The sequence below is a fragment of the Nerophis ophidion genome, linkage group LG26, assembly GCF_033978795.1.
Source record: "Nerophis ophidion isolate RoL-2023_Sa linkage group LG26, RoL_Noph_v1.0, whole genome shotgun sequence".
NCBI classification, from domain to species: Eukaryota; Metazoa; Chordata; class Actinopteri; order Syngnathiformes; family Syngnathidae; genus Nerophis; species Nerophis ophidion.
In genome coordinates this window covers 13,563,629-13,635,717 of record NC_084636.1, presented here as the reverse complement: position 1 = coordinate 13,635,717, position 72,089 = coordinate 13,563,629, and positions in this window count along the sequence as shown.

Here is a 72,089-nt window from a genome sequence, read left to right as displayed (position 1 = left end):
GCGCTTGACGTCACCGGTGTGGGAGCTCCTCACATCCTCACATTGTTTACAATCATGGCCACCACCAGCGCGAACGATTCTGACCAAAAAAGCTACAATTTCCCCATTAATTGGAGCGAGGATGAAAGATTCGTGGATGAGGATAGTGAGAGTGAAGGACTAGAAAAAAAAACGACGAGGGCAGTGGGAGAGATTCAGATGTTATTAGACACATTTACTAGGATAATTCTGGAAAATCCCTTATCTGATTATTGTGTTACTAGTGTTGTAGTGAGATTATAAAGTCATACCTGAAAGTCGGAGGGGTGTGGTGACCGCCAGTGTCTCTGAGGGAAGCCATGGAGGAGCCACGAAAGTTGCAGCTGCCTCTTTGACAGCTGCAGGAAGAACGACACAAGCTCCGCTCATGTTTACAGTAGGAGCTGACTTATTACCACAATTTTCTCACCTAAAACCTGCCGGTTGACATGTGGTACAGAACCATGTTCGCTTGACCGCTCTGTTCCATATTAAAGCTTCACAACAAACAAAGAAACACCGGCTGTGTTTGTGTCGCTACAGTCGGCCGAAATACACCGCTTTCCACCAACAGCATTCTTCTTTGATGTCTCCATTATTAATTGAACAAATTGCAAACCATTCAGCAACGCAGATGTCCAGAATACTGTGTAATTATGCGATTAAATCGGACGACTTTTAGCCGTGAGTGGTGCTGTAAGAACATGTCCGCTACAACTGGTGACGTCACAAGCATGCGATGTTATTCCGCGACGTTTTCAACAGGACACTTCGTGGGAAATTTAAAATTGCAATTTAGTAAATTAAACCGGCCGTATTGGCATGTGTTGCAATGTTAATATTTCATCATTGATATATAAACTATCAGACTGCGTGGTCGGTAGTAGTGGGTTTCAGTAGGCCTTTAAAGAGAAATGAATATGGGCAATTATTATATGATGTATCAGATTGTATCTGTTTACATGTTTGAAATAAATTCAACCTAATCATAACATTTATGGTAAGACAGCACCACAAAATTGAATGAGCTACTTTTTTTTTGTTTTGTTTACAGTTTTGTGAACATATGTGCAAAACCTTACGTTTCTAAATATCAAATTCACTTTTGGTTCCAAGAAGCAGGAAGTGAAGCTAACACAAACAAACAGGAAGGATGGTTCTTGTTAAAGAAGGTTTTGACACGCCGGACTCCCCCGCCGTGATGTACGAGCCCGCTTCAAAAGGTGTCAGAGATGAACGCTGCTGCTGCCCGACACACTCAATATGTGACCTATGACCCTGGTCGGACCCTGGAAGGCCGGGCATGTGAGCAAGCGAGAGTTATTTTCCTATGGTGGCATGCACATGCACATGCACGCACACGCACACACACACACACACACACACACACACACACACACACACACACACACACACACACACACACGTCTTGCCTACTTTGTGTGGACCCACGTTTGGTTAATAGGTTGCAAGGGCCCCCCTTTCCACTATAGCAGGGGTCGGCAACTTTTACCACTCAAAGAGCCATTTCGACCCATTTTACAAAATGAGGAAGACATTTGGAGCCGCTACTATTCTCGCCAATATCTGCTGGTGGTCACCCAGACGACAAGAATAAGGAAATGCTATGAAGCCATTGCCTTCGACACCTTCTACAACATGTACAAACTGCTTGCCAGTCCAGCAGATGCACGCACACGACTGGAAGGCATACTGGGTGACACAGAGTACACTGACGGTTGTGATATAAACAACTTTAACACTCCTACTAATATGCGCCACATTGTGAACCCACACAAAAGAAGAATAACAAACACTTTCGGGAGAACATCCTCACAGTAACACAACATAAACGCAACACAACAAATACCCATAATCCTTTGCACCAACCCCACACCCCTCCCTGCGTGGTTGAGGTGGGCGGGGTTTGGTGCTTGCGGGTGTATAACATAGTCGGGAAGTGTCATGGATGTAAAGGATTCTGGGTATTTGTTGTGTTGCGTTTATGTTGTGTTACTGTGAGGATTTTCTCCCGAAATGTGTTTGTCATTCTTCTTTTGTGTGGGTTCACAATGTGGTGCATATTAATGGGAGTGTTAAAGTTGTCTATATCACAACCGTCAGTGTACTCTGTGTCACCCAGTATTACTTGCAATCTCATACATGTACGGAGAGAAGCAGCGGAATGCATGTGTCCGGTCGGCACGCAAATAGCATTCCGTGAATGGCGGGCGCGATGATGTTCTAGAGGAAGTTAAGAGTAATATCATCACTGCACGCCCTTAATATTGTAGTCCAAGTGAAAATTGGAGAACGTTGACTCCTGGTGATGTCCGGGAGATGCATTGAATTCCGGAATCTCCCCGCAACAATCTGGGGGGTCGCGATTGTGCAGCTGAGCCGGATCAGAGCTGCCTAAGAGCCGCATGCGGCTCCGTAGCCGCAGGTTGCCGACCCCTGCACTATAGTTATGCACGCGCACACACACACACACACACACACACACAAATTGACAGTAAATTATTAGTTGGCACAGTGCTGCTAGATTTTAGTGCAGCTTTTGATATTATTGATCATAAACTACTACTTATAAAACTGTCTGCTTATGGTTTTAAACTCTCAGCGATTAACTGGATGAAAAGCTACCTAGTCAACAGACAGCAATGTGTCATGTTCAATGGAACCCTTTCAAATATTAAAACATTATATTGTGGTATTCCACAGGGAAGTTGCCTGGGACCTTTATTATACTCAATATTTGTAAATGATATGTCATGTATTTTAAAGAATAGTTGCTGTGCAATTTACGCAGATGACACAACAATATATGCACATGCAGATAATTGCACCGACCTGAGCACTATACTACAAGATGAGGTCATGCGGATTTCAAAATGGGTTACAGAAAATAAGATGAAACTTAATATTTCCAAAACAAAATGTCTTGTTATTTGCTCAAAACATGCTCATAGAAAGGAACGCATATTAAATGTTTCTCTGAACGGAGTTCATGTTGAACAAGTTAAAGAGGCCAGGTTGCTGGGAGTTACAATAGATGAAAGACTATCTTGGGCCACTCACATTAAAAACATAGTAACAAAAATGAGCAGAAGCATTTCAATCATAAGAAGAAGTGCCTATTTTTTAACTAACACATCTATGAAGCAAGTTATACAATCCCTTGTATTGTCACATATGGACTACTGCCCAGCAATCTGGTCTAATGCATCTAAACAAGATCTAAATAAAATCCAGCTTACCCAAAACAGAGCTGCCAGACTGGCTCTCCATTGCTCATTTAGGACTGGCATTGAGATCATGCATCATGAATTGTCATGGATGAAAGTTGATGAAAGACTGGCTTGTAGTTTGATTCTATTTTTAAAAAACATCTATACATACCATAAACCCTCATATCTGTATTCTCAGCTCTTGCTTGCCAGTGACAGTCACAACTACGGTACCAGGCTAGCCCAAAGAGGTGCGCTCACCCGTCTTAAACCCAAAAGTGATGTTTTGAAAAAGACTGTAATGTATCGGGCAATCACTTACTGGAATAGACTTCCACAATATCTGCTATCAATCACCAGCATAGTGGGCTTTAAGAATAAACTAAAAGGAGAAGTATTGTGTAAAGAGATTATTTTAGATTGTACCTAATGTCATGACTGTTTTTATTGACTATTGAATATTTTATTGATTATGGGATAAGCAGCAGAAAATGGATGGATGATACTTTTCCGTCACTTATTGTTTGTCTTTGGTACACTAATGTGTTTTAGGCCATTGGTTCTTTGTTTTATTTTTGCAAAAATGTATACAGTATATCTATTTTTATATTGCTATTTTTATCTTTGGTATGAAAATTATTAAGTAACAACATCTATTAGTATTTTTTGGTTCTTTGTTGTTGCTATTTTTGTATTATGACAATTTATTATTGGATCATGTTGTACTGCATTTTAATCGTTTGTTCTGTGGTTGTGTGATGTTTTTTGCCTGGACCCCAGGAAGAATAGTCTCCACTGCGGTGTAGACTAATGGGGATCCTTAATAAACTAAAAAACTAAACACACACATACACACGTCTTGCCTACTTTGTGTGGACCCACGTTTGGTTAATAGGTTGTGAAGGCCCCCCTTTCCACTATAGCTATGCACACGCGCACACACATACATAAAAAAAACACACACACACGTCTTGCCTACTTTGTGTGGACCCACGTTTGGTTAATAGGATGTGAAGGCCCCCCTTTCCACTATAGCTATGCACACACACGCGCACACACACGCGCACACACACACACACACACACACACACACACACACACGCACACACACACAGTCCTTTTTTTAGACGCCAATCAGTGAACTTTGCCTCTCACCCTTACAAACCTTTGATTTAATTACACAAAGCCAAGTGGAAGTGCGTCGTCTGTTCCCTGAAAGCCGACTGTGCCGTGGAAGGGGAAAAGTAAATAAATATCATGTTAGTGGACTTCAATAGAGGCTAGTAAAAAGCTCCACATGCAGTAAAATCCATTCCTGGTCTTTGGAAGAACAATAAAAGAGGGAATACTTCAATAAACAAACCTTTTAGTGCTCATTTGTTTGTCTGGTGACGTGACGTCCGCTGCAACGACTTTAGTTACTAGTGTTGTGCAGATACCAAAATTTTAGTACCGGTACCAAAATGGTACTTTTTAAATAAAGGGGAGCACAAAAAAATTGCATTATTGGCTTTATTTTAAAAAGAAATCTTAGGGTACATTCTTATTGCAATCGAAGAACAATTTGTCCTTAAATAAAATAGTGAACATACAAGACAACTTGTCTTTTAGTAGTAAGTAAACAAACAAAGGCTCCTAATTTAGTCTGCTGACATATGCAGTAACATATTGTGTCATTTATCATTCTATTATTGTCAGGCTTGTCCCTGACAGTTTGGCTATGTTTTAGTTTTTTTCCTCTGCATTTGTCTTTGTTTCCTCTGTGTGTGTAGTATTTCCTTGTCAGCGCTCTTATTTGGTCGGTTTCATGTGTTTCTCCCTGGGTGCTGTTTCCCCTCAGCTGCGGCTGATTGGTACCTGGCCACACCTGGCGTCAATCAGCCCACTCCTATCTAGACCTGTTTTCTCCTCCAGTCTGGGCTAGTCTGGGCTGGATTATTGTATTGCATTTTCATTGTTACTTGTGGTTGCTACCTGTCGTGTCATGTATTGTCACTCGTGTCGTGTCATGTCGTTGCAGTGTAGCGGTAAGCTATATTTGGTAGCTTTGTGTAGCTTACTGTCTTTTGTTCTCTGCTTCCAGTTTTGTTTGTTCATAGCCTAGTTTGTTATCCGCCTCGTGCACGCTGTTTGTTGCACCCTTTGTTTGGTTTTATTTTCGTGTTAAAGATTAAATCATGTTTTCTCACTCCATGCCTGCCTCCTTCTCTGCATCTTGGGGTTCGTCACAAACTAACTCTGACAATTATTTTGTCAAAATTATGAGGGACAACCTGTAAAAACAGATTATTAATCCATTCCATCCATACTTTCCGTTTTAACATGTTCTAAGTACACTTCTGTTAAAATGTAATAATCACTTTGGATACTTTTCATTAGTTTTGGATGATACAACAAATTTGGGCATCGATCCGATACCAAGTAGTTACAGGATCATACATTGGTCATATTCAAAGTCCTCATGTGTCCAGGGACGTATTTCCTGAGTTTAGAAATATAATTTGAATTAAAAAAAAAAAGGAAAAGTGATTTTGTGACAATAAAAAATATTAACGTAATTATTGTAGTATCAACTAGATACGTTCATGTACTTGGTATCATTACAGTGGATGTCAGGTGCGGATCCACCCATGGTGTTTGTTTACATCGTGACGCCGGTGAGCTACGGTGTGTAGTGAAGCATGTTTAGCTATTCCTCGTCCTGCAGTGATAATGCTACTTGTAAGAAACTTACTTTGTCGCCATGGACACTAGGATTAGTGATTTAGAAGTAGCTACAACACTACATAACACCATTATATGTTATGTAGACCACAAGGAAGTGTTTTAAATTTAGAACAAAAAAATGATCATAATATAACCCTTTAATGGTATATAAAAATAGACCTGAATAGACCCGGCATTATAATCCCAAACTCTGGAACGATCTCCCTCTCCATGTGTGACAGGACCTTTCTTTGGCTATTTTTAATACCCTTCTTAAAACCCTTTTTTTTTCACTGGCTTTTATCCCAGCATGAGACTTTAAAATGTTTTTTAACTTTTTTAACTGTTTTTAACTTTTTATCTGCTTTTTTATCTAACAAACCGTTCTTAGGGTAATTAGTATTTTCTATTTAAATGTATTTTTTACTTCTGTTTTAAATGTTATTTTTTTAGTCTGTCCTTTGCCTTTTGTTTCTTTGTGGCGTGCAGCCCTTATCATCATCATCATTTATGTGTATTCCTTTCATGAAAGTGCATATTTACAAGCCACGTACAATTGACACTTTCATTGTTTTTTTTTCTTATACATTTCGATGATCAGAAATTAGCAGATGGAAGAATAATATTCTTATATTTATCTGCCCTTTTTTTTTTTAACACAAATTACAGTATTTTAGATGACTTTATAACTGTTCCCTCTACCAACACCCAAACTCCAACATACTTTTCCATTTTCCTTTAAGCATTTTCACAATGACACGTCCAATCTAAATCAAAACTCAGTTTGATATAATTCCAGTTTTCTCTTTTTATAACTCTTTTTAAATACAAATATATTCTTACAGCTTTTTAAGTCTTTGTTTAGAGAATTCCATGCTTTCACACCAACAACAGACAAGCACATTTGTTTCAAATTTGTTCGCGCTCTTGGATGTTTAAAGTCATACGGCCTTCTGTGGTTCTCATCTTCAGATGTGAACACAAAACTTTTGTATGTCCTTCAGAAGAACTTTATTTCTCGCTTTGAACATCATTAATAGAGTATTCAATTCTACAATGTCTTTTTACTTTTAGTAATCCTGACCTAATGAAGAGTGGATTTGTGTGGTCTCTATTTCCGACTTTAAAAATGATTCGAATTGCTCTTTTCTGTGAAAGAAATAAAGGCATTATGTTGCTATGATATGTATTTCCCCATATTTCCGCACAATAATTGAAATAAGGTAGAATAATTGAGCAATATAACATTCTCCTTGTGTTGTATGGAAAAATATATTTAACCTTGTTCAAAATAAATAAGCTTTTAGATACCTTATTTTTCACATGCATTATATGAGTTTTCCATATCAACTTTTCATCTAAGATGAGCCCAAGAAATCAGATTTGTTCTTCAACTTTGCTTTTTTTAAAAGGACTTTATAAATAAATTTGGTATGGTATGGTATAATCCGGTGCACCCTGTGGTCGGAAATATACGGTACATAACATCAATTTTAATTTTCCTGATGGAACTCTCCTGAAGGAATCACTAAAGTACTATCCATCTATCTATCAATCTATCTATCTATCCCCACATCCAGGAAGAATGCATGTACAGCAGGGGTGTCCAAAGTGCGGCCCCGGGGGCCAATTGCGGCCCGCAGCTAATTGCTTACCGGTCCGCCACACTTTCTGGAAATGCTATTGCAAAAATAAAAAAAGAACATAAAAAAAAAGTGGAATGAGGTGCAATCTAACTAAAAAAAGTTGGCTGTTTTTTTCTTTTGTCTATCTTAATTTTTTTTTTTTTGCCATTGCGCCAAAAAAAATATAAAAAAATTATCAAACAATAAGAATTAATTATTGACCTAGTCAAGGCTCCAATTATTTCAAATATTTCCCTTTAAAATGTTTAATGTGGAAAATATTGCATTTATTTTGTGTGAATGTCATACAAAACATTGTTCTCTTTGATAAAATAGCATAAAAAACAAATAAAATAAAAGTTCAAACGTAAAATCGTAAAATCGACAGATATATTTGAAGTTGATCTTGTAACTTAAGTTAAAAAAAAAACTAATAAAAATGCATCACTTTATGAGTGGGGCACCTTTTGGATCCCAAATATATTTAATGAGATTGTATTTATCTTTTCACTGAGATTACTCAAAAAGATTAATGAATTAAAATCAATGGTGACCTGCATTATTGATATTTTTAAGGCTGTAATTACTTGACATCAAACATTGCTTTATGAATGTTTTGGGCAGTGGGGGAAATACTGCATATTTCAGTTTTATCATAAAAAAACAAAGTTGTCTTTGACAAAAACGCACAATATCAACCCAAAGATTATATATTGTAGAGATTTACTGTAAGCGTTAAATAATTAAAAAACAAATCAAATAATAATTTGACTTGTTTTTAACATTTTAGTGACTTAGACCCTTTATGGCCCCCGGGAGCCCTAAAGGAAAAAAAAACAATCCATATATTTTGTTATGGTTTGAAAATGAAAAATATTAAAATGGCCGCTGCATGACTTAATATTTCTGTGTGCGGCCCTCAGTGGAAAAGGTTTGGACACCCCTGATGTACAGTATACGTATGTATGTATGTATGTAGACAACATTTTCCGGAGTGTGACACCTCACTTTGAAGATGAAGTCCTCACATGTTGGGAAAAGGGGGCCGGCCGCCTGCCGCTATGCGACTCTGCAAGGATATTAAAAAGAAGTAGTTTTGGGCTTTGGTCTTTATTATGGAGCGCCGTCCTTCAAATGCAACATTAGCAGTCATGGCTTGTTGCTAAGCAATATCCAGCCGCACGAAAGGAGCAAGCAGAGCGATGTCGGACTTTGAATAATAAGATTAGATTCCCCAACCTGCGCTAGGAATCTAATTTCAAAGTTCTCAAATACTATATGGAATATTTATAATACTATTAATGTCAATATGTGACTTGTTTATTGATCATTAGAGTACAAATTTGGTATTACAGCAACTAAATCCCTTGGTTTGGGTGGTTTTACTACTCCATACATGTGCGATACAGAAAATGACTATATCTTGATATTCGAGTATACGTTCTCACGCAGTTGCTTTTAGCTGCGGGCATTACACTAAAGGCGTTTCTCACTCTCTCTTCTCTCTCTTTCTCACAGAGACATAAAACAAGCGCACCTTCTTACATACGTCACATACGGAGCAGAGATGTAGCAGTATAAGTAACGCTAGGGTATACGAGAGAAAGCGAGTGCGAATCTGGTAACAAATGAAGGAAGAAATAATTCCCAAGAAAAACAGCAAGGGGTCCATCGTCTGGCGGTGGTTTGGCTTCAAGCGGGAAGATGTTGAACAGACAACCGTGATTTGTCAAGTGTGGGGCAAAAGCGTTGCTACAAAAAGTAGCATTACTGCTAATGTGTGTAGCATCATTCGAAAAGTCACACGCTAGAGAATGAAGTGTTTGAAACTCTGCATGTCAACATCTCCGTTCGGTGCCACACCAACAAAATGCAGAGGCAAACATTCCCACATCAACACCATATGAAAATAATAGTCAACAACAGAAGGAGATAAAGTCCGCAGGAACCTACCACATTTTTATTTGACAGGTATTGTGTGACATCATGCACAAAAGTGCACTTTATTTGTTTTAAACTATTGTACTGGCATTCTGTACAAAAAGGGCACTTTAATTTAGTGTTGTTTTGATATGTCATCTTAGTGACATCATGCACAAAAGTGCACTAATAGCTTGTTTTAAAATGTCTGTTTTGGAAATGACATGAATGTTTGTGTAACTGCTTAATAACTGTTTAATAAATACAGTTTTGGTCAATTGACTTAATTTCTGTTTTCCCTCTCTGTATTTAAAGTTTAAAATGAGCATATATTAATGCAGTTTGAACAAGAATGTTTTAATGTAGACACATAGAATCATCATACTGCTGTGATTATATGCATCAAGTGTTCATTCAAAGCTAAGTCAAAATATCGAGATATACCGTATTTCCTTGAATTACTGCCGGGTCAAACTCGCTTCGCAAAAAAATTAGCGCATGCTTAGTGATACCGCCTGGTCAAACTCGTGACATCACGAGTGACACTTCCCCTGTCATCATTTTCAAAATGGAGGAGGCTGATTTCAATACCGGTAATCTGAAATCGCGTAAAGAGAAGAAGATTAAGAGCTATTCAGTAGGATTTAAGGTCCAGGCTTACATCACACTCAAATTTTTACTGCATGCTTTTGGTAAGTTCCAGAGTGAGAAGAGGTTTTAAATAAATAGCGCATGCTTACTTTTACCGCATGCCTTTGGTAAGCGCAGGAGTGAGAAGAGGTTTTCAATTAATTAGCGCCGCGGCGGCAATTCAAGGAAATACGGTATATCGTGTATCGTGACATTACCTGAAAATATCGGGATATTAAAAAAAGGCCATATCGCCCAGCCCTAGTTTTAACATACAAAGATACTAAAAACTTTTCGTGAATTCTGGTAAAGTACATTTTTCCACACTACGGAAGAGGAGTGAAGACGCATTCGCGTAAAAAAAAAATTGTGCCGTTAAACTATATAGTCAGCGCGTTTTTGCGTTAACTTCAACAGCCCGAAAATAAACACATGCTGACCAAAAATAATGAAAACAATCCTTCATTGTTGCTGTTTTTTGTGGATGAATAGGAAATAAATGCTACCCCGGTAAATCAGCAAGGAAAGCTAACAATGAACGATTCAAGGGCGGAACTTGTATTTTATAGGTATTATGAAAATTATACTAAAAATAAAAATCATTTTTAGGAGGGAATTTTGGTGCAGCGTTGGGAAAAAAAGGCAGATCCAGTATCCAGTACACTCTGACTTGAGTACATTTTTTAGAGCAATTAAACCCATTTTTAGGTGGTTTTAACATACAAAGAAGAGATGTCCGATAACATCGGACTGCCGATATTATCGGCCGATAAATTATTTAAAAATGTAATATCGGAAATTATCAATATCGGTTTTAAAATTATCAAAATCTGTTTAAAAAAGTAAAATTCATGACTTTATAAAACGCCGCCGTGTACATGGACGTAGGGTGAAGTAAAGAGCGCCCAAAAACCTTAAAGACACTGCCTTTGCGTGCCAGCCCAGTCATATATTATCCACAGCTTTTCACACACACAAGTGAATGCATGCATACTTGGTCAACAGCCATACTGGTCACACTGAGGGTGGCTGTATAAACAACTTTAACACTGTTACGAATATGCGCCACATTGTGAACCCACACCAAACAACAATGACAAATGCATTTCTGGAGAACATTCGCACCGTAACAGAACATAAACACAACAGAACAAATACCCAGAACCCCTTGCAGCACAGACTCTTCCAGGCCGCGACAATATCCCCCCCCCCCCCCCCCCCCCCCCTCCACCTCAACCTCAGGGAGATCATGTCCCAAATTCCAATCTGCTGTTTTGAGGCATGTTACAAAAAAATAAATGTTGGCATTTTTTTTCCATAATTTGAGTTGATTTATTTTGGAAAACCTTGTTACATTGTTTAATGCATCCAGCGGGGCATCACAACAAAATTGGGCATAATAATGTGTTAATTCCACGACTGTATATATTGGTATCGGTTGATATCGGTATCGGTAATTAAGAGTTGGACAAATATCAGATATTGGCTAAAAAGCCATTATCGGACATCTCTAATACAAAGATATTAAAAACTTTCCTAAATCCTGGTAAAGTACATTTTCCCACAGTGTGGAATGGACCGAGGGTCAAAGAGGAGTGAGGACGCATGCAAGTAAAAAAAAATTGGTGCCATTAAAACTACCATATTTCCTTGAATTGCCGCCGGGCATATAGCATGTGCCTGCCTTGAACTACTGCCGGGTCAAACTCGCTTCGCAAAGTAATTAGCACATGCTTAGTATTACCATCATCATTTTCAAAATGGAGGAGGCTGATTTCAATACCGTTAATTTGAAATCGCATAAAGGGAAGAAGATTAGGAGATATTCAGTAGGATTTAAGGTCCAAGGTATTGCATACGCTAAAAAGAACAGTAAGCAGCTATGTTTTAGTAATATACCGTAGCTGCGTGTGACAAATATGAGTCATTAAATGACTCCCGCCTCCAGGTGGTGGAGGGCGCTAGTGATCTTTTTTGCGACTTTTCGGCTGCAGAAGAAGTGACAACGAGTGACGTGATATGTGCTGGGAACAGATATGACGCGATGGGGTGCACGACGGACCGTTTAGGATGTAACACCACTACTCCTATGCTGGCTATGTAAACAACCGGGCTGAAATAAAGCATGTTCCAGTCCTAAATACCCAGGGTATTATTTATACAATAACACTTCATGGTGGCAGCGGTGGGATAAAGAGATCACGCACGGAGCAGAACGGGAGGGGGAGTTGTCCGAGGTTAATTCTGTCATCGCTCGCACGTGAGGAGCCGAGCTAACTGATAGCAGCAGTCTGATAGCAGTTTTCTAAACTGGACTTTCAATCGAAGCAGGAGGTAATAAAGGAAGATCTCAATCGAGACAGAGAGACTTTTAAAACTGAAGAAAGATAAGGAAGACTTTTATAAACAAGTTATCGATGCTTTTGATCAGAAAGAGCTGGCATGGACTTCATTTATAAATAAAGGTAAGACCAAAATAAAAACATTTTTAATTATTATTGAATGTGCTTTTCATGATGGTGTCCTTACATCACACTCAAATTTTTATCGCATGCCTTTGGTGAGTGCCGGAGTGAGAAGAGGTTTTACATTAATTAGCGCCCGGGCGGCAATTCAAGGAAATACGGTAAATAAAGTTAAAGTGCCAATGATTGTCACACACACACACACACACACACACACACACACGCACACACACACACACACACACACACACACACACACACACACACACACGAGATGTGGCGAAATTATTCTCAGCATTTGACACACCAATTTTTATTGTCATTGTTTCTTTTTCTTTATAGTCATCCATCCATCCATCCATTTTCTACCGCTTATTCCCTTTCGGGGTCGCGGGGGGCGCTGGCGCCTATCTTTATAGTCATATTTTACTATTTTGTTTCCATTTATACCCCCATTATTTTACTTTTTAAATTTGCTTTCAACTCTGTACACTGCTGCTGGAATTTTAATTTTCCTGAGGGAACTTTGCTGAAAGAATCAACAAAGTACTATCTATCCATCAGTCAGCGGGTTTTTGCGTTAACTTTGACAGCCCTAAAATAAACACCTGAATGTATGAACAAAATCCTTCATTTTTGCTGTTTCTGTGGATAGAAGTTTTGACCTAATTTCCAATGCGGTTATTTCTAAAAGTGTATTGATTCTTTGTGTTCATTGGACAGCGATGTCTTACTATTCACACACAAAAAAAACACACTTTCCGCCGTTCTTTTCGTCTTCCATCATTAACCAGATGTAAACATTAGCTTCGCTGTCGAGCGACCGCATCAACGTAAACACGCGCACGTGAGGTCATCCTCCAGGCTCCGAGGCGCCGCTGACCCGCCGACCCCGGAGCCTCACAGGCGGACCATCCATCACGGCCCATCGTGGCCAAGGTGAGTGCCTGTGATCGGGCCGCACGCGGAGACGACGGCGGCGGTGACGGCCGGGGGTCGGATGTCAAGCCTGTTCCCACAGTAGCAAGGGGGTTACGGGGGGGGTTGTGTCTGCTCGCTTGTCACGTGGTCGGCCATGTCGTTGACGTTCTAATTGAGCGGAATGGTGATGGATTAAAACGTGAGAATCTGTCAGCGGGTCGTTTTAATTTTAGGCAGGCTGCCGGGACCGCGTTCTGCTGATAGAATGTAGTATGAATGGATGAATAGTTTAAAAACCCCGTTTCCTTATGAGTTGGGAAATTCTGTTAGATGTAAATATAAACAGAATACAAATCATTTCCAACCCATATTCAGTTCAATATGCTACAAAGACAACATATTTGATGTTCAAAGTGATACACATTTTTTTTTGTGTGTGTGCAAATAATCATTACTTTAGAATTTGATGCCAGCAACACGTGACAAAGAAGTTGGGGAATGTGGCAATAAATACTGATAAAGTGGACGAATGCTCATCAAACAATTATTTGGAAGATCCCCCAGGTGTGCAGGCTAATTGGGAACAGGTGGGTGCCATGATTGGGTATAAAAACAGCTTCCCCAAAAATGCCCAGTCTTTCACAAGAAAGGATGGGGCGAGGTACACCCCTTTGTCCACAACTGCGTGAGCAAATAGTCAAACAGTTTAAGAACAACGTTTCTCAAAGTGCAATTGCAAGAAATTTAGGGATTTCAACATCTACGGTCCATGATATCATCAAAAGGTTCAGAGAATCTGGAGAAATCACTCCACGTAAGCGGCATGGGCGGACACCAACATTGAATGATCGTGACCTTCGATCACTCGGACGGCACTGTATCAAAAACCGACATCCATCTCTAAAAGATATCACCACATGGGCTCAGGGACACTTCAGAAAACCACTGTCACTAAATACAGTTCGTCGCAACATCTGTAAGTGCAAGTTAAAGCTCTACTATGCAAAGCGAAAACTATTTATCAACAACATCCAGGAACGCCGCCGGCTTCTCTGGGCCCGCTTGACATCCATTGCTTTCGGTCCCCTAGAGGGGGGGGGGGGGGTTGCCCACATTTGAGGTCCTCTCCAAGGTTTCTCATAGTCAGCATTCTCACTGGCGTCCCACTGGGTGTGAATTCTCCCTGCCCACTGGGTGTGAGTTTTCCTTGCCCTTATGTGGGTTCTTCAGAGGATGTTGTAGTCGTAATGGTTTGTACAGTCCTTTGAGACATTTGTGATTTAGGGCTATATAAATAAACATTGATTGATTGATTGATCTAAGATGGACTGATGCAAAGTGGAAAAGTGTTCTGTGGTCTGACGAGTCCACATTTCAAATTGTTTTTGGAAATATTCGACATCATGTCATCCGGACCAAAGGAGAAGCGAACCATCCAGACTGTTATCCACGCAAAGTTCAAAAGCCAGCATCTTTGATGGTGTGGGTGTGCATTAGTGCCCAAGGCATGGGTCACTTACACATCTGGGAAGGCACCATTAATGCTGAAAGGTACATAGAGGTTTTGGAACGACATATGCTGCCATTTAAGTGCCATCTTTTTCATGGACGCCCCTGCTTTTTTCAGCAAGACAATGCCAAGCTACATTCAGCACGTGTTACAACAGCGTGGCTTCGTAAAAAAAGAGTGTGGGCACTTTCCTGGCCCGCCTGCAGTCCAGACCTGTCTCCCATCCAAAATGTGTGGCGCATTATGAAGCGTGATGAATCACACTTTTCCATCTGGCAATCTGATGGATGAGTCTGGGTTTGGAGGTTGCCAGAAGACCGGTACATTAGGGACTTCGTTGTGCAGAATGTGAAATTTAATGGAGGAGGAATTATGGCGTGGGGTTGTTTTTCAGGAGTTGGGCTTGGTCCCTTAGTTCCAGTGAAAGGAACTTTGAATGCTCCAGGATACCAAAACATTTTGGACAATTTCATGCTCCCAACCTTGTGGGAACAGTTTGGAGCGGGCCTTTTCCTATTCCAACATTACCAGTGCACAAAGCAAGGTCCATAAAGACATGGATGACAGAGTCTGGTCTGGATGAACTTGACTGGCCTGAACAGAGTCCTGACCAGATCCCGAGAGAACAACTTTGGGATGAATTATTGACAAACATCAGTGTGTGACCTCACCAATGCGCTTTCGGGAGAATGGTTGAAAATTCCTATAAACAATCCCCGCAACCTTGTGGACAGCCTTTCCAGGAGAGTTGAAGCTGTAATAGCTGCGAAAGGGGGACCGACGTCATATTGAACCCTATGGGTTAGGAATGGGATGGCACTTCAAGTTCATATGTGAGTCAAGGCGGGTGGCCAAAAACTTTGGGCAATAAAAGTGGACCATTTACAGAACACATTACTTTAAAAAATAGTGAAACAAAATTATACGTCAGAATTTGACAGATGGGACTGGCATTTGCAATCGAGGGTAACAATGGACGACTACTACCTCCTGTCTCTCTGCAGAGGTAAAATTTCTCGTCCTTGTTCTCATGTCCCCGATTTTCACCCTGAACTTTTTGCGGTTACAAGGTGCAGATAGATGGGTGAGTATCCATCAACCCCCCCCCCCCCCGCACCACCCCTAGACCCTCCCCCTCATCAGAAGAGAGAAGTCCAGCCGGGTTATTACTTTGAGGGCAGCCATTAAAAGCTTTTACCCTCCAGCGATCGAAGACGCACACTGGAGAGGCTGTTTATCTCGCCTTCTTATCACGGCAGCAGCATCCAGACAAAGATGAGGAGGAAGGAGGGTTAAGACATAGGGCGGCAGGAAAAGAACACCTTGTTCTAGAAGGCTCTATCCTTTTTACTTGAGGACACAGACTGTTTAGAATCCCATTTTGACCCCTTTTTCTAGTTTCTAATGCCAACCTTACAATCGCCGTGCTTAAATGAGAGGTCATGGGACCACCATAGGTTGACTGACGGATGTGAAATAAACACAAACTGTCACATATTAAGTAATGGAGCAGGTCAAGCGTCTCTGTCCTGGCTGCTCAGTACAATATGGCTAATGGCATCCACCTTTGTATTTCATACAGTGCCTAAGAATGTAAATTAGTGCTGTTAAACAAATACAATATTAAATGGCACTAATGGCACTTTTGCATTTTGATTAATCGTGATTAATCTCAATAAATTAACATTAAAATAGATGGTTTCTCTGTAAGTCAAGTGCTGTATTTTTCCGGACTATGAGGCGCACTTAAAATAATTTTTCCCCCCTCAAAACTCGACAGTGCGCCTTATAACCCGGTGCGCCTAATGGACCAAATAATTCTGGTTTGGCTTACCCACCTCGAAGCAATTTCATTTGGGACATGGTGTAAAAATATATGTGACCAGTAGATGGCAGTCAAACATAAGAGATGTGTGTCGACTGCACTATGATGGTAATATGACTCGAGTAAACAACACCAACAATTTATGTTCCACTGAAAATATAGAACATTACACACAACGCTCAAAAATCCATCAAAATGTTTTAAGTACGTCAGACGTCTCTGTCCTGGCTGCTCAGTACAATATGGCTAATGGCATCCACTTTTGTATTTCATACAGTGCCTAAGAATATATATTTGATGTTAGTGCTGTTAAACGAATACAATTTTAAATGGCATTAATGACACTTTTCCATTTTGATTAACCGCGATTAATCTCAATAAATTCCCATTAAAATAGATGGTATCTCTGTAAGTCAAGTGTTGTATTTTTCCCGACTATAAGGCGCACTTAAAACCCTTTTTTTTCCCTCAAAAATTCTCAACGCGCCTTATAACCTGGTGCACCTAATGTACGGAATAATTCTGGTTTTGCTTACCCACCTCGAATCAATTTTATTTGGGACATGGTGTAATGATAAATATAACCAGTAGATGGCAGTCAAACATAAGAGATATGTGTCGACTGCACTATGATGGCAATATGACTCGAGTAAACAACACCAACAATTTATGTTCCACTGAAAATATAGAACATTACACACGGCGCTCAAAAATCCATCAAAATATTTTAAGTACGACGTCAGACGTGTCTGTCCTGGCTGCTCAGTACCATATAACTAATGGCATCCACCTTTGTATTTCATACAGTGCCTAAGAATATATATTTGATGTTAGTGCTTTTAAACGAATACAATTTTAAATGGCATTAATGACACTTTTCCATTTTGATTAACCGTGATTAATCTCAATAAATTACCATTAAAATAGATGGTTTCTCTGTAAGTCAAGTGCTGTATTTTTCCGGACTATAAGGCGCACTTAAGCTAATTTCCCCCCCTCAAAACTCGACAGTGCGCCTTATAAACCGGTGCGCCTAATGGACAGAGTAATTCTGGTTTTGCTTACCCACCTTGAAGCAATTTTATTTGGGACATGGTGTAATGATAAATGTGACCAGTAGATGGCAGTCAAACATAAGAGATTTACCATGAATTGATTAACGTGGACCCCGACTTAAACAAGTTGAAAAACTTATTCGGGTGTTACCATTTAGTGGTCAATTGTACGGAATATGTACTGTACTGTGCAATCTACTAATAAAAGTATCAATCAATCAATCAATCAAAGATATGTGTCGACTGCACTATGATGGCAATATGACTCAAGTAAACAACACCAACATTTTATAATGTTCCATTGAAAATATAGAACATTACACACGGCGCTCAAAAATCCATCAAAATGTTTCAAATACTACTTTGGTAAGCTATGAAGCCGCACCGCTTATTATTAGGGACCGAATGTCCCTTTGGGACAGAGGACCTTATTGTATTTCTAAGGTTTATTATTATTATACCGCCGCCTTTTTAACCCCCTTAACATGCTTCAAAACTCACCAAATTTTACACACACATCAGGACTAGCGAAAATTGCCATCTAATAAAAAACCAAACCCCAAGACTCAAAATTGCGCTCTAGCGCCCCCTAGGAAAAAACACAGACAAAACTGCTTGTAACTTCCGTTAGGAATGTCGTAGAAACATGAAACAAAAACCTCTATGTAGGTCTGACATAGACCTATATTCAGCAAAAATCAACAGGAAGTTGGCAAACACCCCTTCAAAACTAAAATTTCCGAAAAAATGTCATTTTTGCCTCTTTGAGCTGTAATTTGACCACCTTAAAATTCTTCAAAACTCACCAAACTGGATACACACATCAGGACTGGCGAAAATTACGATCTAATAAAAAACCAAACCCCAAAACTTAAAATTGCACTCTAGGAATAAAACACAGACAAAACTGCTCATAGGAAGAAAACACAGACAAAACTGCTTGTGACGTCCGGTAGGAATGTTGACATGAAACAAAAAACCTCTATGTAGGTCTCACGTAGACCTACATTTCATTAATTGACATCCTTCAGCAAAAATCAACAGGAAGTTGGCAATCACCCCTTCAAAACAACCGTTTTGTAAAAACCTGTCACCTTTTTTCACACATTATCTCCTCTGAGCGCGTTTGTTGTGTCGGCTTCAAACTAGCACACGAAAGAGTATGAACCCTTCTGATTAAAAGTTGCGCAGTGAGTTTTTCCAACTGCTCCGGTTTTGATTTTACGAGCCTTCAAAGAACCACTGCGCTGCTGCCGTCTCAAGCTGGCCGCTTAAAAGCAGGAAGCACCAGCGTGACCACACAATGCAGAGAAGGTAGGTATTGTGCGGGTAAAGCTATGTTAACTGGGTGAAAGAAGGAGGCACCAGTTTGACTCCAGGATACAGAGAGGGTAGGTAATGTGCAGGTAAAGATATGTTGTCTAGGTGATGGCAGGAAGCACCAGCATGTATGGGTGACAGAAAGAAGCACCAGTGTGACCCCAGGATGCAGGGAAGGTAGGTAATGTGCAGGTAATGATATGATGAATGGGTAAAGGCAGGAAACAACAGCAAAAGTCGGTCCAGTTCAAAACTGCTTGCAGCTTTAATTATTATTATTATTATTACAATTATTCGTACTTTTGAACGTTGCCTCCCCTGATAGGGAGTGGAGGATTTACAGTAAATGTATGACTAATATTGTATGGAACAAGGCGGCTGTGTGCCCCCTCAAAGGGCCCGTTGTGAGGGACCCCAAGCTGGGGCATTTCCGTGCTGAGCGACGGCTGCTGACAGCATTGTGGGGGCGGAGGGTGCCTCGGAAAATAGATTTAGGCGGGGTGGAGGGCTCTGTCAGCAGTTTCCAAACCTCTGTAAAGTAGCATTAACAATATATATATTTTTTCTTATTAGCATTCAATCCCCGTCCTTTCTATTTTTACAAAGGATGCAAATATTAATAGCATTCTTTGTATGCCCGTGCAATAGCTAGTTAGAAAAAAAGTGCACGTGCATTTGAATACCTGCTTGTTAATGAGGGATGTGTACTCATGCGCCATCATCACATTACAACAGGGGCTCAAACATGAGCTCCGTTACACGAGCTGACATTCTCCCTTGACAAAAAAAATAGAAGCATGCCCATTCGAGCGTGGAAATAAATCCAAAGTATGAACACGCTCCGGTGGCTGTGTAGGACTTAAGCTGGAAACTTACAGCTGCTGCTGCTGCTGGTGATGGTGGTGGTGGCGCTTTAGATAAGAATGCCAGTAATCTTAGGTCTTGCTATCACGCCGGCATAAAAACATGACCTTAATCCTCCGCCCGGCTGTAGATCCATAGATATGTACTTTGAAACTTATTTGTATTCATCATAACCTCTATACTCTCTCTGCACAGTGGCGCTGTTCTAGCAAGACAGCTGAGCTCAGTCCTATAGATGTGTTTTTATATTAAAAAGAGCTAGACAGTTTTGTTTTATAAAACAATAAAATGTCACAAGTAAAAAAATGTTTTTTAAATCCACTGTAGAGTATCATTTTGTGTGGTCAGGGCTCCTGTTGCTAGGCAGAGTTGTGGTTAGGCTTTTATTTGTTACAGTGGAGCTGGCAGTTGACAGTGTTATTATTTTCCAATGACGGACAAATTAATGAATTACTATTTCAAGTTACATCGGCGTCACCTTTAAGCGCAAAAAAAAATATTATGTACCTATCTGTATCATTTAGGTATGTAACAATGTCAAAATCTCACAGTATTAAGGCCACGGTATGATAATAATGTGATATATGTCCAAACAAAAAGACGTAAAAATGCCATATTGAGTGAAATTAAGCGGCAGGGATGTTTAGGATAAACACACATATTGTAATTGAACACAAACATAATGCTAAAATGGTCTAATCATTTTTTATTACTACAAACAAGTATTTTTAAGTGCAAAGATTGGTGCAGGAACATATTGTCAGGTTCAAACACTGATGACATCTAATCAAACCGACAAGAAGCAAGGAATTAAACAGAAACAGAATTCAATTTAGCTCATTGAGGAGAATTACAGGGTCTGTCTATGCCTCGTAACCCTCAGTCACACGTTTTTTCTTTGTAATTCAAAACGTACTCACTTAACTCTGCGTTCCTTCCTCTTGTCCTCGGTTTTTCGTCAATCTTCAGATTTCCGCCGGAGTGAAGAAAAGCGGTTCCTCAATCAGGAGATGTTTGCCATGGTCTTCCGGTTTCACTCACCCTGCTGGAATCGTCACACGTGTTGGAATCTGGCTCGAAGGACCACGAAGATGTCAGGTTCAAACACTGATGACATCTATTTAACAGACAAAAAGCAAGGAATTAAACCAAGACAGAATTCAATTTAGCTCATTGAGGAGAAACATCTGAGCTGTACTTTTTGTACGGTCTTCAACCACGCTCTGACGAAAAGTCGCACGCATCTTCTTTTATTTAGACTTTCCCTGATTACATGGCAACAGCTGTTTCTAAAGGAAGGGGGGGGTCGTAAACAACCGTCACCTTTGTTTACAAAACAGTTCAAAGAAAAGGTGCCTGGAGGGGGGTAATTTCCTGCTTCCTCTTTGTAGATCTCGGGTCAAGACTGTGGAGTACAGTAGATCAAAGAAACCAACATCTTCATGTTGCTTCCCATCCTACACAGTGGAGTTTTACAAGCCTTTTGATCGGCAAGATCAAAGACAGCTTTTGTCTGCTCGCCAGAAACTCATTAAAACACAAAGTTTTGTGATAATTTAGATAAAAATGATTGTGACACATACTGTGCCACTCAACTTTGTGTTTAGTTCAATGTGATGCATTACAAAACTATGTAATGCATCACATATTCACAGTTGTTTCTTAACAGCGCATCAGAAAAGGAGTTGGAAGAAGCAGAGGATATTTAATCCTACCCTTTTTCATACCATAGCAATTTTATCCCAATTCTTTGTTCTCTGTTTGTAATAGAACAGTAAATGCTGCATTTAATTTAGATAAGAATGAGTCATATATTGGAATATGGGATCCATTATTATTTTTATTTTTTTTATGAGAGGCGATGCAAGTTTAAGCCACTGTGAAATAGGGCTGAGCAATATAGCGATATACTCGATATATCGCGGGTTTGTCGCTGTGCAATATAGAAAATGACTATATCGTGATATTCGAGTATACGTTCTCACACAGTTGCTTTTAGCTGCGGGCATTACACTGCATGTGTTTCCCACTTTTTCTTGTCTCTCCTTCTCACAGAGACTTAAACAAGCGCACCTACTTACATACATCACGTGTGCAATGTCATACACTCCCGCAGAGCAGAGAGGTAGGGACATGGTAATGTTAGCTGTGATGCTAACGGTGAGGTGTGAGTGGTAATACAAGAGAAAGAAGGTGTGAATCTGGTAACAAATGGAGGAAGAATAATTACCAAGAAAAACAGCACAGGATCCATCGTCCGGCGGTGGTTTGGCTTCAAGCGGGAATATGTTCAACATTTATGCGGCAAAAGCGTTGCTACAAAAAGTAGCAGCACTGCTGATGTAACATCATTTGAAAAGTCACCCGCTAGAGCAGGGGTAGGGAACCTATGGCTCGCGAGCCAGATGTGGCTCTTTTGATGACTGCATCTGGCTCTCAGATAAATCCTAGCTGACACTGCTTAACACGGTAAGTAATGAATAATTCCACTTGTAATCACAGTGTTAAAAATAACGTTCAAAATATAAAACTTTCTCGTGCATTTTAATCCATCCATCCGTTTTCTACCGCACCTGTTCAAGAAGTTGCGTTAATGGTAAGAAGTTATTTATTTATTATTGGTTAGTGTGGGGCTTACCCTTTTGAGGATTCTTCAGATCACCAAGCACCGACATGAGAGCCTTTTTCAGGGTTACAATATTGTCTCTCAGTTGCTTTCCAGCAATTGTCTTTTTCTCTTTCATTCTCGCTCGCACTCTGCCTCCAGCCCCAACCCAGTTTCTCCTCCTGGCTGCTGCTTGTAAACAGAGTGACAGGTGATTAGATAACAAGGCCCAGGTGGGCCCTCTACGCACCTGTCGCTGATTTCGAGGCCGGTCCTGGCAACACCCCGCTTCGCTGCAGGCCACGTCCCCTCCACAGTTAGCTTCAGAATAACAATGTTATTACAAAGAATATACTCTAGAAATGTTAGTTTTACTCAAAAATGCACGCGTTTAGGTGTGTTCAGTGTTAGAAAAAAATATTATATGGCTCCTACGGAAATACATTTTAAAATATTTGGCTTCTTGGCTCTCTCAACCAAAAAGGTTCCCGACCTCTGCGCTAGAAAATGAGGAGTGCTTGAAACTCCGCATGTCAACATCTCCGGCCGGTGCCACACCAACAAAATGCCCAAGCAACTATTGCCAGATCAACACCGTATGAAAAAAAAAAAAAGTACACAACAGAAGGTGATAACGTCCGCAGGAACCTATTATGCAGCTCATTTTTAATTGACAGTTATTGAAATATATTGTGTGACATCATGCACAAAAGTGCACTTTTTTTGTTTTTAACTATTGTAGTAACGTTCTGTACAAAAAGTACACTTTAATTTAGTGTTGTTTTGATGTCATCTCAGTGACATCATGCACAAAAGTGCACTAATAGCTTCTTTTAAAATGTCTCTGACAATCATGCATGTTCTGTTTTGGAAATGACATGAATGTTTGTGCCACAGCTTAATAAGAATTTGGTAAATTGACTTAGTTGTGATTTCCCTCTGCATGAAAATTTAAAAGTAGCATATATTATTGCAGTATTAACAAGAATGTTTTAATGTAGATACATAGAATCATCATACTGCTGTGATTATATGCATCAAGTGTTTATTCAAGGCAAGGAAAACTATTGAGATGTATATGGTCTATCGTGACATGGCCTAAAAATATCGAGATATTAATAAAAGGCCATATCGCCCAGCCCTACTGTGACACTATTGTTCTTTTTTTTTTTTATTATGTTTTTATCTTATTTTTTAAAAATGTCTGTGATGATAATGTATATGAGGGATTTCTAATTACTGCCAAGTTGGAATTCTTATTAATATTAATACATGTGTTGATATTATTAATTTTTGTTTGACTACTTTTGGATTGTTTTGTGTCATGTTTGTGTGTCCCCTCAATTGCTCTGTTGATTGCTATTCTGAATGTTGCTGTGCCGGGTTTGGTTTTGGAATTGGAATTGTATTATTATGGTAATATCGTGTATTATTTTGTTGTATTGATTAATAAAAAAATAAAAAAAAGTAAAAGAACAGAGAATAAATAAACAATAAATAGATAAATATACCATAAGTAAGTATACACATATTAAATACATAATCATCATCTCATGTTTACTTTAAAAAAAAAAATAAAGGTTCAGCTGAATCATATTGATGCTTTGTTTGATTTCTTTGCTTAATCCATTCAATAATTTAGCTCCACGTACTAATATGCTGAAGGTTTAAAGTGTTGTACGTGCATACAAATGTTTTAAATTAGACTTTCCTCCAAGGTTATATTTCTCCTATTTTGTTAAAAATTGTTGTACATTCTTGGGTAGCAGGTTATAGTTTGCTTTGTTCATAATTTTTGGTGTTTGCAGATGCACCAAGTTGTTGAATTTCAATATTTTTGATTCAACAAACTTTTGGTTTTTCCCTGTCATGAGTTGCCACAGCGGGTCAAATGCATGGATGGTTTTGGCTTAGTTTTTTTTTTTTTACAACGGTTGCCTTTCTTAATAATAATAATAATAATAATAATAATAATAATAATGGATTAGATTTATATCGCACTTTCCTATTGTTAGATACTCAAAGCGCTCACAGAGCAGTGGGAACCCATCATTCATTCACACCTGGTGGTGGTAAGCTACATTTGTAGCCACAGCTGCCCTGGGGTGGACTGACGGAAGCGTGGCTGCCAGTTTCCGCCTACGGCCCCTCCGACCACCACCAAACATTCACTCATCATTCATTCACCGGTGTGAGCGGCACCGGGGGCAAGGGTGAAGTGTCCTGCCCAAGGACACAACGGCAGCGATTTTGGATGTTAATAGGTGGGAAGCGAACCTGCAACCCTCAGGTTTCTGGCACGGCCGCTCTACCCACTACGCCATGTCGTCCAGTCCACTATGGACTGGACTCTCACTATTATGTTAGATCCACTATGGACTGGACTCTCACTATTAAGTTAGATCCACTATGGACTGGACTCTCACACTATTATGTTAGATCCACTATGGACTGGACTCTCACTATTACGTTAGATCCACTATGGACTGGACTCTCACTATTATGTTAGATCCACTATGGACTGGACTCTCACTATTATGTTAGATCCACAATGGACTGGACTCTCACTATTATGTTAGATCCACTATGGACTGGACTCTCACACTATTATGTTAGATCCACTATGGACTGGACTCTCACACTATTATGTTAGATCCACTATGGACTGGACTCTCACACTATTATATTAGATCCACTATGGACTGGACTCTCACACTATTATGTTAGATCCACTATGGACTGGACTTTCACACAATTATGCTAGATCCACTATGGACTGAACTTTCACACTATTATGTTAGATCCACTATGGACTGGACTCTCACACTATCATGTTAGATCCACTATGGACTGGACTCTCACTATTATGTTAGATCCACTATGGACTGGACTCTCACTATCATGTTAGATCCACTATGGACTGGACTCTCACACTATTATGTTAGATCCACTATGGACTGGACTCTCACACTATTATGTTAGATCCACTATGGACTGGACTCTCACACTGTTATGTTAGATCCACTATGGACTGGACGCTCTCACTATTATGTTAGATCCACTATGGACTGGACTCTCACACTATTATGTTAGATCCACTATGGACTGGACTCTCACACTATTATGTTAGATCCACTATGGACTGGACTCTCACACTATTATGTTAGATCCACTATGGACTGGACTCTCACACTATTATGTTAGATCCACTATGGACTGGACTCTCACACTCTTATGTTAGATCCACTATGGACTGGACTCTCACACTCTTATGTTAGATCCACTATGGACTGGACTCTCACACTATTATGTTAGATCCACTATGGACTGGACTCTCACACTATTATGTTAGATCCACTATGGACTGGACTCTCACACTATTATGTTAGATCCACTATGGACTGGACTCTCACACGATTATGTTAGATCCACTATGGACTGGACTCTCACACTATTATGTTAGATCCACTATGGACTGGACTCTCACACTGTTATGTTAGATCCACTATGGACTGGACTCTCACACGATTATGTTAGATCCACTATGGACTGGACTCTCACACTATTATGTTAGATCCACTATGGACTGGACTCTCACACTATTATGTTAGATCCACTATGGACTGGACTCTCACACTATTATGTTAGATCCACTATGGACTGGACTCTCACACTGTTATGTTAGATCCACTATGGACTGGACTCTCATACTATTATGTTAGATCCACTATGGACTGGACGCTCACACTATTATGTTAGATCCACTATGGACTGGACTCTCATACTATTATGTTAGATCCACTATGGACTGGACGCTCACACTATTATGTTAGATCCACTATGGACTGGACTCTCACTATTATGTTAGATCCACTATGGACTGGACTCTCACACTATTATGTTAGATCCGCTATGGTCTGGACTCTCACACTATTATGTTAGATCCACTATGGACTGGACTCTCACACTATTATGTTAGATCCACTATGGACTGGACTCTCACACTATTATGTTAGATCCACTATGGACTGGACTCTCACACTATTATGTTAGATCCACTATGGACTGGACTCTCACACTATTATGTTAGATCCACTATGGACTGGACTCTCACACTATTATGTTAGATCCACTATGGACTGGACTCTCACACTGTTATGTTAGATCCACTATGGACTGGACTCTCACTATTATGTTAGATCCACTATGGACTGGACTGTCACACTATTATGTTAGATCCACTATGGACTGGACTCTCACACTGTTATGTTAGATCCACTATGGACTGGACTCTCACACTGTTATGTTAGATCCACTATGGACTGGACTCTCACTATTATGTTAGATCCACTATGGACTGGACTCTCACACTATTATGTTAGATCCACTATGGACTGGACTCTCACACTATTATGTTAGATCCACTATGGACTGGACTCTCACACTGTTATGTTAGATCCACTATGGACTGGACTCTCACTATTATGTTAGATCCACTATGGACTGGACTCTCACACTATTATGTTAGATCCACTATGGACTGGACTCTCACACTATTATGTTAGATCCACTATGGACTGGACTCTCACACTATTATGTTAGATCCACTATGGACTGGACTCTCACACTGTTATGTTAGATCCACTATGGACTGGACTCTCACTATTATGTTAGATCCACTATGGACTGGACTCTCACACTATTATGTTAGATCCACTATGGACTGGACTCTCACTATTATGTTAGATCCACTATGGACTGGACTCTCACTATTATGTTAGATCCACTATGGACTGGACTCTCACACTATTATGTTAGATCCACTATGGACTGGACTCTCACGCTGTTATGTTAGATCTACTATGGACTGGACTCTCACTATTATGTTAGATCCACTATGGACTGGAGAGTCTTGGGGTTACTTTGGCCGGGAATCGATCCTGTGTCTTCGGGAACAAAAGGCAGAAAGACGTGTGTAGCATTACACCATAAGGGATGCAGATGTCGAAAGAATCACTCGTCGGTGTTAAATAAATAATATAGGTTCGAAATAATGAAGAATTGAGGACATCTTGTGCAAAACACTACAATTAGGCTCCTTGAAACTTAGACTGAGTGTACACGTGTGTGTGTGTGTGTGTGTGTGTGTGTGTGTGTGTGTGTGTGTGTGTGTGTGTGTGTGTGTGTGTGTGTGTGTGTGTGTGTGTGTGTTTTTTTATTTCTACCTTTCTTGAGACATCAACAAGGAAAAGTAGCTTCCATATGAGGGCCGGTGAACAAGTTAGGGCCGAAGTCATGGTCCCAATAGGGAAATCCCATCCATCCATTATCTACCACTTATTCCCTTCGAGGTTGAGGCGGGCGCTAGAGCCTATCTCAGCGGAATATTTGTACACCCTGGACAAGTTGCCCTCTCATCGCAGACTACGGAAAACCGTTGCATCTAATAGAGAGCCAAATACTGGAGTCTGTGAACATTGCTCCAAAGTCAGGATTTTTTTGTTGATTCAATGTGCATACGAAAGTAAACTTTGACAGGTGCAAAGTCAGCAATCCATCTATTTATTCATTCATTTCATTTACAGTTAGCTTCTACAGCTGGGTTGCCCAAAGTGTGGCAGAGGGGCCATATGTGGTCCGTGACCCGTTTGTCATCAGCCGTAAGCACATTACAAAAAAAGATCTCATTTGAACCCCTCGTGGTGAAATCTATTAAATGAGGGTGGTCCTAAAGAGGTAGGCATTTTTCAGAGGTCTCAAGAAGGTAAAAAATACAAGAATGTGTGTGTTCTTGTATATATACCCTATTTGAGACATCAACAAGGAAAGGTAGCTTCCATATGAGGACCGATGAACAGGTTATGACCGAAATCATGGTCCCAATACGGAAACTCATTGCATCTAATAGAGAATGTCTCATTTGCATCCCTGGTGGTGAAATCTATCAAAATTAGGGTGGTCCCAAAAAGGAGGGATTTTTCAAATTGATTATGTGTCACTTTTAAAAGTGCGACCCCTCTGGTCAACATATGAAATACCTAGAGATGTCTGACAATATCGGACTCCCAATATTATAAATGCTTTAAAATGTAATAATGGAAATTATTGGTATCTGTTTCAAAAAGTAAAATTTATGACTTTTTAAAAATGAGCCTGTACAGAGTGGAACACGGACGGAGGGAGAAATACAGAGCAGCTGCGTCTCCCAGTCATACTTGCCAACCCTCCCGATTTTCCCGTGAGACTCCCGAATTTCAGTGCCCCTCCCGAAAATCTCCCGGGGCAACCATTCTCCCGACTTTCTCCCGATTTCCACCTAGACAACAATATTTAGGGCGTGCTGGCCCAATCACATAATATCTACGGCTTTTCACACACACATAAGTGAATGCAAGGCATACTTGGTCAACAGCCATACAGGTCACACTGAGGGTAGCCGTATAAACAACTTTAACACTGTTACAAATATGCGCCACACTGTGAACCCACACCAAACAAGAATGATAAACACATTTTGGGAGAACATCCGCACCGTAAAACAAAAGAAAAAATACCCAGAACCCCTTGAAGCACTAACTCTTCCGGGACGCTACAATATACACCCCCTACCCCCCCGCCCCAACTCAACCCCACCCACCTCAAACTCCTCATGCTCTCTCAGGGAGAGCATGTCCCAAATTCTAAGCTGCTGTTTTGAGGTATGTTAAAAAAAATAATGCACTTTGTGACTTCAATAATAAATATGGCAGTGCCATGTTGGCATTTTTTTTCCCATAACTTGAGTTGATATATTTTGGAAAACTATGTTACATTATTTAATGCATCCAGCGGGGCATCACAACAAAATTAGGCATAATAATGTGTTAATTCCACAACTGTTTATATCGGTTGATATCGGAATATCCCATATCGGCAAAAAAGCCATTATCGGACATCTCTACTGTTTAGTGCACATTTGTGAAACTGTGATGTGTAAGACGGATGTTTATGCGTGTACGTGTGTGCTTGTGAGGGGAGCTTGACAGCTGACGGTTTGATATTACTAATTTTCCAAATTAAATCAAACCAATTAATAGATGCTAATCACGCTACATTTTATACTGTGTGTATTTTCTACTAACTAGTCACACAGTTTAATGACTATGGTTCAAATACCTGGGACGCTGTTGAGTAAAAAGAAAACAATATTTAGTCTAAGCCTGGGCCAAGGGGGGAAAAAACGCATAGGCATAGCACACATAGTCATGTGTAGGGGGGAAGCATCAAAGAACACAAAGGACATTAAAGACATTAAAAGAGCACAGCTGATGCAACCAGCTGCTACTCTAGCAGTGCTATTTCTACATACAGCTACAAAAGTAAAAAAAATAAATAAATAAATAAATAACCAATACTATATATTACACACACACGATTGCACCATGCATAGACAAGCAACCAAACAAAAACATCATTTCAACACCTATATACACTGTGGTGGCCTCTGCGCTGTTCCACACCATCGTCTGCCGGGATGGGGCGAGCATGGCCAAAAACAGGAGCAGACCCAACAAAGCAACCAAGAGAGCCGACTCAACCCTCGGCCGCCCACTAACTCTACCCCAGTGTCAAGTCCTCATGGATGAGCGAGGCTGCGTCTAAGGAGACTGAGCCCCTAAAGCTGACCAACATGCCGGATTATCGGTTGATATCGGAATCGGTAATTAAGAGTTGGACAATATCGGAATATCGGATATCGGCAAAAAAGCCATTATCGGACATCTCTAGAAGCAACAAGTGTGTGTAAAAATTAGAAGTGCTCCCCCTCTGGCCAACATATGTAATGACAAGTGTGTGTAAGAAATTTGAATGCGCCCCCTTTTGGCCAAAATTAATCAAACAAATACAATAAATATGTATATAAAGACAAACTGTAATAACGTGAAGTAAATAATGATTCAAAAACGATTACAAACATTGTTTTTTTTTACAAAAATTGAACTAAATGCTTACCTTTTTTATATTTGCATAGTATGTATATACCGTTTTTCCTTGAATTACCCCCGGGCATACAGTATGCGCCTGCTTGGAATTACTGCCGGATCAAACTCACTTCGCAAAATAATAAGCGCATGCTTAGTATTACCGCCGGGTCAAACTCGTGACGTCACGAGTGACACTTCCCCTGTCATCATTTTCAAAATGGAGGAGGCTGATTTCAATACCGGTAATTTGGAATCGGATAAAGGGAAGAAGACTAAGAGCTATTCAGTAGGATTTAAGGTCCAAGCTATCGCACGCTGGAGCCCGGCCCAAGATGGCGGCGGGGAGGTGGCGACGGCGAGCGAGCAGAGAGCAGGAGCAGAAGAGCGACCTGGACTGAGGTTTTATTGAAAAATAAACAAAGTCAAACTGCTCAAGCCATTTCCTTCCTTGGTGGTCCTGTGAACCCGCAAGACAACGGCTTGAGACCGTCACAATACCGTAGCTGCGTGTGTCAAATATGAGTCATTAAATGACTCCCGCCTCCTGGTGGTGGAGGGCGCTAGTGATCCTTCTTGCGACTACTCGGCTGCAGAAGAAGTGACAATGAACGACGTGATATGTGCTGGGACACATATGACGGACCTTTTAGGACAGGAGTGTCTAACTCAAATACAGAGTGAGACAAAATTTAAAACTGAACAAAGCCGCGGGCCAAGGTTGAACAAAACCTTTCAATATGGACCCAAACAAGTCTTACAATGAATATTGAACAAGCAAGGCTTAAATAGGGCAGCACAGTCACACAGGGGTTAGTGCATCTGCCTCACAATACGAAGGTCCTGAGTAATCCTGGGTTCAATCCCGGGCTCGGGATCTTTCTGTGTGGAGTTTGCATGTTCTCCCTGGGACTGCGTGGGTTCCCTCTGAGTATTTGGGCTTCCTCCCATGGAACAGGCAGAGCGTATATAACATAATAGTGCAAAATCAACTTTCAAAAAACATCAGTGGTATATTAAATAAAATTTAATTAAAAAAATTAATGCCTCTTTTCTATTTGCAGCCTTCTGATGTAAATATCAACATTCACTTTTTCCACAGGCAAATATATTCAAAAATAAAAAAATAAATGAGGTGGGGGGGGTTTGGTAGTAGCGGGGGATGTATATTGTAGCGTTCCGGAAGAGTTAGTGCTCCAAGGGGTTCTGGGTATTTGTTCTGTTGTGTTTATGTTGTGTTACGGTGCGGGTGTTCTCCCAAAATGTGTTTTGTCATTCTTGTTTGGTGTGGGTTCACAGTGTGGCGCATACTTGTAACAATGTTAACGTTTTTTATACGGCCACCCTCAGTGTGACCTGTATGGCTGTTGACAAAGTATGTGTTTGTGAAAGCCGCATATATTATGTGACTCGGCCAGTACGCTGTTTATACGGAGGAAAAAGGACGTGACAACATGTTCTAGAGGACGCTAAAGGCAGTGCCTTTGAGGCACGCTCCCAATATTGTTGTCCAGGTGGAAATCAGGAGAATGGTTGGCCAGGGAGATATTCGGTAAGGGCACTAAACTTCGGGAGTCTCCTGGGAAAATCGGTAGGGTTGGCAAGTATGAATATTAGCGGTGAATGTGGTGTGACCGGCGGGCCAGCTCTAATGTTAATTTGATATTGCCTCAAGGGCCAAATGAAATTAAACGGCGGGCCAGAGTTTGACACCCATGTTTTAGGTTGTAACACCACTACTCCTATGCTGGCTATGTAAACAACCGGGCTGAAATAAAGCATGTTCCAGTCCTAAATACCCAGTGTATTATTTATACGATAACACTTCCTGGTGGCAGCAGTGGGATAAAGAGATCACCCACGGAGCAAAACGGGAGGGGGAGTTGTCCGAGGTTAATTTTGTCGTCGCCCGCACTTGAGGAGCTGAGCTAACTGATAGCAACGGTCTGATAGCAGTTTTCTAAACTGGACTTTCAATCGAAGAAGGAGGTAATAAAGGAAGATCTCCATCGAGACAGAGAGACTTTTAAAAACGACTTCTATAAACAAGTTATCGATGCTTTTGATCAGATGGAGCTTTCATGGACTTCATTTATAAGTAAAGGTAAGACCATAATACATTTTTTTTTTATTAAATGTGCTTTTCATGATGGTATCCTTACATCACACTCAAATTTGTACTGCATGCCTCTGGTAAGAGGTTTTAAAATAATTAGCGCATGCTTACTTTTACCGCATGCCTTTGGTAAGCGCAGGACTGACAAGAGGTTTTAAATTAATTAGCGCCCCGGCGGCAATTCAAGGAAATACAGTATTAATAATATCGTAAATGCAAATCTTTATATATCTAGAAAGGATAGTCCTAAAGAGGTAGACCTTTTTCAAGAAGGTAAGAAATACAAGAATGTGTGTGAGTGTGTGTTGCATACCAACAAGCGAAAAGAAATGGGACTTGTCATCCGGTCAGTGAAGTGTCCCCAACAGAGCAGCTCTCCTTCTCTTCCTTTCCTCGGTGTTGTGCAGGCGTCAACGTGCGTCACAGACCCATCTGTTGCTGTCCGGCCTTCCAGCGGGTGTTCCGCCTCCCCGAGCATCACTTTCATCCGCCACAGCAGACATGATGGAGGTTGGACGCAGGAGCGGGGCGAGAGAGGCCGTGCCGGCGCTTTGAAGCATGTTCACCTTTAAGATGGAGAATATAAGCACATGGAATAAATGTGCAGCTGTACATAGTGTATATGGCGAGGTGCCCGAGGGGCCCAGCTGCACGCATTAATTACATATTCACAGCTATAGATTGACTCTCACCTCAATGATTGCCTTCACCCACAGCATGTCGGCCCTAATTGCAATTGTTAACCTCAAAGTTGCTCTCATAAACCAAATTGACAATCTGTCAGGTGCAATTAGGTTGCCTAACAGAATGGATCGGCTCATTTTCTTCATTTCACTTCACCACCACCACCACCCTACCCTGTGCAGGCCAACCATGAAATGATAAATGGAAAAAAAAAAAAAGCTGACACAGCAGACTTTCTTACTTTAAACACCATGAAAATGTTCATTACTTCTTGCCTGAGGCGCCGCTTCTGAAGCAAGGATTCCATAAGGGGCGTTCGTGATTTTAAATTAAAAATGGACATTGACATTACAGGCCTACTGAAACCCACTACTACCCACCCCGCAGTCTGATAGTTTATATATCAATGATGAAATATTAACATTGCAACACATGCCAATACGGACTTTTTAGTTTACTAAATTGCAATTTTAAATTTCCCGGGACTTTTTTCTTGAAAACGTCCCGTAATGATGACGTGTACGCGTGACGTCCCGGGCTGTTATGAATATGAACGCTGCACACACACACACAGCTAAAAGTCGTCTGCTTTAACCGCTTAATTACACAGTATTTTGGAGATCTGTGTTGCAGAATATTTTGCAATTTGTTCAGTTAATATTGCAGAATTCAAAGTAAAACAATGGAGTTGGGATACTTTAGCCTTTAGCCACACAAACACACGGTGATTCCTTGTTTAAAATTCACGGAGTTGAAACATTACTATGGATCACAGCGGACATGGATCCCGACCACTTGTCAACCAGCAGGTTTCGGTGACAAAATTGTGGTTAAAAAGTCGCCACTTACCGGATATCAGCTGAGCTTGTGCCGTCCGTACAGCTGCCGTCGACTTCCCCGAGACACTGCGCGTCAACACCTGGCAGTGGACGTACACTTCAGACTATCAGGTACTGTTAAACTCACTAAAACACTAGCAACACAATAGAAAGATAAGGGATTTCCCAGACTTATCCTAGTAAATGTCTCTAAAAACATATGAATCCGTCTCAATGCAACATGATTGCAATCGCGTTATTATTATTTATTTTTCTAGTCCGTCGCTATCAATATCCTAAAACACAAATCTTTCATGCTCGCTCAAATTAATGGGGAAATTGTCATTTTCTCGGTCGGAATAGCTGTTTTTGTTGGAGGCTCCCATTAAAAAAAATGTGAATATATGAGGAGCCATCAACATGTGACGTCATCTTCTGCGACTTCCGGTAGAGGCAGGGCTTTTTTCCAGTTGCGAACTTTATCGTGGATGTTCTTTACTAAATCCTTTCAGCAAAAATATGGCAATATCGCGAAATGATCAAGTATGACACATAGAATAAACCTGCTATCCCCCTTTAAATAAGAACATCTCATTTCAGTAGGCCTTTAATTATAGTTTTGTTTTCACGAAAGACCTGCACCACAGTCATTAGACGGCATTTAAAGGCCTACTGAAACCCACTACTACCGACCAAGCAGTCTGATAGTTTATATATCAATGATGAAATATTAACATTGCAACACATGCCAATACGGCCTTTTTAGTTTACTAAATTGCAATTTTAAATTGAAACTTATTCAGCCTGTTGTTCACTATTCTTTATTTATTTTAAATTGCCTTTCAAATGTCTGTTCTTGGTGTTGGGTTTTATCAAATACATTTCCCCCAAAAATGTGACTTATATTCCAGTGCGACTTATAATGTTTGTTTTTTTCTTCTTCATTAAGCATTTTCGGAAGGTGCGACTTATACTTCGGAGCGACTTATACTCAGAAAAATACGGTAAGTGCTTTGAGGCAATGCCGGAGCATCCATTTCATCCATAGCGTTGCTTTTTCAGCAATGTCCCTGAATATGTCGGAACCAAGAATTCTTATGTGTATTTTCCAAGGCAGATTTCATAAGATTTGTTCTCTATCACCATTGAACCACTGCTTTGAACATTTGGACGCAGTATTTTCCAAGAACCCTAGTTTAGAGGCTTGCCACATAGCTGCTCAGATGCCTCTCGAATCTCTGCAGTGTTTCTATAAGTCCTCGTTATCGGCGCGAGCTATGAATAATGTAAAGGAACGATGCATATGCAGATCAGTTGGAGTGAATCTTGGAGGGATTCATCAAAAGGGGCCAAAAGGGGAGCGCGTTGATCTAATAAGTTATCACAAATAGTTCCACTGTGTTACAATACACATTTCAAACAGTTCACTATGCAGGCGACATAACCTTTAGGTTATGACATGCATCCTTCAAGCACTCCGAGCAGGCGTAATAATGACTAACAGCAGCTAAAGGTCAGAATCAGAGTGGAACATAAGCTTTGCTACTAGAACGTCCTACTTTCCGGGTAAAGAGAGACACTGCATTGACAGATGGGAAATGATTGGAGCGGACAATAAAACAGCGGAGTTTAAGAAACACAAAGACAAAAATATGGACGTGGAACAAAGGCTACAAAAGGTGGAAGAAATTAAACGCCTTAAGTCCTGGTAGGCTCTGTTGATAAAAGCCATATCACAAAACTAGGGTGTCGTTTTGATAACTGACACCATGTTTAATTATAATTGTTATATTTGAATGATGATAGGGCAGTACGGTGGTACAGGGGTTAGCGCATGTGGCTCACAATACGAATGTCTTGAGAAGTCCTTAGTTCAAACCTGGGCTCGGGGTCTTTCTGTGTGGAGTTTGCATGTTCTCCCCGTGACTGCGTGGGTTTCCTCCGGGTATTCCGGTTGATTGGCAACACTAAATTGGCCCTAGTGTGTGAATGTGAGTGTCAATGTTGTCTGTCTATCTGTGTTGGCCCTGCGATGAGGTGGCGACTTGTCCAGGGTGTACCCCGCCTTCCACCCGATTGTAGCATAGATAGGCGCCAACGACCCCCGCGACCCCAAAAAAGGGAATAAGCGGTAGAAAATGGATGGATGGATGGATGGGTTGAGTTTGTTCTTGCCCTGATGTGGGATCTGAACAGAGGATGTCGTTGTGTCTTGTGCAGCCCTTTGAGACACTCGTGATTTAGGGCTATATAAGTAAACATTGATTGATTGATTGATTGATTGATTGATTGATTGATTAATCAGTGTTACCAATCAGGCTAGACTCAAGGTTTTAGAATGGCCTTCCCAAAGTCCTGACTTAAACGTTTTGACAATGCTGAAGAAACAAGTCCATATCAGAAAACCAACACGATTAGCTGAACTGCACCAATATTATTAAGAGGAATGGTCGGAAATTCTACCAGAAGCTTGTGGATGGCTACCTAAAGTGCCTTTTTGCAGTGAAACTTGCCAAAGAACATATGAGCAAATATTAACATTGCTGTAAGTATACTTTTGACCCAGCAGATTAGGTCACATTTTCAGTAGACCCATAATAAATTCATAAAAAGAACCAAACTTCATGAATGTTTTTGCGACCGACAAGTATGTGCTCCAATCACTCTATAACAAAAAAATAAGAGTTGTAGAAATTATTGGAAACTCAAGACAGCCATGACATTATGTTCTTTACAAGTGTTCAGTACGGAAACTGTAACTGATCAGTCTATACTTCAATCAGGAACAGAGCTTGCTGGGTTCTGTCACCCAGCCTTCATACAGTCATTGAGCAGACTATACATCAATCATGGTTGGTCTTTTACGCAGTCATCCGCCTGTCAGGAAATCAATCATTAGGTCTGAAAACGACACGACATGATGAGCTGTTTTTTTCAGGAAGTCTTTATGCAGTTTTTGGCCAGTCTACACCTTAATCAACACTAGCAGTAACAGTTGTTTCTCAATAAAGGCAGCCATTGATCACGAGGTCCTGTAAATGTCTTTATGCACTCATTGGTCAGTGGTAACGTGACACAATAAACACTTTAATAAACAATTATGGTGAATGGTCGCCAGTTACCGCATAGTGTGTGTGTGTGTGTTCTTGTATTTCTATCCTTCTTGAGACATCAACAAGGAAAAGTAGCTTTCACATGAGGACTGGTGAACAAGTTAGGACATAAATCATGGTCCCAATACGGAAAACCTTTGCATCTAATAGAGAATGTCTCATTTGCACCCCTGGTGGTGAAATCTATCAAAATTAGGGTTGTCCCAAAAAGGAAGGATTTAAAAAATTGACTGTGTCCATCCATCCATTTTCTACCGCTTTTCCTTCTCATGGTCGCGAGCGGGGCTGGCACCTATCCCAGCTGCACACGGGTGGAAGGCAGGTGTCGGTATTAAAAGTGCTCCCCCTCAGGCCATCATATGAAATAACAAGTGTGTGTAAGAAATTGAAATGCGCCCCCTTTGGCCAAAATGTATTTTAAAAAAATATATATATATATATGTATATATATATATATATATAGAGAGAGAGAGAGAGAGAGAGAGAGAGAGAGAGAGAGAGAGAGAGAGAGATGTACTGTAATAAAATTAAAAATGAAGATTAAAAACTAATTAAAAACAAAAAATAATAAAAATAACTAAAAGCAGTCTTTTTCTCACTATGTGTCGACTTTTTTCTTATAAAATTGGAAACAATGTGTCATATTTTTTCTGTTCATGTAATATTGCAATATTTTCTCATAATATTTAAACTTTTTTTATGTAAAATTATTACTTTTTAATGCAAAATGGTGACATTTGTCATATAAAATTTGGACTTTATCACAATAATGCCGATTTTTTGTTGTTCTTGTAAAATAGTAACTTTTTTGGAGAAAAATATGAGTTCTGTCATAATTTTGCAAAGTCAAATTCAGATTATTATTATTATCATACTGCCATAATGTTAAAGTTTTCTTATAAAATTGTGACTTTTGTCGGGTAAAAATACGACTTCATAAAACTGCCCAAATTTTAAGCTTGTCTTGTAAAATTGCGACAGTTATTGAGTAATATTCCAACTTTCATCATAATATTGCACAAACGTTCAGTTTTTCTTGTCAAATTTGGAGTGGCGTTGAGTAAAACGACAACTTTTTGTTGTCAAAATTCAAACTTATTCTTGTGAAATTCAAACAAATTTTTCACAACAAGCTTTTTTATATTTGCATCGTATGTATATATTATTAATGTTGTAAATACCAATCTTTACATATCTAAAAAGGGTGGCCCTAAAGAGGTAGGCATTTTTCGGAGGTCTCGAGAAGGTAAGAAATACTAGAATTTGCGTGTGCGTGCGTGCGTGCGTGCGTGCGTGTGTGTGTGTGTGTGTGTGTTGCATGCATTAATAGCTGACTTTCATCTCCGCAGTGGCCATGATACACATGATGTAACAGCTCAATTGAAATATCATCAGTGCAGAGAGCCAACCAGAAAGAAGAATAAAGAGAAACACACACACACACACACGCGCTCGCGCATACACACACACACACACACAAAAGGAGCCGCAGCAGCAGCAGCAGCTGCCAGCCCCCAAAACACACCTAAAATATTCATTAAGCGTTGCCACTTACATAAGCCTTGGTCGGCACTGCTAGGAGGGACTTGATTTATGTTAGAAACCCTCTTCCAAATGTCACACAAGACACAAATACATCGGCCTCCTTCATTTGCATCCTCCCTCATATGTTTTATGCTCCACAGGCTTGTTTGACGGGCGTAATTTCTACAAAAAAGTGCTGGACGTGACAGACAATAATTACCTTTCTGACTAGAACCGAGCATGTGGGTTTGAGACATTCTGAATACATTCCAGTCAATACAGGTCGAGATTTGCATTCGAAAAAAGGGAAGTTTTCTGACAAAATAGAGGAAAGTAAGAGAAATCTCTGCCACCCTTGCATGCACAATTGAATAGATGAAGCTTTGCAAATAGAATGTATTTAAATATACCATATTTTTCGGACTATAAGTCGCAGTTTTTTTCATAGTTTGGCCAGGGGTGCGACTTATACTCCAGAGCGACTTATGAGTGAAATTATTAACACATTACCATAAAATATCAAATAATATTATTTAGTTCACTCACGCAAGAGACTAGACGTATAATATTTCATGGGATTTAGCAATTAGGAGTGACAGATTGTTTGGTAAACGTGTAGCATGTTCTATATGTTATAGTTATTTGAATGACTCTTACCATAATATGTTACCTTAACATACCAGGCACCTTCTCAGTTGGTTATTTATGCCTCATATAAGGTACACTTATTCAGCCTGTTGTTCACTATTCTTTATTTATTTTAAATTGCCTCTCAAATGTCTATTCTTGGTGTTGGATTTTATCAAAAAAATGTCCTCCAAAAATGCGACTTATACTCCAGTGCGACTTATATATGTTTATTTCCCTCTCTATTATGCATTTTCGGCAGCTGCGACTTATACTCCGAAAAATACGGTACACCTCAAATTAAACCACACTTGTATTTATTATTACAGTTAACCAGGTTCTATAGCTGATACACTATATTGCCAAAAGTATTTGGCCACCTGCCTTGACTCACATATGAACTTGAAGTGCCATCCCATTTCTAACCCATACACTGCAAAAACTGAAATCTAAGTAAGATTATATATCCCAAATAAGGGTGATATATGCTTATTTTCTGTCTGATAAGATAATTGTTCTCATTCAGCAGATTTTATGTTAGAGTGTTTTACATGTTTTAAGGGTTTTGGTCCGAAATGAGCTCAGTAAGATATTACAGCTTGTAGCTGAGATTTTATGAGCTATATTGAGTAAAACATGCTTGAAACTAGAATATCAACTGTTGCAAAGCTGTGTCATCAACACTCACAAGTATAAAACTAATTTTTTAAAGTAATAATTTCTCAATTCAAGCATGAAAAAAACAAATCATGACTTTGACACAATTTTGTCTCATATTAAAACAGATGACAGCCAAATTGACTTTGCTGTTTTATTTTCAATAAAACAATAGAAAATACGTACTCATATAGTAGTACAGTTGTTATAGTGAGAATATACTTACTTTAGGTATTTTTGGTTCATTGAGGTTAGCTAATTTTACCAGTTCCGTTCATATTAAACTCGCCGGTCGCACATACATTAAATTGTCAAATCAAAGTGCGGGCCGCAAAATAATGTCTCGCGGGCCGCATGTTTGAGAGCCCTGCTTCAAACCATAACCAAGCATGCATCACTAAAGCTCTTGTCTCAAAGTAAGTGTACTGTCACTACCTGTCACATCACGCCCTGACTTATTTTCAGTTTGTTGCTCATTTCCTGTGTGTAGTGTTTTAGTTCTTGTCTTGCGCTCCTATTTTGGTGGCTTTTTCTCTTTGTTTGATATTTTCCTGTAGCAGTTTCATGTCATCCTTCGAGCGATATTTCCCGCATCTACTTTGTTTTAGCAATCAAGAATATTTCAGTTGTTTTTATCCTTCATTGAGGGGACATTCTTGATTGTCATGTCATGTTCGGATGTACAGTGTGGACGCCGTCTTTGCTGCACAGTAAGTCTTTGCTCTCGTCCAGCATTACGTTTTTGTTTACATTGTCGCCAGTTCAGTTTTAATTTCGTTCTGCATAGCCTTCCCTAAGCTTCAATGCCTTTTCTTAGGGGCACTCACCTTTTGTTTGTGGTTAGATACTAGGGGTGTGGGAAAAATCGATTCGAATACGAATCGCGATTCTCACGTTGTGCGATTCAGAATCGATTCTCATTTTTAAAAAAATCAAATGTTTTTTTTTTTTTTAATTAATCCAACAAAACAATACACAGCAATACCATAACAGTGCAATCCAATTCCAAAACCAAACCTTACCCAGCAACACTCAGAACTGCAATAAACAGAGCAATTGAGAGGAGACACAAACACGACACAGAACAAACCAAAAGTAGTGAAACAAAAATGATTATCAACAAAGGTATCAATATTAGTTATAATTTCAGCATAGCAGTGATTAAAAATCCCTCATTGACATTATCATTAGACATTTATAAAAAAAAAAAGAACAATAGTGTCACAGTGGCTTACACTTGCATCGCATCTCATAAGCTTGACAACACACTGTGTCCAATGTTTTCACAAAGATAAAATAAGTCGTATTTTTGGTTCGTTTAAATTTACATTATTGCAATCAGTTGATAAAACATTGTCCTTTACAATTATTAAAGCTTTTTACAAAAAATCTACTACTCTGCTAGCATGTCAGCAGACTGGGGTAGATCCTGCTGAAATCCTATGTATTGAATGAATACAGAATCGTTTAGAATCGGAAAAATATCGTTTTTAAATTGAGAATCGCGTTGAATCAAAAAAAAAAAGAAAAATCGATATATAATTGAATCGCGACCCCAAGAATCGATATTGAATCAAATCCTGGGACACCCAAAGATTCGCACCCCTATTAGATACCTTTTTACCTGCACACTGCCTCCCGCCGTTTACGACATCTACAAAGCAATTATTTACCTGCTGCCACCTACTGATTTGGAAGAGTATTACACGGTTACTTTACCGAGCTATAGACAGCACCACAACATTCAACCACAACACATAATTTTCAGATTATAATTACTGGTTTGCAAAAAAATGTTTAAACCCAATTAGGTGAAATTAGATAATCTCCCACGGCACACCAGACTGTATCTCACAGGCACACTAGCGGTTGAAAAACACTGGCCTATATCAGTGGTTCTTAAATGGGGGTACGTGTACCCTTGGGGGTACTTGAAGGTAGGCCAAGGGGTACGTGAGGGTTTTTTTTAAATAGCAATAATTCAAAAATCCTTTATAAACATATTTATTGAATAATACTTCAACAAAATATGAATGTAAGTTCATAAACTGTGAAAAGAAATGCAACAATGCAATATCCAGTGTTGACAGCTAGATTTTTTTGCTGGTGTTGTGCCTCCATATTTTTTTTTTTTTTATAAAAAATGTGCCTTGGCTCAAAAAAGGTTAAAAAACACTGGCCTAGATGATATTGCTGTGAGATATAATGAAGACAAGAAAAGGGGTGTCTCTATCAGGAAGGTGAGTGGGGGTCCTTAAGGCAGGAAACGGTTCATCTTTCTCAAGACAGACTCCAGAATGTGCAGATGTCTCAAATATTTACATGAGGTGTGCATAGACATTCAATCTCTGCTCTGAACTTCCTCTCTCTCGCTCTGTGTCCGTGGCGTTAGCTCACCCGCTTCCTCTGAGGGGATTCTCTCTAAACACTTTTATTACATGTATCGAGGGAAGATAAATATTTGCTCAAAGGACCGCTGGCGTATCAATCGAGGAAGGAGGCACAGAAAGTGACGTTGGCTAGGCTAGTAGATACTCATTTTCTATTTGGAACACGTGTGATGACATCTATGGGGACTTGTGCAGCTGGAAGCAAAGCAGAAGAGCTTCGAATGCCTCTGCAGCCATCTTTAATAAGCCGCCGACTCTCTCAGGACCTAACAACGGCGCTCGCACAAACCTGAAGGAAAAGATAAGAGTGGAGTCGCTCTAATGGACACACCGCCATCTGCACCTCAGGCTAAATGTGATTTGGCCCGACATGCTAAATTACCTCGCTGCAGACGCTCCATTTGGATGCGCTGATTCACTTCACTGTCACTTAGGGTTGGGATTTTTTTTCCTTCCCCCTTGCTTAACGCCGTCCTCACTTCCTCCGTCCCCCTAAGCCTGATCTCTGCAGGGCGCCCTCTGCAAGTAGGCCGCCAATGCAAAATACATTTGTGGCTTCAAAAAAAGCGGCAGACCGGTTATAATCGCCGTCCGTCTTCCTCGGACACTTTTCTAACAAGGACAAAATGATGGTTGGAGAGGCATGGAGTTTAACTGCCAATTCTCGCAAATAGTTTTGCTGGAATATTCGGTTATTAATAAAGGCTCCACTTTAAAGGCCTACTGAAATGAGATGTTCTATTTAAACGGGGATATCAGGTCCATTCTATGTGTCATACTTGATCATTTCGCGATATTGCCATATTTTTGCTGAAAGGATTTAGTAGAGAACATCGACGATAAAGTTCGCAACTTTTGGTCGCTAATAAAAAAGCCTTGTCTGTACCGGAAGTTGCAGACGGTGTGTGAGTGACATCATGGGTTGTGGAGCTCCTCACATCCTCACATTGTTTACAATCATGGCCACCAGCAACGATAGCGATTCGGACCGAGAAAGCGACAATTTCCCCATTAATTCGTGGATGAGGAAAGTGAGAGTGAAGGACTAGAAAAAAAAAAAAAGACGAAGGCAGTGGGAGCGATTCAGATGTTATAAGAAACATTTACCCTTATCTGTTTATTGTGTTACTAGTGTTTCAGTGAGATTATATGGTTGTACCTGAAAGTCGGAGGACTGTGGTGACCGCCAGTGTCTCCGAGGGAAGCAACGTTTCTCGACGAGGCAAGGCAGCCGGGCTGAGATTTTTTTTTTTCTTCCCCCTCCTCCAGGATGTAAGCATCCGACGGTTGGGAGCGGCCGGTGGGAAGAGGCAAGAGAGTCCGCAACTGCAGAAGGAATGACGCAAGCTCTCCACTCATGTCTACGGTAAGAGCTGACTTACTACCACCATTTTCTCACCGAAACCTGCCGGTTGACATGTGGTAGGGAACCATGTTCGCTTGACCGCTCTGTACCATAGTAAAGCTTCACCGTCATCTTTCGGGAATGTGGACAAGGAAACAAGGTAACACCGGTTGTGTTTGTGTTGCTAAAGGCAGCCGCAATACACCGCTTCCCACCTACATCTTTCTTCTTTGACGTCTCCATTATTAATTGAACAAATTGCAAAAGATTCAGCAACACAGATGTCCTGAATACTGTGTAATTATGTGATTAAAGTAGATGACTTATAGCTGGAATAGGTGCTGGATCAAAATGTTTCGCTACAATCCGTGGCGTCACGCGCACGCGTCATCATACCCCGACGTTTTCAGCAGGATATTTCACGCAAAATTCAAAATTGCAATTTAGTAAACTAACCGTATTGGAATGTGTTGCAACGTTAATATTTCATCATTGATATATAAACTATCAGACTGCGTGGTCGGTAGTAGTGGGTTTCAGTAGGCCTTTAAGAGTAGAGATGTCCGATAATATCAGAGATGTCCGATAATACCGGCAGTCCGATATTATCGGACATCTCTACTCTTAATCTGTGCCAACCTTGCGTGTGTGTATAATATGTGTGTGTGTGTGTGTGTGTGTGTGTGTGTGTGTGTGTGTGTGTGTGTGTGTATTTGTTCTTGGTTTTCTACCCTTCTTGAGACGTCAACAAGGAACAGTAGCTTCCATATGAGGACTGGTGAACAAGTTAGGGCCGAAATCATGGTCCCAATACGGAAAACCGTTGCATCTAATAGAGAGACAAATACTGGAGACTGTGAACATTGCTCCAAAGTCAGGATATTTTGTTGATTCAATGTGCACACAAAAGTAAACTTTGACAGGTACAAAGTCAGCAATCTATGATAAAACAAGCTAAAGAAGGACTTCCTTATTCATCCCCCCCAAAAAACGGCAGGTGAACAGCTGATTTTAACGACTTCCGGTGCTGACGTATAATAAACAGTCAAATAAACAAGTGAATTCACTGTTGGCCTGCAAAAATAAAATAAAAATCGCAAATTCCTGTAGTACATGTGACTTGTAGAATGTTCCACATGTTTTGTTTGGTTAGAAGGACTGAGCAAAAAAAAAACAGGGAAATAAATAAAGTGTGAATTTATTATTATTTTTTTGTTTTTAAAGAAAATGCACTGTAAATTTCAGACTATAATTCGTTATTTTTTCCGACATTTTGTACACTGTGGCTTATACGTCAGAGCGCCAAATTTATGGATTTTTCTTCCCTAGCGGCCGTGATAAAAATTGTTTTATAAGAAAATACAAGCAAAAAACACTGAGAGGGTGTTTTATTGTTTGTGCTGTTGTGCCATTTTTTGGACAAGTTTTTCCCTCACTGCAGGTGCTGCAGTGTCCGGTTCAATCTTCTAGCCATCCATAGTGTTTTTACTTGTATGGATTCTATATTTTTCACTCCAAGCTGTCAGGTTTGCCCCTAACAGTTTGTATGTGTTTTAGTTTTTCCTGTGTAGTATTTCCTGTCTTTAGTTCCTGTCAGCGCTCTTATTTTGTCTGTTTCCTGTTTTTTTCCCTGTGCGCTGTTTCCCCTCAACTGCGGCTGATTGGCACCTGGCCACACCTGGTGTCAATCAGCCTGATCCTATTTGAACCTGTTTTGTCCTCCAGTCCAGCGGTGGATGATTTGTCGATGTCATGTCGATGTCATGTCGATGTCACTCTTATCGTTGCTACCTGTCGTGTCGTATCTTGTCTTGTCTATGCAGCGTTGTGGTAAGCTATGTTTGATTGCGGTTTTTAGTTTACTGCCTTTTGTTCCCTGCTTCTAAGTTTGTTTTTATATTACATGTACGACTTCTGTTTCCTGCTCGATTATTGCTAACTTCCATTCTAAGTCCCTTTTTGTTTTCTAGTTCCCATGCTAGCTCCCTTAGTTTGTAATCCGCCTTGTGCGGGCTTTGTGTTAGTACCCTTTTGTTCGGTGTTGATCTATTATTAATAATTAAATCATGTTTTCTTACTCAATGCCTGCCTCCGTCTCTGCATTAAGGGGTTCGTCACCAACTAACTCTGACACAAGCGACGTTTTTTAAGTTCTACAGTACAACTAAAAGTATTTATACTTGCTAAACCATCCCATGTGTGACATCTGAAGGATTGTTTTCATGCATATGTGTACGTGCTACTGTAATGTAATGACGCTAGTATTGTTAGCATTAGCGAATATACTAACACCTTTGCAAGTCTCTGTGTTAGTATTATTAACTTATAGGCTCCAGCAACCCCCGCGACCCCAAAAAGGACAAGCGGTAGAAAATGGATAGTTGGATGGATGGATGGTATTCTTTTTTTTGTTTCAGTTACACAAATTCCTTAGTAAACTTACCAAGAAGTCACTGTGAACCTATTGAGTCTGTTTAGCTGAATGGGGAGCTAGCTTCCGCAGCCAATGGGTCCATGGCAATGAGTTCTGTTTTGTTTGATCAGCCGTTTTGCTGCCCTGTCACAGGCACTATATGGAAACAATTAAGGTATGTAAATAAACATTTACAGAATCGTACTGTGTAAATAATACATTTCGCAATGCATATATCTGCGACTTGTAGTCCGGTGCGCCTTAAATATACGTAAAAACATTTTTTTTCTTCTTAAATTTAGTTGGTGCGGCTTATACTTAAGACAAATAGTTCAAAAAATAACAAATTTTTAGGATTTAAATGATCATATTTTGTTGTAGAAGACCTGGGGATAGGTTAATTGGCAACACTAAATTGGCCCTAGTGTGTGAATGTGAGTGTGAATGTTGTCTGTCTATCTGTGTTGGCCCTGCGATGAGGTGGCGACTTGTCCAGGGTGTACCCTGCCTTCCGCCCGATTGTAGCTGAGATAGGCGCCAGCGCCCCCCGCGACCCCGAAAGGGAATAAGCGGTAGAAAATGGATGGATGGATGGAAGACCCGGCAGAGAATAAATGCTATAATTTTGGTGTTCAAAGTAGTTTGTAAATAAAGTGGTAGTTTAAATTAATCTTTGAAAATTGTATTTGTTAAATATGCAAATATAAGACACTTATTCATGAAAACAAGATTTTACAGTTCATTTTATCATACATTTTGTTTCTCTGAGACACAAATGCACCTTTTTCTCGGAATGACCCATAAACATTCTCGGAGACACATGTAAAGAAGGTCACATGTGTATACAAACAGTCAAATTAGTAAAACATGTGTTAAATGGTTCCTAAACTTCACTTTCTCCCCATACTCCGTCTTTTATCATAGATGTTTTCTCCGGCGTCTCTTCCTGTGGACTAATATTTGTCTTTCCACCTCCTCCCTCCCTTGGAACATCTGGCCTCAAGCTTTGCAGAAACATAAACTTCCTTGGCAGGACTTTAGTAGCGCTTGGTGACTGCACAAGTTACATGACATGAAAAGTCTGCTGTGATCATAAACCTTCTTCAACACTAAACACAACACGCCTGACGAGAAGATGAGGACCAGAAGAACATCAGCAATTTTTGAAAAAGGTCCCGTATTATAGTATTTTTAAAGAAAAACTATCACAGAAGTCCCACAATAGTGTTTTGTCCAAAATCTGGGCTTAATGCTGGAATTTAGACTGTTTAAAAATTTTAATGAGCCTATAGAGTGCGCATTTTATGCAATTTTTTTTTTTACAAATACAGTACACTGTAACTATGAACTTGTATAACATAATCAATGACATATATCACATAAAGCAACTTAATATAAAAGTATTAGGGCAGACATACACACGTTAGAAACACTAACATAGCTATATTAGCTACAATGCTAACATTACAGTCACTTTTTTTGTATGTATGTGTGGAGGGGTGGGTGGCCTGGGGGTGAGTAGATTGCCCGGCTGGGCCTTGTTATCTAATCACCTGTCGCCTTTATTAGCAGCAGCCGGTACGAGACAAGTTTTTGGAGTATGGAGTTGGAGCAGAGTGAGACACATGAGCGAGAGACAGAGAGTGAGCAGACACGAGCAGACTGAAAAGTCACGAGAGCGAAGACTGCTGGATGGCGGGTTATCCGCATGCGTGGGCGCTTGCAATAAAAGACTTGTGCAAACCTGTCTACCAGGCTCACGAGAGATCTGTCGGCACCAGGAGAAGTGAAGTAGTGAAGTGAAGTATATTTATATAGCGCTTTTTTCTCTAGTGACTCAAAGCGCTTTACATAGTGAAACCCAATATCTAAGTTACATTTAAACCAGTGTGGGTGGCACTGGGAGCTGGTGGGTAAAGTGTCTTGCCCAAAGACACAACGGCAGTGACTAGGATGGCAGAAGCGGGGATCGAACCTGCAACCCTCAAGTTGCAGGCACAGCTGCTCTACCAACCGAGCTATACCACTCAGAGACGTTCACAGTACGAAAGCTCCATCTAGTGGTAAACCCTTGATTAAAGTAGTGTTTTATTTTCCTATATTTAAACACATTGTTACTGTTCAAAATGTGTGTAATCGCAAAAAGCCGCTGCTTGACCAAAGCTCTGAAAATCTGTAGAGACTCCTTCCCACCCCACCAAGGACTTTTTTCACTGCCGGACTTGAAATGTGTTGAAGGTGAAATGCTTTGAACAGGTTGAAAATGTGGAAATGGTGGAAGTTTGAAAAATGGCCCATTCATTTTGAATGGGAAAAATGTCCCGGAAAACCTGGAATTCTGGGAAATATGGGAATTTTTCCAAGGGAAAGCCCGCAATCTGAACAGTTTGAAGTTGGAACTGTTTGAATCAGATGAAAAATGTGGAAGGAAGAGCGCGCCAGAACCTGGAGAAGAAGAAGTTGGGTAAAAACCATATGTGTGAATGCTGTGGAGCATTCACAGAATAACGAGGGGATGTATTTTAGTAAGTTTAGGTGACAAGCAGAAACTAATTAAGGAAAAAAAGGAAACCCTGCCTTCTGAGAGAGACAATTTGGTGGTTTTATTCTTAAAAGTGTCCGCTGGAAAGTGTCGGTCCTGAAGAGTAATGGCATCGATCGGAGCGGGGTTACTTGGTGCTTCCTAAAAGAAGTGAAATAAAGAACCGGGGACCTCCAGTTTGGTCCAATTTCCGCCGAGTGATGAAAGCCATTATTGTCCTGCTTCTCAGGTTTTGATTGAAGTCCTTTGAAGGCCAGAACGGAGGCTGCTGTGACTCGCCGCTACAGGTAATCAACCCGTGATTGGAGAAGATTGGAAAGATGGGTGGCGCACTCTACACTTTGTGGGTCGTGACTGTCAATTAGAGCGTTGGCATGGGGACAACACGGAGATAAAGAAGTGCACGCATACTGTGGACAGGAGAGCAAGAAATAGCTGCATGTCTCTGTAGAGGGCAGTGTAGTACACACTTACCACAGCCGGAGTGCTTGTGTGGACATGCGTGTGTCCTGATAACCAAGATAAATATTGCATGGAAGTGTCCTTAAAACTCCCAAAATAGCCCTACTTTCTACGCACTTTTCTCCCCACTTTAACATTCAGCATTCAGCATTTACCAGCATGACTCTACCAAGGACTATTTGCTTTATTCCAGCATCAAAACATGCCCTCCAAATTCACTTTATTGCCCAAAAGTACAAACCCTGTTTCCATATGAGTTGGGAAATTGTGTTAGATGTAAATATAAACGGAATACAATGATTTTCAAATCCTTTTCAACCCATATTCAATTGAATGCACTACAAAGACAAGATATTTGATGCTCAAACTCATAAACTTTATTTTTTTTTTGCAAATAATAATTGACTTAGAATTTCATGGCTGCAACACGTGCCAAAGTAGTTGGGAAACGGCATGTTCACCACTGTGTTACATCACCTTTTCTTTTAACAACGCTCAATAAAAGTTTGGGAACTAAGGAAACTAATTGTTGAAACTTTGAAAGTGGAATTATTTCCCATTCTTGTTTAATGTAGAGCTTCAGTCGTTAAACAGTCCGGGGTCTCCGCTGTCGTATTTTACGCTTCATAATGCACCACGCATTTACGATGGGAGACAGTTCTGGACTGCAGGCGGGCCAGGAAAGTACCCGCACTCTCTTTTTTACGAAGCCACACTGTTGTAACATTGTCTTGCTGAAATAAGCAGGGGCGTCCATGAAAAAGACGGCGATTAGATGGCAGCATATGTTGTTCCAAAACCTGTATGTACCTTTCAGCATTAATGTTGCCTTCACAGATGTGTAAGTTACCCATGTCTTGGGCACTAATGCACCCCCATACCAACACAAATGCTGGCTTTTGAACTTTGCGTCGACAACAGTCTGGATGGTTAACATCCCCTTTGGTCCGGATGACACGATGCAGAATATTTCCAAAAACAATTTGAAATGTGGACTCGTCAGACCACAAAACACTTTTCCACTTTGCATCAGTCCATCTTAGATGATCTTGGGCCCAGAGAAGCCGGCGGCGTTTCTGGATGTTGTTGATAAATGGCTTTCGCTTTGCATAGTAGAGCTTTAACTTGCACTTACAGATGTAGCGACAAACTGTATTTAGTGACAGTGGTTTTCTGAAGTGTTCCTAAGCCCATGTGGTGATATCCTTTAAAGATTGATGTCGGTTTTTGATACAGTGCCGTCTGAGGGATCGAAGGTCACGGTCATTCAATGTGAAATGTGGACTCGTCAGACCAAATGGAGATTTCAGAAATGGAAGATTTTGGAAACAACAGCAACTCAGCCACCAAGTGGTAGGCCTTCTTCAGAAGGGTCACCTGACCACTGTGACATGAATTTTAAGGTGAAGTAAGTTATATTTATATAGTGCTTTTCTCTAGTGACGCAAAAGCGCTTTACATTGTGAAATCCAATATCTAAGTTACTTTTAAACCAGTGTGGGTGGCACTGGGAGCAGGTGGGTAAAGTGCCTTGCTCAAGGACACAATGGCAGTGATGAGGATTGGCAGAAGCAGGGAATAAGACATGTTGCCGCTCAGCTTTTCTAATAGGCGTGGCCAACCAGGCAGATCTGCCCCTCCCCCCTAAAGATTGCATCTAATATACAAGTCCGTTTCCATATGAGTTGGGAAATTGTGATAAATGTAAATATAAACGGAATACGATGATTTGCAAATCATTTTCAACCCATATTCAATGGAATGCACTACAAAGACAAGATATTTGATGTTCAAACTCATAAACTTAATTTTTTTTTTTTTGCAAATAATAATTAACTTAGAATTTCATGGCTGCAACACGTGCCAAAGTAGTTGGGAAAGGGCATGTTTAAATATGTTGTCTTTGTAGCATATTCAACTGAATATGGGTTGAAAAGGATTTGCAAATCATTGTATTCCGTTTATATTTACATCAAACACAATTTCCCAACTCATATCGAAATGGGGTTTGTAGCCAAAATATGGTCTGAAGAAAATTTGAAAAAGTATTCAAAAAAAATAAGTAAACAAAGAAAATAGTTATACGATCAGTTTAAAAATATTAATTTAAAAAAAGCACAGTGAACCAGGGGTTAGTGCATGTGCCTCACAATACAAAGGTCCTGAGTAGTCTTGAGTTCAATCCCGGGCTCGGGATCTTTCTGTGTGGAGTTTGCATGTTTTCCCCCGTAACTGCGTGGGTTCCCACCGCCAAAGACATGCACCTGGGGATAGGTTGATTGGCAACACTAAATTGGCCCTAGTGTATGAATGTTGTCTGTCTATCTGTGTTGGCCCTGCGATGAGTTGGCCCGAATGCAGCTGAGATAGACTCCAGCACCCCCCGCCACCCCAAAAAGGGACAAGCGGTAGAAAATGGATAGATGGATGGCATTTAAAAAAATGGATGCTTAAGGGAAACTGCAATTCCTTTTGCTCGTTCATTAGGAGTACGCCAAGCCCCGCCCACATTTACATGCACACTCGCAGTAAATAATGACCTCTGTTGGCCGCGGAGCCAATGAAGAAAAGGTGGCGTGACGAGGAGTAGAAGACACGATGGTGACAAGGAGGGTTGCCATTTGGCAGGAATGGCTTCATGTTGAAAGACGGAGATGGATGTGGCCCCGAGATTAGTTGCCGCCTTCTCCCTCCGTGAGGGGCCTCGCACACTCGGCCTGTCCTCTGCTCCCCACATCTGGAGCCTGTTTGGCATTTTCAACACGCTGTGACGCCGCCTCGAAAAATGACGGGAATCTTTTTTTGTTGTTGATTTTGAGGAGAGTCAGATGCAAGCTGAATACGTTTGTGTTTTAACTGGAAACTGTAACATTTCCACATATTGAATAATGTAACTCATGGGTGTCAAACTCTGGCCCGTGGGCCAAATCTGGCCCGCCGTGTAATTTAATTTGGCCTTGAGGCAATATCAATTTAGCATTAGAGCTGGCCCGCCGGTGTTACGCAGCGTCGGTGCCGCTGTAACACCGCATTCACCGCTAATACTCATGCTTGCCAACCCTCCTAATTTTCCCGGTAGACTCCCGAAATTCAGTGCTCCTCCCGAAAATCTCCCGGGGCAACCATTCTCCTGAATTTCTACTGATTTCCACCTGGACAACTATATTGGGTGCGTGCATTTAAGGCACTGCCTTTAGCGTTCTCTACAACCTGTCGTCACGTCCGCTTTTCCTCCATACTAACAGCGTGTCACATAATATTTGTGGCTTTTACACACACACACACGCACAAGTGAATGCGAGGGTCAACAGCCATACAGGTCACACTGAGGGTGGCCGTATAAACAATTTTAGCACTGTTACAAATATGCGCCACACTGTGAACCCACACCAAACAAGAATGACAAACACATTTCGGGTGAACATCCGCACCGTAGGACAACAGAACAAATACCCAGAACCCCTTGCAGCACTAACTCTTCCGAGAAACTTCCAGCAAACTGACCAATAATTAACGTTTTATTCATGCATTTTCTCTTGCTACTTAAAGGCTTGAATGTTTGGTTCATTCATAATTGTTATTTTATTTTCAAATTTATTATTAGCCTGCGGAAAATATTTGATATTTACCTCAGAAGATTGCAAATAGAAAAAAAGGCATACCATTTTTACTTAAATTTAATTTGATATGCCATTGATATTTTTTGTACTATTATTATTAGAAACTGGATTTTGCATGTCACTAAAGTTATATAAGGCTTGCTTGTTCAATATTTAATGCAAAACTTGTTTGGGTCCCTATTAAAAAATTAATTTGTTCAATCTTGGCCCGCGGCTTTGTTCCGTTTCAAATTTTGGCCCACTCTGTATTTGAGTTTGACACCCTTGCTGTAACTTAATCGTAATATGCTCAGTGGCCTAGTGGTGAGAGCGTCCGCCCTGAGATCGGTAGGTCGTGAGTTCAAACCCCGGTTGTGTCATACCCATCCATCCATCCATCCATCCATCCATCCATCCGTCTTATTCCGCTTATTTGAGGTCGGGTCGCGGGGTCAGCAGCCTAAGCAAGGAAGCCCAGACTTCCCTCTCCCCAGCCACTTCGTCCAGTTCTTTCCGGGGGATCCCGAGCCGTTCCCAGGCCAGCCGGGAGACATAGTCTTCCCAACGTGTCCTGGGTTTTCCCCGTGGCCTCCTACCGGCCGGACGTACCCTAAACACCTCCTTAGGGCGACGTTCGGGTGGCATTCTGAGCAGATGCCCGAACCACCTCAACTGGCTCCTCTCGGACCGGATGGCAGAGCTTCTCACCCTATCTCTAAGGGAGAACCCCGCTACCCGGCGGAGGAAACTCATTTCGGCCGCTTGTACCCGTGATCTTGTCCTTTCTGTCATAACCCAAAGCTCATGAGCATAGGTGAGGATGGGAACGTAGATTGACCGGTAAATTGAGAGCTTTGCCTTCCGGCTCAGCTCCTTCTTCACCAAAACAGATCGATACAGCGTCTGCATTACTGAAGACGTCGCACCAATCCGCCTGTCAATCTTATGATCCACTTGTGAACAAGACTTGAACTCCTCCACTTGGGGCAAGATCTCCTCTCCACCCATTTCCAGGCGAGAACAATGGACTCGGAATTGGAGATGCTGATTCTCCGAGTCATACCAAAGACTATAAAAATGGGACCCACTACCTCCCTGCTTGGCACTCAGCATCAAGGGTTGGAATTGGCGGGTTAAATCACCAAAAATGATTCCCGGGCGTGGCCACTGCTGCTGCTCACTGCTCCCCTCACCCTGTAGGGGGTGGAACAAGGGGATGGGTAAAATGCAGAGGGTAATTTCACCACACCTAGTGTGTGTGTGTGACTATCAGTGGTACTTTTGACTTTAACTTCCGTTGGTGTTAACGGCCGTGGCTGTAGGCAACTACCTGTGCATTTGAAGCGTAATGAGTGGTCTTTATTAGGCAGGTTTTTGTGAAACTCATGCATGTTATATATTTTGTATGGTTGTGTACAATGGACTCATAAACACTATCAATGCTGAGTAGGCAGTTTGCACTTTACCGCTATTAAAACATTGGTTCGGTTGGTTCTGTATTGTTCAATTTATACTAGGGTTGTCCTGATACCTTCTGTTAAAATGTAATAATCACTTTGGATACTTTACATTAGTTGTGGATGATACCACAAATATGGGTATCGATCCGATACCAAGTAGTTACAGGATCATACATTGGTCATATTCAAAGTCCTCATGTGTCTCGCGATGTATTTCCTGACTTTATGAACATAATTTGCATTTCAAAAAAGGAAGAAAGATTTTGTGGCTATAGTAGTATCTACTAGATACACTATTGTACTTGGTATCATTAGAGTGGATGTCAGGTGTAGATCCACCCATGGCATTTGTTTACATTTAGGCGCACTAGCTTTTGTTAGCAGTGTGCTGTTGTATCATCCTACAGCGTGTAGTGAAGCATGTTTAGCTATTACATATCCTGCAGGGATAATACTTGTGAGTGACTTACTTTATTTGTCACCATGGAGACGAGGTTTAGTGATTGAGAAGTCGCTTGAACACTGCCAACAGCGGATGGATGTTAGCCGTTAACTAGCTAGCTATGTCTTAAAGCACCTCTTCCTGAGGGCATTTCAGTGTTATAATTTCACCTTTATCGTCAGATTTTAGGTCTAAATGCATCCGTTTTCCCTTTTCTGTCTACACACTGTGTCTGCTTGTAAGTACTCTGTGTATTGTGCGCTGCCAAACATGCTCCTCTGCTCGTAAAACCAGCAATGTCATGACGTGACAGCTTGCCGTCATGTTAAATTGGGAACCCATCAAACTATCCATTTTCTACCGCTTGTCACTTTCGGGGCCGCAGGGGGTGCTGGAGCCTATCTCAGCTGCATTCGGGTGGAAGACGGCGTACACTATGGACAAGTCGCCACCTCATCGCAGGGCCAACACAGATAGACAGAACTGTTACTTTTCAAACAGAGTATATACCGTTTTTGATTTAGTAGTACCGTGATACTACACTAGTACCAGTATACCGTACAACACTAACATATATATAAAAATACAAACACACACACACACACACACATATGTATATATATGTTTATATCTATATATTCATATATAGTATACACATACATACTGTACATATACTGTATATACACACACACATATATATATATACACACACATATACATTTATACACATACATATATATACACACACAAACACATATATATATCTATATATATATATATATAGATATATATATAAATATACACACATATATATACACTTATATGTGTATATATATATGTATATATAAACACATACAGATATGTATATATATATATATATATATATATATATATATATATATATATATATATATATATACATACACACACACATATATATTATATATATATATATATAGGTATATATATATATGTGTGTGTATATTTATATATACACACACACATTTATATATACACATACATATATATATATATATATATATATATATATATATATATATATATATGTATATATATATATACACACATATACATAAATATATATATATACATATACATACACATACATAAACATATATACATACACATGCATAAACATATACATATATACATACAGATATATATATACACACACATACATATAAATATACATATATATACACACACACACACACACACACACACACACACACACACACACACACACACACACACACACACACACACACACACATACACAATATACACTTCAAATCATTATTGAAAAAATATGTTGGTAATAAGTACAGTAGGGTATTTATTGTAGGATGTAATGAGAATACGTACACAATTTAGGTGCAAAACATGCATGTATAAAATGTGTCGATACAAGATGATGTCCAAGTAACGATACAAAGCAATATTTTGTTAAAGTTTTAAAAATGTTTGCGGACATGTAGTATTAATATCATATACATGCTTTGGCTTGTGTTAGTATATGCAGTAAAGCAAGTATGCTTTGAGGCATGTTTGTGTGTACTAAACATAAACTTTATACAGCTGTAGTTTGCATGTTTGTCTATGCCTGTCTATGTGTGTGTGTGTGTGTGTGTGTGTGTGTGTGTGTGTGTGTGTGTGTGTGTGTGTGTGTGTGTGTGTGTGTGTGTGTGTGTGTATTGTGGGGGTCTAACGACTTGAGCAGACGTGAATGTGTGCTTGTTTGGAATGCAGAACATCAGAAAATCAACACCAAGAAGAAAAACGTGCAGAAATGTAACACAGACTTATTCATGGAGCTCGTGCCATTTGACCCCAAAAGTGACACTTTGATTGATTGATTGAAACTTTTATTAGTAGATTCCACAGTACCGTACATATTCCATACAATTGACCACTAAATGTTAACACCAAAATAAGTTTTTCAACTTTTTTAAGTCGGGGTCCACGTAAAAGGTATATTTACCACATATATCCAATGGTAAATTTAGAGAATGTTAAAAAGCACAAGCATTTAGTTAAATGGCCTATTTAGTACACCGCGCTTCATCAAAATGTGGCTAGTTAGATTTTTCAGTTTCATATGTGATTGTTGTAGAGCGGTTAAAAGTTGTTTCGCCACTTAATTAAGAATGTTAACCTAAAACATCAAATGTAAAGTAGACTTTGGTTGCGTTTAACTTCTTTTAATATTTGCATGACAGTTGAAGACACTTTTATTAACCTGTGCTTACACGTCTAATCAAAGCGTGACTCGTGTGATTTTTCTTCTTTTTCTGTATCATTAGAAAGTGGCTGAATATTTTTTACACTGTTATGACAGCTAAATAGTACAAAAAGTGAAGTTTAATCGCAGTAGAGCTGTTCCGTTTTCCCTTTTCAATTACTATGATAAAGCGGTTGGCTTCTTTTTACACTTTTTATGACAATACAAAACATTTAAAATGTCACTGAAACGTTACCTGTCCAGTAAATACAAGTTTTATGATGAAAAAGTTAGTTAAGGAACATTTAATGCATATGTGTCAAACTCAAGGCCCAGGGGCCAAACTGGCCCGCCACATTATTTCATGCATAGAAATAATATGCGTTAATAAAATGTTAATCTTTTCTGACTAAATATATTATTTCTTTCCCTTTTACATTAAAAATCATGTACTGCATGCAACTGCAAATATTTTCAAATTCAATATTATCAAAACATTATATTATCATGTATTCCAAAAATATTTTTTGTTAAAATGAAGATAAATTATGTACTTAAATATTTGCTTGACTTTTGATTTACAGAATTTCAATCAAATAGTAGACTGTAAAATTGACAATTTTTAAGGTTAAATTCCGCCGACTGAGTTTTTTTACCGTAAAATCAACTTTGGTACTGTATTTTTCAAAATACAGTAAGACACTAAAACATTAAAAAACAAACAAAAAAGCATTAAAACACAATTTTACAGTGAAAAATTGGCAGCTCTGTTGCTTGAATTTTACTGCTAAAACAGTGCTATTGTTCCTCCATTCCATCATATGCTGAAAAACCCCCACTGCTTTTACTGTAAAATTCTGGTGAGTGAGCTGCCAGTTTTTACATGAAACTTAAGGGGTTGAGCTGTTCCGTTTTCCATTTTCAGTAACTATGATAAAGTGTTTGGCTTCTTTTTACACTTTTTATATCAATACAAAACATTTAAAATATCACTAAATCGTTACCTGACCGGTAAATACAAGTTTTATGATGGAAAAAGTTAGTTAAGGACCAGTTGATGCACAGGTGTCAAACTCAAAGCCCGGGGCCAAATCTGGCCCGCCACATTTTTTTATGTGGCCTCCAAAAACCTTTTCGAAATAAATATATATGTTTTTTCCCTTTTCACATTAAAAATCATGTACTGCATGCAACTACATATCTTTTCAAATTCAATATCATCAAAATATTATATTATCATGTATTCCAAAAATATTTTTTATTAAAGTTAAGGATAAATACTGTACTCATATATCTGCTTGACTTATGATTTCCAAATAATGAATCAAATTGTAGACTGTAAAATTGACAATAGTGTTTACGGTTAAATTCCACCGACTGAGTTTTTTTTACCGTAAAATCTATTTTGGTGCTGTTTTTTTTCAATAAACAGTAAGACACTAAAACATTAAAATACAAACAAAAAAAATCATTAAAACAACAAGATTTCAGGGTAAAAAAAAACAAAAAAACTGGCAGTTCTTTTGCTTGAATTTTACTGCTAAAACAGTTGTATTGTTTCTCCATTCCATTCAATTTATTTAAATGCTGTAAAAAAACAACAACACTACTTTTACTGTAAAATTCTGGTGACTGGGCTGCCAGTTTTTACATGAAACTTTAAGGGTTGAACTGTTTCGTTTTCCGTTTTCAGCTATAATTACAAAGCGGTTGGCTTCCTTTTACACTTTTTATGACAGTAAAAAACATTTACAATGTTACTAAAACATTACCTTTCCAGTAAATAAAGGATTTATGACGGAAAAAGTTAGTTTAGGACCATTTAATGCATAGGTGTCAAACTCAAAGTCTGGGGGGTAAATCTGGCCCGCCACGTTATTTTATGTGGCCCACAAAAGCCTGGAAATAATATACATTAATAAAATGCTTTTCTTACTGAATATATTTTGTATTTCCCTTTTGACAATACAAAACATGCACTGCATGAAATTGCATATATTTTCAAATTCAATATTATCAAAATATTATATTATCATGTATTCCAAAAATCCATCCATCCATTTTCTACCGCTTGTCCCTTTGGAGTCGCTGGAGCCTATCTCAGCTGCATTCGAGCGGAAGGCGGGGTACACCCTAGACAAGTCGCTACCTCAACCTATCCCCAGGTGCATGTTTTTGGCTATTTTTTGTTAAAATAAAGACAACTACTGTACTTAAATATCTGCTTGACTTATGATTCCGAAATGATCAATCAAATTGCAAACTGTAAAATTGATAACAGATTTTACGGTTAAATTCCGCCGACAGAGTTCTTTACCATGTAATCAACTTTGGTATTGTTTTTTTCAATATACAGTAAGACGCTAAAAGATTAAAAAACAAACAAAAAAAACATTAAAAAAAGATCCATTCATCCATTTCCTACCGCTGATTCCCTTTGGGGTCGCGGGGGGCACTGGTGCCTAGCTCAGCTACAATCGGGCGGAAGGCGGCGTACACCCTGGACAAGTCGCTACCTCAACACAGGGCCAACACAGATAGACAGACAACATTCACACTCACACTAAAGCAATATTTTACAGTTAAAAAAAACTGGCAGCTCTGTTGTTTGAATTTTACTGCTAAAACAGAGGTATTGTTTCTCCATTCCTTTACATTTCTTCATATGCTGTAAAAAAACCCCACTGCTTTTACTTTAAAATTCTGGTGCCTGAACTGCCAATTTTTAAAGTAAAACTTTTTTTTTTTTGCAGCTTATGTATAAGAATATATCTTTAATGTATTTTATATATATACATGTGTATTTATAAATTGTTAAAAGCAGCCCTCTGAGGGCAACTGTAACTGCGATGTGGCCCTCAATGCAAGTTGGACACCCCTGATTTATTTAATTTATAAACATTTCAAAATGTTATTTATCCTAACTTAAGTCATTAAATGTACATCCTGCACTGAAATCCCTTCCTGTCTTTTTCCCTGTGGACACATATTGTTTTTTCAAGTAAAATATTTGTCCTGTTAGCCCAAAAAAAAAAAAAAAAGTAATGTGTGCTGACATGCAGATTGTGGTGACAATGGCTGGTGTCTTAGCAGGGCGAGAGGGGGGAAGGGGTGAATAATTGCCACCCCCCAGGTACAGCCCCAGGTTTGGCGTTAAAGTGACATCACATTGTCATTCGGTGAAGGAGGTCATTTAACCATTCAGCGAGCCGCCAAACAAAAGCACACTTAAAATCTTTCTTTTGGAGAGGAAATTACTGAGTAAGATAAGGATATTTTGTTAATTGTATTGATATTTATATATCTTGCCGTCTTTTCCAGGTTAGGGTGAAAACAGATCAGGGGTCAGTTTTACTGAATTGATTATTTAAGTAAAATTATGTTTTTTAATTTTTTGACTATTGCAAAGTAACACATCGCTATGTCAATAATGGATCGGTTACTGTATAAGTTTGGATGCTGATTTCATGTTTTTTAACATTTACATGCATACAACGAAAAATATATTCTGTAATCATACTATTTAATCCGTAGTATAAATATCACATGACCAATACTGGGGAAAGTATGAATTTTAAAGAGTTTAAAAGAGTTTTTACACAGAAAAGGACTCACTTGGGATGCTCAACATATGCCTGCAGTTCACTCTGTCACAGATAGAGGGCGGTGTTTGTCCTTTCAAGCAGTGCTGCCTGGAGGAGGAGAAGGGGGCAAAAAAAACCCAACACATTCTTAAAAACAAACATTTTTTTTTTGCAATATGAATAACAACTTTGCTGTCCAGCATTATAACAGCACTTTGCAAAATTACACCCGCCCCCCCCCTTGCCCACTTTGTTGCTGCTTTCAGAACGATGACTTCTTGGCGTATAATTGGTGCTCTTGTACCTTTGTGTTCCCTAAAAGAGAGCGTCTCAAGACGGATGTGTCCCTCTTGAAGAGTTTCCTCTTCAGAACCCATCCAGAACATGCAGCTTTTTACACACACACACACACACACACACACACCCACACACACACACACACACACACACACACACACACACACACACACACACGTGCAGCAGATGACATGTTTTTATCTCATTTACTGTATTGGACCTGGCTTCAAACAGGACAAAGCCTATTTGTTTTATCCAGAGCTTTCATGTTTTATTTCTATTTTATTTATTGTTCATCTAGTGTTTTTGATGTTTTTATTTCTATTTTAATTTTCTGTTATATATTCTATATTTTACCTCTTTTTTTTTAATACTTTGTAGCACTTTGAGATTTTAACAAATGTAAAGTGCATTACAAATCAATAAAATAAATTCATTATTAATATTATTATTATACATCAATGACATCATTGTGCACTCAACAAGACAGTCGGTCACAGTCAGACCGCCTACACCAGGGGTGTCAAACTCAAATATAGAGTGGGTCAAAATCTAAAACTGAACAAAGCGGCGGGCCAAGGTTGAACAAATTAACCTTTTAATAGGGACCCAAAAAAGCTTTGCATTGAAAATTGAACAAGCAAGCCTTATATAACTTTATAGTGACATGCAAAATCCAGTTTCAAATAATAATAATTAAAAAATATCAATGGCATATCAAATAAAATTTTAATAAAAATTGAATGCCTCTTTTTATTTGCAGCCTTCTCAGGTAAATATCAAAATAAACTTTTTTCACAGCCTAATAATACATTTGAAAATAAAATAACAATAATGAAGTAGTCAAGCATTCAAGCCTTGAAGTAGCAAGAGAAAAGGCACAAATAAAATGTTAATTATTGCTCAGTTTGCTTAGCTGATTTGCTTTAACACTGAATATGGAAAAAGCAACGCTTATATAACTTAATAATCTTAATAGTGGTGGTAGCAGAGGGTGTATATTGTAGCATCCCGAAAGAGTTAGTGCTGCAAGGGGGTCTGGGTATTTTGTTTATGTTGTGTTACGGTGCGGATAATCTCCCAAAATGTGTTTGTCATTCTTGTGTGGTGTGGGTCCACAGTGTGGCGCATATTTGTAACAGTGTTAAAGTTCTTTATACGGACACCCTCAGTGTGACCTGTATGGTTGTTGACCAAGTATGCGTTGCATCCACTCATATGAGTGTTTAAAAGCCACACATATTATGTGATTAAGTCGGCATGCTGTTTGTATAGAGTAAAAGCGGACGTGACGACAGGTTGTAGAGAACACTTTAAGGCAATGTCTTTAAGGCACGCCCCCAATATTGTTGTCCGGGTGGAAATCGGTAGAAATTCGGGAGAATGGTTGCCCCGGGAGATTCTCGAGAGGGTCACTGAACTTCGGGAGTCTCCCGGAAAAATCGGGAGGGTTGGCAAGTATGAGTATTAGTGGTGAATGTGGCTGTATAATACCGGCGGGCCAGCACTAATGTCAATTTGATATTGCCTCAAGGGCCACATTAAATTACACGGTGGGCCAAATGTAATGTTAATTTGATATTGCCTCAAGGGCCAAATTAAATTACACGGTGGGCCAAATGCAATGTTAATTTGATATTGCCTCAAGGGCCAAGTTTGGCCCACGGGGCAGAGTTTGACACCCATGACCTACACTACACTATACCCCCATATTAGTTAGTCGTCCATAAGGACAAAATATGGGACACGCTGGCGCCAGGAATTTTCAAAATGGGGTCCCAGGGACCCCATCAAGTCATAAAAATGGGGTCCCACAGTAATTTTTTGGGGACCCATTTTTTCGTAACCATTTTGAAAACAAATTCATTGTTTATTCGGATTAGTTTATTTAAAAGGGGACAATGAAATGTGATAAAAACGCATGACTACACATAGTTAAAAACGTTAGCCAGAAGTCTAGTTTTCATCTGTAGTCCCCAGGCCATAATGTAAAAAAGGCATTTAAATAAACATTTTAAAGAAAGAGAGAGAGAAAGAAGAAAAAAAAGCACACAATACAAACCGTATTTCTTTGACTTGCCGCAGGGCATATAGTATGCACCTGCCTTGAATTACTGAACTCGCTTCGCATGATTAGTATTACCGCCTGGTCAAACTCGTGACATCACGAGTGATACTTCCCCTGTCATCATTTTCAAAGTGGAGGAGGCTGATTTCAATACCGGTAATTTGAAATCGCATAAAGAGAAGAAGATTAAGAGCTATTCAGTAGGATTTAAAGTCCAAGCTTACATCACACTCAAATTTTTACTGCATGCCTTTGGTAAGTGCCGGAGTGAGAAGAGGTTTTAAAATAATTAGCGCATGCTTACTTTTACCGCATGCCTTTGGTAAGCGCAGGAGTGAGAAGAGGTTTTAAATTAATTAGCACCCCGGCGGCAATTCAAGGAAATACGTTATATAATATGATAAAAAACAACATACAATATCACAACATAACAAGCATCTTAGCATCAAAACAGGCTCATCTTGAAAATTTGACCCGGCAAATATTAACAAAACAAAACACCGACGGAAAGCGATAATCGACATAAAAAACAACAAGCAAACTGGGCGATTAAAAAAAAAAAAAGGGATGCACGAGCTTCCGGAAAAAGACACAAAAAAGTGTGTTAATGACAACATTGGCTCATGTCTTTTCCGTTTGGACGCAGATGCGTCAGAGAAAGTTCTAGAAGATTTGTTCAGACATACAGAGACAGTCCGTGTTGTCAGAGATCGCAGACTCAACAGGAAGGAGACACCTCATTCGGGCCGAGTCAACATTTACTTAATTGTCCACTTAAAAGGGGATAAATGACTTTAAGCTGCTTTGCTTTTTGTCTGTCCTACTGGAAGCATCACTGTTTTTTTATGAATTCCAAGTTTGATTATTGGGGTTTTGGGAAAATACTTAATGGAACTGTGTTGTTATCGCCCTTGTACAAGATTATATGGTGCAAAAACTGAAATATAAAATAGATTAAGGCAGATTGTTCACTCAGATTTTATTGCATATTGCTAAAAGGTTGGCATGTTATTCAAAAGTTCAGTTCAGTTTCAGTTTATTTCAAACATGCATACGATAATTCATCACATATTTCCAGTTGTTTCATTACAGCAGGTCCGAAAAGGAGTAGGAAGAAGTTGAGTTTATTTAATCCTAGCCTTTTTCATACGACAGCAATTGTATCCTCTTTTCTTGTTCTCTGTAACATAACAGTGAAAAATAAATAATATACTATAGTAAGTGGACAAATATTAAATACATAAACAATCTTTGTCTCAATAAAAAAATATATATAAAAAGGTTTCAAGATATTTATCATAATTCTTGTTCTGTGTACTTTGTGAAAACTTGTAGTTTGAACAGTCTCTTAAACTGAATCACATTAGTGCTTTGTTTGATTTCTTTGATTAAGCCATTCCATAATTTCACTCCACATGTTGATATTCTAAAGGTTTTAAGTAGAAATGTCCAATAGTGGCTTTTTTTTGCCGACATCCGATATTCAGATATCGTCCAATTCTTAATTACCGATTCCGATATCAACCGATACCGATATATACAGTCGTGGAATTAACACATTATTATGCCTAATTTTGTTGTGATGCCCCGCTGGATGCATTAAACAATGTAACAAGGTTTTCCAAAATAAATCAACTCAAGTCATGAAAAAAAATGCCAACATGGCACTGCCATATTTATTAATGAAGTCACAAAGTGCATTATTTTTTTTTGACATACCTCAAAACAGCAGCTTGGAATTTGGGACATGCTTTCCCTGAGAGAGCATGAGGAGGTTGAGGTGGGCGGGGTATCGGGGGTGTATATTGTAGCGCCCCGGAAGAGTTAGTGCTGCAAGAAGTTCTGGGTATTTGTTCTGTTGTGTTTATGTTGTGTTACGGTGCGGATATTCTCCCAAAATGTGTTTGTCATTCTTGTATCGTGTGGGTTCACAGTGTGGCGCATATTTATAACAGTGTTAAAGTTGTTCATACAGCCACCCTCAGTGTGACCTGTATGGCTGTTGACCAAGTAGGCCTTGCATTCACTTGTGTGTGTGAAAAGCCGTCGATATTATGTGACTGGGCCAGCGCGCGAAGGCAGTGCCTTTAAGGTTTACAGGCGCTCTGGACTTCTCCCTACGAAGTCATGAATTTTACTTTTTGAAACAGATACCGATAATTTTGAAACAGATACCGATAATTTCCGATATTACATTTTAAAGCATTTATCGGCCGATAACATCGGCAGTCCGATATTATCGGACATCCCTAGTTTTAAGTGTTGTACGAGCATACAAATGTTTTAAATTAGATTTTCCTCTAAGGTTATATTTCTCTTCTTTTGTTGAGAAAAATTGTTATACATTCTTGGGTAGCAGTTTATAGTTTTCTTTGTGTATAATTTTAGCTGTTTATAAGTGCACCAAATCATTGAATTTCCATATTTGTGATTTAATAAATAGAGGGTTTGTATGTTCACTACATCCAACATTATGTATTATTCTAAATTATATTTTTTTGTAACACCTTTAGTGAATGAAGCGCACATTTGTAGTTGTTGCCCATATTTATGCAAAATAACTCAGATATGGTAACACTAGCGAGCAGTGAAGTGATTTTTGGTCCAGAACATGTTTTGCTTTGTTCATTATTCACGTGTTTCTTGCCACTTTATGTTTTATATTTTTACATGAGATTTTTAATTAATTTTTTAATCTATTTTTACACCCAAAAATGTGTTTTCTTAACCCTTTCAATATTTACTCCGTCAATTTGTATTTGTGTTTGACTTTCTCTTCTCCTCTTACCAAATAGCATTATAGCAATAGCAAAAGTGACATTTAATGATGTTGTAACAGTAACATCTGAATGCAAAACCTTCTTCCTCATGTCTCAACTCTGACCTGGTCCTCCCCATTTATACACACACCATTATGCATTATGCATTTTTTATTTGTTTTGCATTATGCAAAACAAATAATAATAAAAAAAAAAACAGCCGAAAGCGTTGCAAACAAATGTCCTTCAGCTACAGGCGTTGGAGTTGATCTTTGTAGTTTTTCTTCTGCAAATAGGCTAACCGAGCATGATGCTGCTGTATAAATGTGAGTAAAATGTTGGCAATTTAGCTCATATAGCTACGCGAGTGTTGCTAACTTTTGTGGTAGGCCTGGCCATAAATATAAATTTTATAAATTAATTTGAGTTATTTGTTGCAGAGGATTAAGCAATATTTACAAAAAAAAAATATATATACATATTTTTGGGCCCCAGGAAATTTTGTAGCTTCCGCCTTGACCCTTACTTCCTTAGCAGAGATTCGCACATCTAGCAAAACAGGGCTTTTGCTCACGCTAACGAGAGGGAGACGTTTGTTCTCGGAAAAGAAAAATGTTTTCAGTAGTTTGGTTTTGCAGCAACAGGTGTGGGACAAGTGACTGCACGCTGCAAAGTTTGCTTAAAAAAGGCCGCAGCACAGCACAAACTTATTTTTGTATCTAAAACCGAAGCCTCTAGTCAAGTATGGGAAATGCAACTCTTTACGAGGCAAAGAAAAAACTAACAACAATCAAACTCCAGGCTAAAAAGCAGCTTACTGTGGTGGAATCCTTAAAACGAGATACAATGTATGATATGAAAGAAGCCAGTGGAAAACGAAAGCCAATGCTAAAACCAGCGAGACGTTTGTTCTTGGAAAAGGAAAATGTTGTCAAGAGTTTGGTGTTGCGGCAACAGGTGTGCGTGACTGCACGCTGCAAAGTTTGCTTAAAAAAGGCAGCAGCACAACACAAATTTAGTTTTGTATCTGAACCGAAGCCTCTAGTCCAGTGTGGGAAATGCAACCCTTTACGAGGCTGTCAGGTTCAAACACTGATGACATCTATTAAACAGACAAGAAGCAAGGAACCATGCAGAGACAGAGTTCAATTTAGCTCATTAGGAGAACGCATGGGAGCTGCACACTTAGTCACAGTCTTGCCCTACGCTCTAAGGTACAGCTACCGCGTCCCTCTATTAATTCAGGAGTTTCACAGTCATCATCACTGAGGCCGCCTCTAAAAGGAGTGGTCACATATATTATGCAAAGCAGGTCCAGTACACACAATACATGACGGAATGTGCTGGGCCTTGTGATTTCCTTGTTTCTACCTTGTCTGCCTGCTGTCATCTTATCTTCGTAGAGGTCCTTGAAGTCCTTGGCTGTTAGCGGGCTAAAACAAAGATAACATTTGTGGCTGAGTCCACCTTTCAGACAAGAAGTCTTGTCCTTACACAGATAGAAAAAATGCAGCTTGAGCACAATAGCTAATAACTATGGCAACAGACTTTAATCATACTAAGGTTGTGTGATAATATACATACATGATTATTCTAACAGAGGCAAACAAAAAACAAACAACAATCAAACTCTGGCTAAAAAGCAGCTTACTGTGGTGGAATCCTTTAAATGAGATACAATGTATGATACGAAAGAAGCCAGTGGAAAACGAAAGCTAAGGCTAAAGACAGCGAGACCTTTGTTCTTGGAAAAGAAAAATGTTGTCAGGAGTTTGGTTTTGCGGCAACAGGTGTGGGACAAATTACTGCACGCTGCAAAGTTTGTTTAAAAAAGGCAGTAGCACAACACAAACTTATTTTTGTATCTGAAACCGAAGCCTCTAGTCCAGTGTGCGAAATGCAACTCTTTACGAGGCAAACAAAAAACAAACAACAACCAAACTTTGGCTAAAAAGCAGCTTAGTATGATGGAATCATATACACAAAGAAGGGCTGGACGATACAGCGATATACTCGATATATCGCGGGTTTGTCTCTGTGCGATACAGAACATTTCTATATTGTGATATTCGAGTATACGTTCTCACGCAGTTGCTTTTCACTGCTGGCATTACACTGCATGCGTTTCCCACTCTTTCTCGTCTGTCCTTCTCACAGAGACTTAAAACAAGCGCACCATCTTATATATGTCACATACTGTCACGTGTGCAACGTCACACGCTCCCGCGGAGCAGACAGGCAGCGACATGGTAACAATAGCTGTGATGCTAACGGTGCGGTGCGGGTGGTAATATGAAAGAAAGAAGGTGCCAATCTGGGTCCATCGTCTGGGGGTGGTTTGGCTTCAAGCTGGAATATGTTGAACAATTATGCGGCAAAAGCGTTGCTACAAAAAGTAGCAGCACTGCTAATGTAGCATCATTTGGAAAGTCACCCGCCAGAGAAAAAGTAATGCTTGAAACTCCGCATGTCAACATCTCCGTTCGGCACCACACCAACGAAATGCCGAAGCAACTATTTCCAGATCAACACCGTATGAAAAAAATTGTCAACAACAGAAGGAGATAACGTCTGCAGGAACCTACCACACAGCAAAGGACATACACTAGTTAATATGCAGCTATTTTTTTTTGACACTTATTGAAATATCTTGTGCGACATCATGCACAAAAATGCACTTTATTTGTTTTAAACTATTGTAGTGGCGTACTGTAATTTAGTGTTGTTTTGATGTCATCTTAGTGACATCATGCACAAAAGTGCACTCATAGCTTGTTTTAAAGTGTCTCTGACAATCTTGCACTTCCTGTTTTGGAAATGACATGAATGTTTGTGCCACTGCTTGATAACATTATGCGGCAAAAGCGTTGCTACAAAAAGTAGCAGCACTGCTAATGTAGCATCATTTGGAAAGTCACCCGCCAGAGAAAAAGTAGTGCTTGAAACTCCGCATGTCAACATCTCCGTTCGGCACCACACCAACGAAATGCCGAAGCAACTATTTCCAGATCAACACCGTATGAAAAAAATAGTCAACAACAGAAGGAGATAACGTCTGCAGAAACCTACCACACAGCAAAGGACATATACTAGTTAATATGCAGCTAATTTTTTTTTGACACTTATTGAAATATCTTGTGTGACATCATGCACAAAAATGCACTTTATTTGTTTTAAACTATTGTAGTGGCGTACTGTAATTTAGTGTTGTTTTGATGTCATCTTAGTGAGATCATGCACAAAAGTGCACTCATAGCTTGTTTTAAAATGTCTCTGACAATCTTGCACTTCCTGTTTTGGAAATGACATGAATGTTTGTGCCACTGCTTAATAACATTATGCGGCAAAAGCGTTGCAACAAAAAGTAGCAGCACTGCTAATGTAGCATCATTTGGAAAGTCCCCTGCCAGAGAAAAAGTAGTGCTTGAAACTCCGCATGTCAACATCTCCGTTCGGCACCACACCAACGAAATGCCGAAGCAACTATTTCCAGATCAACACCGTATGAAAAAAATTGTCAACAACAGAAGTAGATAACGTCTGCAGGAACCTACCACACAGCAAAGGACATACACTAGTTAATATGCAGCTATTTTTTTTTTGACACTTATTGAAATATCTTGTGCGACATCATGCACAAAAATGCACTTTATTTGTTTTAAACTATTGTAGTGGCGTACCGTAATTTAGTGTTGTTTTGATGTCATCTTAGTGACATCATGCACAAAAGTGCACTCATAGCTTGTTTTAAAGTGTCTCTGACAATCTTGCACTTCCTGTTTTGGAAATGACATGAATGTTTGTGCCACTGCTTGATAACATTATGCGGCAAAAGCGTTGCTACAAAAAGTAGCAGCACTGCTAATGTAGCATCATTTGGAAAGTCACCCGCCAGAGAAAAAGTAGTGCTTGAAACTCCGCATGTCAACATCTCCGTTCGGCACCACACCAACGAAATGCCGAAGCAACTATTTCCAGATCAACACCGTATGAGAAAAAATAGTCAACAACAGAAGGAGATAACGTCTGCAGAAACCTACCACACAGCAAAGGACATATACTAGTTAATATGCAGCTAATTTTTTTTTGACACTTATTGAAATATCTTGTGTGACATCATGCACAAAAATGCACTTTATTTGTTTTAAACTATTGTAGTGGCGTACTGTAATTTAGTGTTGTTTTGATGTCATCTTAGAGAGATCATGCACAAAAGTGCACTCATAGCTTGTTTTAAAATGTCTCTGACAATCTGTCACTTCCTGTTTTGGAAATGACATGAATGTTTGTGCCACTGCTTAATAACATTATGCGGCAAAAGCGTTGCAACAAAAAGTAGCAGCACTGCTAATGTAGCATCATTTGGAAAGTCACCTGCCAGAGAAAAAGTAGTGCTTGAAACTCCGCATGTCAACATCTCCATTCAGTGCCACACCAACAAAATGCCGAAGCAACTATTTCCAGATCAACACCGTATGAAAAAAATAGTCAACAACAGAAGGAGATAACGTCTGCAGAAACCTACCACACAGCAAAGGACATATACTAGTTAATATGCAGCTAATTTTTTTTTTGACACTTATTGAAATATCTTGTGTGACATCATGCACAAAAATGCACTTTATTTGTTTTAAACTATTGTAGTGGCGTACTGTAATTTAGTGTTGTTTTGATGTCATCTTAGTGACATCATGCACAAAAGTGCACTCATAGCTTGTTTTAAAATGTCTCTGACAATCTGTCACTTCCTGTTTTGGAAATGACATGAATGTTTGTGCCACTGCTTAATAACTGTTTAATAAATACAGTTTTGGTCAATTGACCTTGTTGTGAGTTTATCTCTGCATGAATGTTTAAAATGAGCATATAATAATGCAGTATGAAGAAGAATGTTTTAATGTAGACACATAGAATCATCATACTGCTGTGATTATATGTATCAAGTGTTCATTCAAGGCTAAGGCAAAATATCGAGTTATATATGGTGTATTGTGACATGGCCGAAAAATATCGAGATATTATTAAAAGGCCATATGGCCCAGCCCTACAATGTATGATAAAAAAGCACAGTGGAAAAAGATCACTAAAGCAGTCGCTTTGTACACCGCCAAGATGTGTGAATGAAAAAGCTTGAGTTGATCAATATAGTGTTGTCAATTGTTTACCTGATTTTTTTTTATTTGCATACAATTTATAATACTACATTTTTATTTACAGAAATAAATAAAAGACAGACATTTTAGCGTGGATTTAATATTGTCAACGTTGGAGATGATCATCTATTTAAATGTGCAATGGCACATTTTTTGTTAACAGATGTATTTTATTCAAGACAGAAGTTTTTCTTCCAAGAGGAAGCTCTTAATTCAGTTCTTTGAAAATGATTCCATAAAAAGTACTATTTATATCTGGCCCCAACTATTGATGTAGTATATGCTGTGTTATTTCAAACTACTAGTTTTTGATCAAATTAAAGAAAAAACTTGTTTGGAATTGTTTGTGTCATCTGTAATCATTGGATTCTTTATAAAGTAGGGGGAAAAAATCTGTGTCATTGGACATTTTATTTTTAGCTCATATTGCCCATGCCTCGTTTGTGTCTTCCTCTCCTACTGCTTCAACCTCTAAAAGGCCCTAGTGGCCACATGTGTGGACAGCACCTTTTAGCTCTCATTTCCAAAATTGTGTACACTACTGAATTGGGGTCTTATGGCCGCGTATGTGGACACTAATACTGCCATCTGGTGGTGTCAGAAGAGTATAACATACAATGGAATTTGGAAGAAATAGTGTAAAAATAACAATTAGCATGTCACTAACCATGAAGTACACGTTTGTTACTCATGGACTAATAAGTACATCATAAAAAAAAGAGGATTCTTAGTTTTTTATTCTAATTAGGGTCCAATAAGCCCAAATAGCAAAGAGAAATAAAAAAAAAAGCATGTTAACAAACAGCTTGGGCCTTAAAGGCCCACTGAAACCCACTACTACCGACCACACAGTCTGATAGTTTATATATCAATGACGAAATATTAACATTGCAACACATGCTAATACGGCCTTTTTAGTTTACTAAATTGCAATTTTAAATTTCCTGGGAATTTCTTCTTGAAAACGTTGTGTAATGATGACGTCATGGACTGTTAGGATATATGAACGCTGCGCACACACACAGCTAAAAGTCGTCTGCTTTAACCGCATAATTACACAGTATTTTGGACATCTGTGTTGCTGAATCTTTTGCAATTTGTTCAATTAATATTGGAGATGTCAAAGTAGAAAGATGGAG